The sequence below is a fragment of the Pelodiscus sinensis genome, chromosome 6, assembly GCF_052426305.1.
Source record: "Pelodiscus sinensis isolate ZL-2025 chromosome 6, ASM5242630v1, whole genome shotgun sequence".
Taxonomy (NCBI): domain Eukaryota; kingdom Metazoa; phylum Chordata; order Testudines; family Trionychidae; genus Pelodiscus; species Pelodiscus sinensis.
In genome coordinates this window covers 42,944,298-43,016,386 of record NC_143057.1, presented here as the reverse complement: position 1 = coordinate 43,016,386, position 72,089 = coordinate 42,944,298, and the positions used below count along the sequence as shown (strand labels likewise).

Genomic DNA, 72,089 nt, shown 5'->3' with positions numbered 1-72,089 from the left:
AGAGAACTGTCTGCGGCCTGTAGTACTTTGCCTTGATGAAAAGGAAAACAAATTCTGATGATGATTGCACCTGACTTGTTGAAATATTTCATCTCCTATGCTGAGCATGACAAAAGCAAGTGGTATGTTTCAAGCAGTGTTTTCTGGGGATTCTCACTCCACATAATGGCATTGTAGCTGAAGGGAAAGAATAATAGATGCATTTTTTAAAAAATTAACCAATAAATTGAATAGCAAGTGCAAAATTGCTAAAAAAAAAAAAAGATAGCTGTTATGCTGTATTCAGGTGAGATTTCGAAAGCTCCCCATTTCAAATTAGAAGCAGAGTTTTGTGAGCTGAATATGTGAAATTTTGAAGGTACAAAGAAAATGGTTAAACATTGGGGAGGTGGATCTGTCGGGAGCTGCTAGCTCCTCAAATGTAATTTGGGATTTGAAAGTCAGGCTCTGCTCAGTCCAATGAGATAAGGCCTGGCTGGGATGATTTAGTTAGGATTGGTCCTGCTTTGGGCAGGGGGCTGGACTCGATGACCTCCTGCAGTCTCTTCCAGCTCTGGGATTCTATGATCTTACCTCATCACCAGCCATAAGGACTCTGTAACTGTTTCTTCAGGAGAGTAGAAACTGTTAGAGTATGTCTACACTAGCCCCCTAGTTCGAACTAGGGAGGCTAATGTAGGCATTCGAAGTTGTAAATGAAGCTCAGGATTTAAATATCCTGGGCTTTATTTGAATCTTCCCTTCCGAGCGCCATTTTTCAATCCCCTTAGTCCAAACTAACTGCCCACGACTACACGCGGCAGTCAAACGTTAACTCAAACTAAGGCTCAAACTGTTACATGAACTAGACACAGGAAAGAGAAGAGAAAGCTGTAAAACATGATCAGAAAAGTTGGTGTGCATACTAAAGGACTTTATGATCAAACTACAGCAAGAGTTTCATATACATTCCCCTGAGGCCCAATGTCTATAATAATCCCTACAGTTTTTTACTGAGCAATAACTCATTGCTAAATTAACACTAAAACTTTGCTATAGTTCTAGAATTGGGGTATGACCCAAACATTTTCTGTACAGTCTCTTCCTCAGCACAGGCAACATAGCTGAGTCAGCTGCCCAACAGCCATTGGCTTCTTTAAGTCACGGTGTGTTCTGGGCTACTTTGGGGGTTAGGGCATGATCCCACTCCTACTGATGTCAGTGCTGAAACTCCTGTTGATACTTCCCTGAAAGAATGCATTAACCCTCCTTTCTCACATGCTCATAAGGCTACATGTGGCTATTTCCTGAATCTTTTCCCTTGCTGCTGACTCTTGGAATGTCTGTGGAATAACTGAAGATAGCTATGAATTTCTGCATCTTTATTTCTCCCCTTCATGGAGTCCCTCTCTTCTATTGCCATATGGTTAACTCTTTTTTTCCCATCTCCCGTGCTATGCAACATATAGCTTGCAGTATATATGTCAAAATCTTAAGAAGTTCCTTAGCGATGGAGTCTCTTCCTCTGCCTTAATTTAACCATTATGAAAGAGGTCCCATGTAATTTAATAAGGATCAAACCAAAACGATCCAACAGAATTTAATAGGATTCTATAGATGGTGTTATAGAAAAACAGAGTATGATATCCATTCTATTGAATGTTTAAGGCATTCTGTGTAACTTGACAGAGCATTACGGTCCCAACATAGTATTTCATAGGTCAGTTTAAAAACATTTCAGAAAGAATGGCAAACTCTATTACAAGGATTTTTCCTTAAGAAACGTCTTAATTGGTTTTTTTTTCATAGTTTAAATGAGACTATTCAACAGCTGATCTTGAGAGCTGAAATCACTAGGTTTAGCACAAAGCCAAATCTACCCCAAGCCAGCAGAAGATGCAACGAGCAGCATGATGAGCTGCCAGTAGGGTGGCAATGGAGAGGTGTAAGGAGCAGCCAGCAGAGCAGCAGCTGTGACGGGCAACAAATGGTCAGGAGAGTGGAGCCAGAGAGAGCAGGGAGCAGGTGGATGGTGAGTGATCAGCGTTACTTCCCTTCCCTTTTATTAGAGGGTTTTTTTCTACACTCAGACTCTGTGCTTGCGAGTGGGGAAGCATTGCTTCTCAGAAGCACACAAGGGTGTTATGTGAATTTCCCAGGTTACTGACGGGAGCTCGAACCAGTTCTGTGTTGGATGGATGGAGAGGAATTCCTAGATATTGAACCTGGCCCTGGCTGCTGCTGGAGCTACTCGGCAGAAGGGTTACAGTGAATTTAACCCTTTTTTTTCTGTTTGCAAATTATGTGTGAAGAGAGTTCCATTTTTACTAATTTGTTTCCTGTTTAAAATTAGTTGAATATTTTTATCCTAAATTTCAGTTTATGGATTTCTGATGATCTGTCTGATGTAAGTAATTCGGTATTTGTAATTCAGTATTCCAAGTATGTGACTGATCATCTAAACCACATAGTATTGTTTTTGTTCCTTAAACAAATAACCTAACATTTATAAAATATTTCCCTTTTCCCAAAGTGAATTTTCTTATGACATGAAACATATTTTGGTTTATGTTTGAACAAATCTTGGCAACAGGCCTCAAATTAGCCCTCCTTAAACATAATATGAATATTTTTGTGGGGAAAACTTCACTTACATGAAGCTTCATGAAAATTAAGGGAAAGGATGAGAATAGTAATAACAAAATTAATTGTTCTAGTACTTATTTTAATTTGAAAGAAAGAAAGAAAGAAAGAAAGAAAGAAAGAAAGAAAGAAAGAAAGAAAGAAAGAAAGCTAATTGTAGGTGTCTCCAACAATATTTTATAGTGTCATTATTATAATGTACAACTCAAACCCCACCCATTAAATAAAACAAGCATTGACACACACTAGCCCCTCACTACCCCAAGGAGAACAGATTCAGCTTTGCACTTTTGCAACACATCCTGACAGTCAGGGATATTTGTAACTAGAGAGGGGAAGGAAAAGGAGTGATTTCCAAATTCAAGAGGCCCTCACTTGTTAGCAACTCCCTGACTTTTATACTGTGGGAATACAGATTGAATGTCTCTGCTGACTGCAACTGCCAGCACTGTAATGGAGGTGAAAGGCAATTTCTCAGATAAGCAGAGGTTGCCAACATTTTGCAAATAATTTTTCTCGTTCGTCCAGCCCTAGTCATCCAAAAAGCCACATGGGTTGGTTGTGTGTCAACACAAAGAATGAGTAATAGGAGCCCAATGTCATGTCCTTTGAAGACAAAGGCAGATTTACCTTTACTTCAGGCCATTTTGGATCAAGCCCTTAAGGAGAATTAGAGCAATTTGTCCCAAACAACAAAATTATAAACAATCTTTTCTACCAAAAAGGTCCTAGGGGTGCAATCTCATAAATTAGATCTGCCAAATTATGCACTAACTATAACCTCCCATTTAAACCTACTTCCTATCTTGTCTTGTCACAAACCAATTCTACTAGCCAAATACACAGAGAGGCATTGGAATTACAATTCATCTGCAAGTTCCATTCTCATGCTAATAGCCTCATTCTGATGTGGGATGTTTGGGACACTATCAACCTAACATTCAATGAAGGTGCAAACAACTCTTTGTGTAGATTTCTGTGTTAGGAAGGATATCCTATCTATTGACTTTGATTCTTATCTGCTTCGTTTTAACTACCCAATCTTCAGGTGCTTACTGATTCTCAGTTCTGCCTTCCTGTTTTTCCCTTTGATATTTCCATACCCTCTGCTCCTTGTTTCCAGCCCCTCTCCTCCCCCCCCCCCCAACCTCCCCTTCTCTCCTATTTATTTTGGATCTGCACATCCTAAACTCAAAACTCCGGTCATCTGACTAAGTGGGCTGTGCCCACGAAAGCTCATGATACCATCTACATGTTTTGTTAGTCTAAAAAGTGCTACCAGACCATTTGTTGTTTTTAAGTTTATCCTGTACAGACTAACTCAGCTACCCCTGATACTTCCTATTGACAGTACTATATAATAACTATAGACCACCAATCTTGAAAAGATTCAGAGCTTGTCTGCACTTGAAACGCCATAGCCTACCTACACTGATTTGAGGGATTCTTCTGTTGACTTAGTACTGTCTACATGGGGATTTAGATCAGCTACTCCTTTCAGGAGTCTGGGTTTTTCACACCTCTGACCTCATAGTTAAACTGATCTAGTGTAGATGGGGCCTTACCCATCCCTCAACTGGGATGCTGCTGAAAATTAGGCATGTGTGTACTTCTTTACAGGATATGGGACTATATACAGACTAATCAAAGGCCATTTAAATGGTTACACGTTTACATCCTTAATTTCTGGCCAGGCCCAAAAGCAGTTGTGGTTCTTTCACAGAAATGTAGATCTTCACAAAAAATAAAACTTTTCAGTTTGTAATTCCCAAGTGACAGCCAAGCCTCTCTAGCCAAATCACCCTTGGAAACATATTTTAAACCATTTGAGCAGGGGGGAAATATTTGAATCTTTGCCTGTTTTGCTAAGACTCAGCATCAAATTACACACACAGGGCTTCTGGTTCTTTTAAAATGTTTTATGTCTATACTATTTTGAAGTACATGGAAGGCAGTATTTTCTTAAATAAAATAAAGCTTACTGGCGCCAGTATTACATCAATGACTGTAACCATTGTGTATGTTGTATTCCTCTTATGGATTTCTTAGTCTTAATGCAACTGAGTACACCAAATTAGGTGAATGAGGAGATGGGAATCCAATTGAGTTCTTTTGGAAAACAACAGCACTATTACTACTTGATTTATGATTTTCAGTTGATGTATGCCACATCCTTGATCTTATAATGGAGACTATGACTGAAAACTGGGATTGGAGCCCAGTTTTATGATAGAAAGTTTTTTCATTAGCAAATCAGAGCCAGGAACTTGCTACACTTAATGTGAATAATCATAAGTGTAATTTAAAGCTTAGAGTGAGATGTGTAGACAGAGCCAGAGCCAGAACTTTAATTGGTGTAAAATAGCATAGCTCCACCAACCCCAGTCAACTCCAATGGAATTAAACCAGTTTACATCAGTGGAGGTTCCAGCCCAAAGGTGTGTGTTTGTGAGGACCATGTATTTAGATGTCATAGCCAAGTAATATACAGTACTACATTGCAAAGGCATGTGATAAATAAATACCTATGCAATTTATCAAAAACTTATGATTGTATCGCTTGCTCATTAATCTGTCTCCTAGGATTCATTATAACATTCCAAACTCCTGAGCTACTTCATACAGCACTATTTATTTTTAAATCCACCTGCCAGGGAATATTTCTTCCTCTCCCCCTTCCCCCCAAAATGAATTTCCTGACAATTTCGACCTGCCCATAGCCCAGGACAGACAAAATTCAATCTTTCACCACTAACAATTTTTCTGGACATAAAAAAGTCATAGGGTTTAAAATCCAGGATCCAGTATACAGGTCCTGCAGCTCTTCAAAAAGGAGCATTTTCCTATTTGAAGTGGGAGATTCTTAGCAGTTTTACAATAGCATCCAGCCAGCTCTCCCTTTTAAGGTCTGAGACTTAAAGGGCCTTAAATGGGATTTTAAAACTGTGCATTCTTTTATATGGAAAGACTATTTTAAGGGTATTTTAAAGGTGTTTTACATTTATTATTTTTAATTTTCCTTCCCCTCATGGTAATCAAAGGACCTAGCTTTACTGGCCAAGGGATACAAGAAATAGTCCCTTTAAAATGTTTTTAAAAGCTCTAAAACATTCTTGAAAGGAGTTTGTATGTAATCTATAGGGAAAATACAACACACAGGTTATGCTTTGGAGTAAAAGTTTTAATGATGCTTGTTTGGAATGACCACATAAACTCACATGTGGTATAATACAGCCATCCCAAATTTATGCTGATAAAACCATTAAGCCAGACTACGATGAGTATTTCATATATAAACAAACAAAAAGGGGTGGGGGGACTATGTTAAAAGAATGTTTAAGATGCTAAGTCAAACACTCAGAAATGTCTTGGCAACTTTCATTTGGCTCCCTGGTGAGTATGCATTATGATAGTTTTTAATTACATGATCACATTATTTTTCTCCACAGGAGGAGCAACCGTAGGAAAAATTCTACTCGGCCCCTGCTTCCCTGGGCTGGAGCACATTCAATACAGAGGGTATCTTTGGAGAATTTATCTGCTAAACTCTAACAAGTCCTTACTAAAAAGATGTGAACAGAGATATTTCAAAGGCTTATAACTTGGCCACATGTGGGTACTCTTTCACATGGATCACAAAGGATACACCACTGACATCAAGGCAACATCCCCTCCCATAAATGTCAAGTGTCTGCTTCAAAAATATAGAGGTTTTAAAACTTCTCAGTGAAGTGGCAGTATAAGCAAGAGATTCTCAGGAGAGATTTAAATGCTGCCCAGCTGATTAGCAGAGGGCCCACAGCAAGATGTTTTGTTTCTACTGGTAGTGCACATTCACACATGCCTCAGCGCACATAAAAATTTATTCTGCACATACATGGAAAAAATCTGTACATGGATGGAAAAGGTCAGAGAGAACATTGACACACAATACAGAAAATTTCAGGCTGAACAGTTAAAATGTGTCTAAGTAAGAATCAACCAAAAACAGGGTCTTATAGTGGGAAGCATATGTAGAGGCACTGCTATCTGCTCTAGCCATATTAAATAATGTTCAATGTGAGATGGTCTAAAATAGAACACCAGACTCAAACTTTAGCTAAAGTGTGATCCTAATCGAGATCTTGAAGAAGTGTTTGTTATTGCAGCCTATTATTTTTATTGATTTGTAAATAAAACTGTGCTACACACTACAAAGCATACCCAAACAATCACAAAAAATCCCTGCCCTGAATATTTTATAATCCAAGTAGACATGGGAGAACACAAAAACATAGAGGATGAGTAGGAAGCAGGGAGCAAGGGGTTACAAATATAAGATCACGAATTGGAGTTTGCATGTGTCCTGGGTTTTTTATGTATTTGTTTCTTAGGTTACCGTATTTTCCGGCGTATAATGTGACTGGGCGTAGAAGACGACCCCCTAATTTTCTAGTTAAAACATAGGTTTTCGCTTATACTCGCCGTATAAGACTACCCCCCCTTAAGAGGCCAACCGGCAGCGCCCCAGCTGCTCTGCCCCAGGGTCCACAACAAAAGCCTGGTCTGCTGGGGAGGGGCGCACTAGCTGCGCCCCCCCCCAAGCAGACCAGGGACACGGGGAGCAAAGCCGCAGTGGCAGCGGGTGCCGCGCCTCTGAGGCTTTGCCAGAGCAAAGCCTCAGAGGCGCGGGACCCTGCCGCGGCTGCAGCTTTGCTCCCGGTGTCCCTGGTCTGCTGGGGACCGTCTCCAGCAGACCAGGGACACCGGGAGCAAAGCCTCTGAGGACGCCGGCAGCGGGACAGCCGCGGCGCGTCTGGGCTGTCCCGCTGCCGGCTTCCCCTGAGGCTTTGCAAAGCCGCGGAGGGGCTCCGGCAGTGGGGCAGCCCAGGCGCGCCTGGGCTGCCCCGCTGTCCGAGCCCCTCCGCGGCTTTGCTCCGCGGCTTCCTGGTCTGCAGACCAGGGAGACGCGGAGCAGCTTTTCTCGCCCCGGAGTACACGGGCGGCGGGACCGCGAGGTCCCGCAGGCCGTGTCCTCCGGGACGAGAAAAGCCCCATTCGTACCTGCAAGTCGGGGACTGCCTGTATGTTTATACCCGGCATATAAGACAACCCTCGATTTTTGGGGGATGTTTTTTAGTATAAAAAGTCGTCTTATATGCCGGAAAATATGGTACGTCTATACTGCAACATTATTTCGGGATACCAAAATAGCTATTCCGCATCTTAACAACAAGCGTATTATTTCGGACTCGCTATTCCAATGTCCCTGCAAACCTCATTCCATGAAGAGTAAAGGACATTTCAGAAAATGGGTTATTTTGAAATTTGGCGCTGTGTAGACAGTGCCAAATTACAAAATAAGCTAGTTTGAAATTAAATCGAAATAAGATATGCAATTTGCATTGCCCTAATGGAGTATCTTATTTTGAGCTATGGTACAGTGTAAACACATCCCTAGGCTACGTCTACACTGGCCCCTCTTCCGTAAGGGGCATGTAAATTTCAAGAGTCGTCGTAGGGAAATCCGCGGGGGATTTAAATATCCCCCGCGGCATTTAAATAAAAATGTCCGCCGCTTTTTTCCGGCTTTTAAAAAAGCCGGAAAAGAGCGTCTAGACTGGCCCCGATCCTCCGGAAAAAGTGCCCTTTTCCGGAGGCTCTTATTCTTACTTCAAAGTAAGAATAAGAGCCTCCGGAAAAGGGCACTTTTTCCGGAGGATCGGGGCCAGTCTAGACGCTCTTTTCCGGCTTTTTTAAAAGCCGGAAAAAAGCGGCGGACATTTTTATTTAAATGCCGCGGGGGATATTTAAATCCCCCGCGGATTTCCCTACGACGACTCTTGAAATTTACATGCCCCTTACGGAAGAGGGGCCAGTGTAGACGTAGCCCTAGTGTGTGCATGGTAGAAATAGAGGTTTTGTTTTGCTTTTTGGTAGGAAGCGAGGAGGTTATGTGAGCGGGATGTAGATGCGCAGGGAAATGGTGGGGCTTGTGGGGATGTTAAGGCAAAAAAAAAAAAAAAGGAAGCAGGGAGAGAAAACTAGAGGCAATGGGCCAATGAAGTGAGCATTGGCAAACTAGCACACTATAGCCAATACTCCACTTCTCTCTACACCTCTTTCTCTATCTCTCTATCTCTGGAAGAGAATATAACATTTTATTGCTTTCATTAATTTGTTTTCAGTCACAAATTATGCTGTGATTTTATCTGCCAAGTCTGTACAAGGAGTTGGAATGCAACAGCCAAATCATACTTGATCAGAGTAAAAGTTGGCAACACCTAAAATTCTTCAGCTAATAAGAGAACTCATTAGTTCATATTACCCCTTTTCTTGGAAAAGAGGGTTCCATGTTTCATCACCTTTTGGCTTCCTCATTGCCCTTGTGAGGGACTCCACCTTGCAGTGATCCTCTCTATTGTTGAGGAATCCTGGGAGTAGCTCCCCCTAGAGTCCAGGTAGTTCACATGTTGGCCAGAGGGAATTTTCTTCCCCCAGGGCTTAGCAGATAGCATTTGTGATGTGCCCAGAAATTAAATACTTCTCCTTTACTGATTTTTTTTTCAAACCAACTTCTTAGATGAGTGACAAAAGCACAGAAACGTATAACAGAGTGGATAAGAGCCTGACTCGATTATAAAAAAAACCTCCAAGTTGAAGAATGGCCCAGTGGCAAGGAACTCACTCATACTAGCCAACAGAGAGAAATCTCTAGTAAATGCTAAAATAAATATGTAAATGAGCTCATAACTGCTTCACTTCTCTCTCTTTCTGTCTCTCTCTCTCTCTCTCTCCTGCAACAGGACTCTCTAATGAGATGACTGAATCACCTGGCATAAATGAATGTGGTCCAGCAGACACTAGGAACTGGGATTCATAGGTTATATTGAGCATTCCTCCTATAGACTTGCTCTGTGATGTTGAGCTCTGTGGCACAGTTTAATCAACTATAGCATGGTTAGAATGATCTTTACCGCTCACAGAGATCACTAACAGAGGTCACTAATATGTGTAGAAGGATAAAAAAAAAAGATTGCCTTTTCCTCAGTCCTTCCATTGGCCATGATTAGGGCTCTACCAAATATATCACCATGAAATCTGTCTTCTGTGAAATTTGGTCTTTTGTGTACTTTTACCCCATAGATTTAATGTGGGAGACCCGAGTTTCTCAAATTGGGGGATCCTAAGCCAAAAGGGCTTTGCAGAGGTTGTCACAATTATTTTAGGCAATATTAAAGCTAATGTTTGAATTCACGTTCATGTTGCACAAGTTAAAAAGGAAGGCACTGTACATCTGGGGTCAGTCTTGGGTTCTGAGGGATTAGTACATACCATACACTGCCAACCTTTATTTCTGCGCTGCCTTCAGAGCTGGATGGCTGGAGACTAGCAGCTGCTGGCTGGGGGCACAGAAGTAAGGGTGGCAACACTATACCATGCCATACTTCTGCACTGCTACTGATGGCAGCTCTGCCTTCAGAGGTGAGCTCCCGTCCAGAAGTTGCCATTGCGCTACAGCTGCCCAGCTTTGAAGTCAGTGCGACCACCAGCAACAGTGCAAAAGTAAGGGTAGCAGTACCGCAGCCCTCCACAACAACACTGCAACCCTCCCACAATTCTTTTTTGGGTCAGGGCCTTTACAATTACAACGCTGGCTACGTCTAGACTACATTCCTCTTTCGACAGAGGAATATAAATGAAGGACTTTGAAATTGCAACTGAAGCACTGATTTACAAATTTCACACTCATTTGCATAATTGATTCCGATTGCTTTTTTGAAAAAGGATTTTTTGGAAAAAAAACCCTGTGGTCTAGATGCAGTTCTTTCGGGAAAAAAAAACCCCTTTTTCAAAAGAACCTGTAAACCTCATTTTCTCAGGCATTAGGGTTCTTTCAAAAAGGGGTTTTTTTTTTCAAAAGGACTGTGTCTAGACTGCGTTTTTTTTTTCAGAAAAATCCTTTTTCGAAAAAGCAATTGGAATCAATTATGCAAATGAAGCATGACATTTTTATATCAGCTCTTCATTTGCAATTTCAAAGTCCTTCATTTACGTTCCTCTGTCGAAAGAGGAATGTAGTCTAGACATAGCCACTGTGACCTTTTACAGGTTGGACCTTCCTCGTCCGGTATCCTTGGGACCTGACTGGTCCCAAATGAGGGAATTTGTCAGATCAGTGGATGTCCCTGCCACCAGCCTCCCAGGATACTGCTCCTCCCTCCTGCTGGCTCCACTCCAGTCCTGCTGCTACAGGGCTTGAGGCTTGGCTCTGGCTGGCTTCTAGCAGCTGGCTGGGGTTCACTGGGGAGAGAGCTCCCCAGCTTCTGTCCCGCCTTGCTGGGGCTTCTTGCTGGGGATTTGGCTCCACGGCTGCCCCACTGCTGTACCCAGTTAGGGCTTCCCATGGGTGGGGCTCCATGGGTGCCCCAATGTGCTGTGCCTAGCTGGAGTTCTCTGGGACAGCTTGCCAGTCCCGATGGTGGGGTTTTTCCCGCTGCTGGACTCCCAACCATCTTGTACTCCTGGGTGTTCATGGATGGACCATGATCCATGCTGGACCATAGATGTTGCCAGACTAGGGAGACCTGAATTTAGGAGGTTCAACCCATAGTTGTAAATATCTGAAGTTATGATTTTAAAAATCCTATGACTAAAACTGATCAAAATGGACCATGAATTTGGTAGGGCCCGAGGCCATGATTTAAAGCCACAACATGACCCAGAATTTAGAGAGGGAAACAACTTATAAAGTCATAGAGCCTATTCTTCTTGCAAAAGCAGGATTATTTCTTACGCTGTATTCTCTTGTGTTTTGTCTAGTCTAGTGTTAATAGCTGGAAGTGATGGGGCTTTCACCACTTCCCTTTCACCATCTGATATAGCCCAGACTCAGGAAACTTTCCGTTTCTTAATTTCATCCCACTTGCTCCTAATTACACCCTTGTGTACTACCCTAAATATTTATTCTCCCTTCTTAGTGTTTATTAATACTGGGACAGATTCTCAGCTGGTGTTAACCATTGAAATGAGTAGTTAGGCTGATTTATTCCAACTGAGCTTTAAATGAATGGAGCTACAATGATTTGCCCCAGCTAAGAATCTGACCTTTCCAATATTTGCAGACAATTGGTTGTCCCCTCCCCTAGTCACCACTACAGCAAGCTAAACATTCTTTAATCACTATTATACCAAGCTAAACATTCTTAACTCTTTTAGGGCTGCCCATGGTACACCAGTGGTAAACTCAGTGTCTATGAGTTTCTGACTAAGGGTATGTCTACACTACATAGTTAATTCGAACTAACAGCCGTTAGTTCGAATTAACTTTAATAGCAGCTATACATGCAAACCGCTAGTTCGAATTTAAATCGAACTAGCGGAGCGCTTAATTCAAACTAGGTAAACCTCATTCTACGAGGACTAACGCCTAGTTCGAATTAACTAGTTTGAATTAAGGGCTGTGTAGCTACTTAATTCGAACTAGTGGGAGGCTAGCCCTTCCCAGGTTGCCCTAGTGGCTACTCTGGGCCAAATCAGGGAAACTTTTCAGCCCCCCTCCCGGCCCTGGAGCCCTTAAAGGGTCTGGCTACAGTGCTCATGCCAGTTGCAAGCCTGCCAGCACCCAGGCAGCAGACCCTGCACCTGGCACGACATGAGCCAGCCACCCGCTGCCACCCAGCCCTCCGCCTCTTCCCAGGACCAGGCTGGCAGCTCCCAGGAGCCTGCCCGGGGCTGCAAGAGGCGGGTGCCCGCCTGGTCTAGTGCAGAGATCGTGGACTTCATCGAGGTTTGGGGGGAGGCCTCGAACATCCACGACCTCCGCACTAAGCACAGGAATGCGGCCGTCTAGGGCAGGATAGCTGCCAGCCTGGCCACCAGAGGCCACATGCGAACCCAGGAGCAGGTTTGCATGAAAATCAAGTTGGTCCAGTGGGACCCCCGACCCTGAGCCCTGAGCTTAGAACATAAGGACATAAGAATGGCTTTACTGGGTCAGACCAAAGGTCCATCTAGCCCAGTGGCCTGTCTGCTGACAGTGGCCAGCACCAGGTACCCCGGAAGGGATGGACTGGAGACAATGACCTAGTGATTTGTCTCGTGCCATCCATCTCCAGCCTTCCACAAACAGAGGCCAGGAACACCATTCCTACCTCCTGGCTAAAAGCACTCCATGGACCCAACCTCCATGACTTGATCTCACTTCCCTTTAAACTCTGTTATAGTTCTAGCCTTCACAGCCTCCTGTGGCAAGGAGTTCCACAGGTTGACCATGTGCTGTGTGAAGAAGAACTTTTGCTTATTAGTTTTAAACCTGCTGCCCATTCATTTCATTTGGTGTCCTCTAGTCCTTCTATTATGGGAACTAATGAAGAACTTTTCTTTATGCACCCTCTCCACACCACTCATGATTTTATAGACCTCTATGATATCCCCCCTCAGTCTCCTCTTTTCTAAGCTGTAAAGTCCCAGTCTCTTTAGCCTCTCTTCATATGGGACCTGTTCCAAACCCCTAATCATAGTAGTTACCCTTTTCTGAAGCCTTTCCAAGGCCAAAATATCTTTTTTGAGGTGAGAAGACCACATCTGTACACAGTACTGAAGATATGGCGTAACATAGTTTTATACTTCGCCACCTCCTCCTTTCCCTGGCTTCCCCCTTCCAGCTCCCTCCTTCCAGGTTTCCCCCTTCCCTCTCTCACCCTCTTTCTTCCCCTCTCCCACCTCCTTTTCCCAGTCTCCCCAGAGGTTAATCCCTCCCCCCAAGTTTTGTTAAATAAAGAGAGTTTCTATTTTTGAACACACGTGTCCTTTATTTTTTACATCAAGAAGGGGGGCTAGGGAGGGGTAAGTGGAAGGAGGTGAGGGAGGAATGGGGCGCGAGCCCCCGATGGGAAGGACTGGGGTGGTTCTGCGGGCTCCTCGGGGCGGAAGCTCTTCTGCAGGGCCTCCTGGATCCTGACAGCCCCCCGATTGACCCCCCCAGATGGCAGCCTGCAGCACGTGCAGCCGGGCTGATGGCCGAGTGCTGTGATGTGCGGAGTGTGGGCACTTAGGGCACTCCAAGCACAGCCCTGGGCTAGCCTGAGGCAGCAGCTCCACACTCTAAGTCCTAACCTGATGCCCTGCCGGCACTGGTTCCGGCGAGCCTTAACTTTGGTTCAGGGTCCACTCAATGTGGACATGCTATTTCGAATTAGCAAAACGCTAATTCGAATTAATTTTTAGGTCTAGATGCACTAATTCGAATTAGCTTAGTTCAAATTAACTAATTCGAACTAAGTTAGTTCGAATTAGTGCTGTAGTGTAGACATACCCAAACAGATTTGGGGATTCTACCTCCCAAATCCTAGTGCTTTTACAATGGACAGAAAATATAAAGAACAGAATGTCCTTTTGGAAAAGGACCAAACATTAACTGTTAAAATTCAAACACAGAAATATGAGTAAGGCAACGAAGAGAGCAGACTGTGATTTTTTTTCCATCAGAAATGAGATATGAAATCGAGTTTTGATTTTTATTAAGAGCTGTAGCTGTCTGTGCTCTGAAACACCCTGGAGGTCTAGAGATGATATCAGTATATAAATATTCAGGGCTTCCTGAATATTTTTTTCAAAACAGATTCCATCCCCTCCCCTTCAATTTCTTTGACCTTTAGAAAACAGTCATTATTTGTACCTTGATTTTTTCAAGATGTTCTCCCATACATAAAGATAGCAGTGAATGCAATTTAAAAGTCAGCTCATGAAATGCAGTATAATCATCAGAAGATAGCATTGCTTTAGGCATGATTTTATTAAGTGAACAGCCATTGAAAGTATTTTACCTTGGAGCATATTATATCCTATTCAAAAGAGCTGACTTCCTTCAATACTGCAGCCAAAGTATTTTACAAGCAATATGCTATTTGAATTATCCATGGGCATATGTATAGATACAGTGTGCAGCTGTATCTGAGATGACTCTTCTTCAGAGCTTCTATAAAATACTATAGAAAGGACTGATATATCCAAAGATCTTTTTTTTCTCCCTTGAAAGGAGTAATGCTTTCATGATTTCTCATAGAACAGCTGCAAAAATACCCTCAATCTGACATCTGGAATTCTTGAAAGTGACTTGTGGATTTGTGGCTAATGAAACATTGCAAAATAACACTCACCATGTTGTAAAAAAATACCCCTACTGGTTTATAAGCCTCTTGCAGGAGAAAAATGAAAGGTGCCCTGAGCATGTTATTCTGTTATAATTATAAAAAGCATAAAATGCAAGAAAAACAGTGTGAATGCCTGAATGTTCTATAATAGAACCTGATGTGGATACATGTCTTTGTGGATTAAAGACTGTGCCATATTAAAAAGCATAATAAGATGATTGGAGACTCTCAGTGAAAATCAGTGGAATTATGCTGGATTTGCATCAGAGTAAGATCAACATCTGGACCCAAATATTTTCACTAATTCTATGTCCTCCAAGACAAGAATTTGTTTTTAAGATCTGACTAGAATAGGATGGGTATAGCAACCCATTACTAGTCAGGGCCAGTGGTAAATGACTATGCCTGAGGGCAAAGAGAAAGAACTGTTCCTTCCAAGGTCTCCTCAGCTCATTAGTGATAACTCACATGTATTATGCACTCATATATTCTTTTCAGATATTTCATTTTTTTATCATTATAAAACAGGGCACAGCATAATGCAGTACATGATTCCATTTCCTATATTATAATGATCTTGCACATTAAAATGTTTTCTATACAACAAGGCTATGTCTACACTGGCCCCTTTTCCGGAAGGGGCATGTAAATTTCACCAGTCGTCGTAGGGAAATCCGCGGGGGATTTAAATATCCCCCGCGGCATTTAAATAAAAATGTCCGCCGCTTTTTTCCGGCTTTTAAAAAAGCCGGAAAAGAGCGTCTACACTGGCCCCGATCCTCCGGAAAAAGTGCCCTTTTCCGGAGGGTCTTATTCCTACTTTGAAAAGGGCACTTTTTCCGGAGGATCGGGGCCAGTGTAGACGCTCTTTTCCGGCTTTTTTAAAAGCCGGAAAAAAGCGGCGGACATTTTTATTTAAATGCCGCGAGGGATATTTAAATCCCCCGCGGATTTCCCTACGACGACTGGTGAAATTTACATGCCCCTTCCGGAAAAGGGGCCAGTGTAGACGAGCCCCAAGGGTGTAGGCATGAGTAGGCTTGGGAGATTCGGGGTCCACCCCTTAGCATCCAGGACCACCTACTCTCAGCCCTGCCTGTGTTACCACCGAAGCATAGGGACTTACTCCTCTCCACCCAGTGCTCCAGCTGGACCCAAAAAGCAGAATCAGGGGCTTGCAAGCTTCCATACCCTGACCCTAATGTGCAGCTGGGAACACCAGACAGGCGGAGCAAGACAAGCTCTGGTGCTTCAACCCCACTCTTTTGCTAGGAGCACTAGGCAGGCAGAGCAGGGCAAGCCCTGAGCACCTGGCAGGGGTGGGGGGAAAGGAAGAGTAACAAAGTGGCTGTGGGGTGCATATTTTTATGGGGGCTCCCAATCTTAAAGGGTCCCTGGACAGAGTATCTAACCCTTTCCCTCTTCCACGGCTATCTGGGTGGGGGAGAGGTGGTCCCATCACTCCTTCCTCCCCTCCTCAAGTCATTGCCATTGGACTCATAGAAGCATCTACCCTGTATCCTTAGCTCGAAATAAGCGATACAATTTGAGCTATGCAAATTGCGTAGCTTATTTCAAGTTAATTCTGAAACAGAGCGCTATTCTGAAACGTCCCATACTTCCTGCGGAATGAGGTTTACAGGGACATCAGAATAGCCAGTATCTAAAAATAACTCAGCAGTGTAAACATAGGCATAGGGTACATCTACACAGCAGTGTTATTTCAGAATAACTGTCGTTATTCCAAAATAACATACTCCGTGTCTACACTACAAGCAGTTATTCTAACATACTGTCAAAATAATGTAGAGCTGGAGGACTTCTTACACTGACTCCTGTAACCCTCATTTTACAAGGAGTAAGGGAAGTCAGAGGAAGAGTGCTTTTTCTCAGACTTCCTGCTATGTAGACAGTGCCAAAAGCTGAGTTTAGCTATTTCAACGTAAGCTATGCAATTGATGTAACTCAAGTTGCGTAGCTTATTTTGGCTTTAGCTGTGATGTGTAGACATGCCCATTGTGATCATAAATACCTATGGGCTTCAGAAGGAGCCATTTGTGCTCTTCTTAAGCCTACTTAGATGTGTAGCAAGTAAAAATTTGCCTGAATATACGAATATTTTAGAGACTATTTTGAAGAAATTCAAATGCATGCTCTCGTCCTCACAGATATGATGTGAATTGGAGCACTAGTTGGACAATGTTGGATACAAAAATCATGATGAATGTATGAAAACAATTTTCAGCGTATAATAAAAATATTAGAAGAAAATTATATTGATATCTACAAGAAACATCTTGCTAACTTATATCCATATTCAAAACATTCAAAAAACAAAAGGGTTAAATTACTTTTAAACAAGGAGTGAGACAAGAGGATGCTCCTCCGAGCATCCTCAACATTCTTCCTCCATCTGTTTTGCTTTCCCAGCTTCCTCATAGCTTCTTTTACCAGACCAGTATCTTCCCACCTGTTCCCTACATCTTTGTTTCTCAGCTTGTAAATCACGACCCACAACTGGGTCATCAGAAAGTGTCAAAGAGTCACAAAGCTAGCTGGTCTCACCTCACCTCTCTGGCCATTTCATTTTTTTAGTGAAGATCAGCCTCCCATCTATCATGATGACATGGAGCTAGTCAGCACAAATTTGAGTGGTACGGCAGCCCCTGATTGAAATGCTATTAAAAAAATGGCCCAGGTAAACCCCACCCCCACAACTAGCATTCATATTCTCAGCAATGTCCTAAAACTGGGTACAATTTGATCCAAAGGGAGAGTTTTCAATCTCTGTGCACCCATTATTTACATACTGCCAGCATTGCATTCTGCCTACTTTTGAGCCTCCTTCAACAATATGGGTTCAATAGCCCCACTCAGATACTAATATTATTAGGTTCACATTCCACTTAGGAAGTAGTAGAGCTGCCGGAACTAATCATAGCAATCTTTTTATTTGACAATTTAGCTCCATTTTCTGTTCACAAATTATTCACAAACAGACCTAGATTTTGACACATTTGTTTATTATTCAATGAATGGTTTATGAGAATGAATTCCAGTCTGTGCAAGGTTCACAACTCTTTTGCCATGATTTCAACTTCAAACGTTTGCTATTTGTAATTAGCTATTCACACCAAAATTGTTCACACAGGGTTGTTTCTGCTCCCCGTTTAGATGACTCCAAATTTGCAAAGAGCTTTCAGAATGGCTGCCTGAACAGCCCTGGTACAAACACTAAGGCAAACATACTAGCATAGGGATCTGCAATATTCACTGAACATTCTTGAAAATCAAATAAAAGGGGTCACTAGAGAATCAAAGCTAATTTATGATTTATGGCAGTAAATACTGCATAAAAAGTATTTCTCAAGTTTTGGAAGGACTATGAGAGATAGAGAGAGCTCAAGAAGGTGGAAGAGAGCAAAACATGGTGCAAAGTAGAATAGAGAGTAAACAGAATCATAAAGAGACTGGGATAAAGAGAGCAGAGAATAAATATTAATGAAAATTATTATAGCTTGAGTATATATACACACACTATTTTCAGAGCACTCATTTGTACTAGTTTAACTTTTTGAACCTCTGTCTTTTTATATTGGGAAATAGTGGGCTATCTGTAGGGAAAAGAAAAAGTTATCAAAAAGAACTAATTTGCAACCCCCAAAAGAAGCAGCTTGAGAATGCTGCAAAATCTCACATTCCATAAATTTTTCCTCTCCATATGAGCACGGCTTACAGTAGACCTTTGCTGGAATAAGCAAAGCATACTTGAGTCTCCTTGGATGTGTTACCACTAGGGAGTTGCCTACCTTTTCCAGCTAAATCAGGAATTCTTATGCAAAATCCAAATCACAGGGACATCATATAACTCTGAGAAATTTTATTTTATCATAGAACCGGAAGGAACCTCAAGAGGTCATTAAGTCCAGGCCCCTGAACTCATGGCAGGACCAAGCACCATCTAGACCATCCCTGACAGGTATTTGTCTCACCTGCTCTTAAAAATCTCCAGCCTTCCTAGGCAATTTATTAATATTAAGCTCTGCTGCATTTCTTGTCTATGTTGTGTCTCGTAGAGAAATGGCTAAGAGACGTGTCTTAGACTGAACACCAGTATGCAGTACATGATGATAGCCTCACAAAAAAAGCATAAAGAGCTGCATACATAGGTCTAAGAATAAGGGTTGAACATTGATCATATTTGCCAGAACAGTGACTAAGGAAATCCTGCCCAGTCAGATCTGCACAGACAAAACTATTAAGATGGAGTCATATTGTAGTATTGGGGTACTGGAAGCAACACTCTAAAAGAGACATGATTTTGCTGCTTCAGTGTGGAAGGCAGCACTACTTGGACCCAGCTAGTCCATCAGATGTGCACAAACAACCCTCATTGGCTTCAAAGGGAGTTGCACTCACACAACTGAAGGGACTATCAGAGCACTAATTGAAATAGATCTGAACCCTAATCTAGAGAACAACCTATATTTTCCATATTGTTGTGGAGAAGGTCCTCTTCAGATTGTGAGGGAATTGAAGTAGAACTAGGGTGCCCCAAGTAGACTGGTCTCTCCAGCCACCACAACAGCCCTACCTCCTAGGGCACCATGGCCTAATGGCTGAAGCCAATGGAAATACCCTCTGAAGCAGTTTCACAGTTCCAGGTTGCATCCCGGGGATCCTGTCACAATCTGCTTGGTCTTGAACAATGTCATATGATCTAACACTGGAGGACTAAACAAGGGGCAGTAAAACTAATAAAGTACAGGTTGAACCTATATGATCTGGAACTCTCTGGTCTGGCAACATCTGTAGTCTGGTAGGACTTGGTGGCCAGAACTGGCCAGGGAACTGGGAGCCTGATCAAGCCTGGGACCGGCTGAGGCATCTGGGGGTGGGGGGGTGGGGGTGAAGCCTGGGATTGGCCATGGAGTCTGAGGACAGTGGAGTCTGGAGCAGGCTGCATAGCCGGAGGGAGGCAGTGCCTAGGGCTGGCAGCAGAGCCCAGAGACAACCCTGGGTCAGCTGAGCCTGGCAGCCCTGAGCTAGCCATGGAGTCACATCCTGCAGCTGGCTACAGAGCCCAGCAGTGGCCTTGGGGGCAGTGGAGCTTGGTGGCAGCAGCCCTGGGGACAGAGGGCTAAGTGGCCAGTGGCCAACAACAGGGACAGGGGGAGGGGACGGGGCAGGAGGGGAGGACCTGGATGGGTCTGTGGAGTCTGCCAACAGAGGGGCCATAACTGACCTCCCCTGATGCAGCAAAGTCCCTCTTTCAGTTTCCCGAGGGTGCTAGAACAGGGAGGCCCAACCTGTATATAGAATTACAGAGGATATGTGTGTGTGTAGTAAACTACTATAGACATTGGGGTTGCACAGGAATTATTTAAGGTGAAACAATAAAATACAACTGGGGATAATGAGACAAAATTAAAATAGGTAAAATTTGTGCTACCAGGAATGTCTAAACAGTGAGATCTACTCGTTATGCATTATTTGAAAACCAATTTGAATTAAACGTGTACAACTTTTGTGTGTTTACTGTTATGCGATGAAGCAAAGATGCCAAGCTCAATAGATTTTGGATATGCTTTCATTACAGCTATCTTAAGATACTATTCTAAAAATTGATTTTCAGGGAAGAGGGCAACAGAAGACCACTTTAGTTAAGAAACCCTACTCAGGACATAGATGAGGCCATAAATGTATTGAAGCAGTTACTGTGGTTGCCTTAGTGTTGGCTGAAGCCAGACAAATGAAACTGCTACTTTTATTTTTGTCCTGGAGACAGTGGTTCTACAGAAGGGAATTCTTTGCTTTAACTACAAAGATACTTGCATCCCAGGACTCATCAAGTTGAGACACTCAAGACTTTCTTGTTTCTTCCAACTTCTATTGCACAGGCTCTAATAGCAATTTTAAGGGAGTTTTCTCCTGTACATTTTTTGAAAATCTGCAAATCAGAACAGCCAAAAAAACAGCCAACTGTTTTTTATGTGCATATATTTTGACATATCCAACAAATAACTTCCCTTCACCCTGTGATGTTTGAAATTGTTTTTACACATAGACTATGTGTGTGGCTTAAATTAATCTTTGTAGTATATAGTTTTGTAAAATCTTTTATCTAAGTGACTTAACAGGTGACTAGAAAGGTATTTCTTTAATATTTATTTTCACCATTGTCACAACCAAAAAAGGGGCTTTAATTCCTATTCTTGTTTTAACAGCATGTGTGGTCTAGTGTATAGTTTAGATTAGAAGAGAGTTCAATAAAGCAGAGGTCCAAGTAGCATTGTGTAATATTTCTATGTTTACTGTAGCGGATGTATTGGGTAAATACCCTCAAAAATACTTACCATTTCATAAATAAATAACCATTTCCAATTTTATGAGGATGCCAATAAATTTCTAAGTAAATATTGTAAATTAAGAGGGGAAATCTAAAAGAGAGCCTTAGAATGAAACAGCTTTTAAGTCTATGTACACAGTCAAACCTTATAGCACTGCATTCTCAGGAATCTCATCCTTAAAATGTTTGGCAATGGAAAGCTCAGTAATAATCACTTCATCCCTACACCTCGTCCCCTCCACACAGCACCACTTCCCAATCTCCTGATTCTTTCTGTTTCCTCTCTAGATAAGCTCTGCTCACTTCTCCTCTTGTTGACCACCCCAAGACTTCAAGCAGCAGAATGCAATCACCTCCTAGTGTAGGGGTGGAGAACCTTCTTTGAATTGTGAGGGGGCAGGGGTGCCAGCACAAGCTCCACAATGGTGGGGGCAGGGAGCCCTGAGCCTCGGGGGCTGGATCCAGGCAAGCCAGGGGAAGCATGTGGTCCCTGGGTCCTAGGTTCCCCTCTCCCCCCATGGCTGATTCACTACTTTCCCCTGTCTTTTCATTGTGCTAGCCCATCTTTTACTTCCCCCACTGCTGAATGGTTCTCTCTCAGCCCTTTGAGATGCTGATGCAATTGACCTCACTCTTGATTCCCAGGGGAATTGAGGTGCATTGGGAATGCCATTTGGAGGATGTGGGAAGGGAACTTTCTGTGACATGGAAAAGGCACAATAAAGTCAAAACTCCAAACCCTTAAACTTTTTAGAAACACACAGTTCCCAGAAATCAACCAGTTTCCAAAGGGTTAACACATTCCATTGTGTATGTTTGTTATTCACTATACACCCCTGAGCTGTGCCTTAGTATACCAGTTTGAAGTATATTGGATGACAAGTGTATATACTGGAACACTATTTAGCTTAGAAATTGTTCATCAGTTTTAAAAACTGAAGGATTCACTCATAGGAAAAAAAACATTATATAAAGATTTGTATGTAACATATTTTAACTTTCTTTAAAAAGCCTTACAAAAATGTCATAAATATGGACTAATCAGTGCAACCGCCCCCCCAACATGTTCACTCTTTGTCATGACAACAGTGATGAATAAAAAAGAATGGTTCCAACTGTGACATGATGTCCCCATATTTTTATGGAAATATTCTTGTATGTGAAGTTAGAAATATTAAGTGAAAACCTGTTTTATTAATCTGAGTCTTCTAGGCTATGTCTATACTGCACTCTTCTTCTGCAAAAGCTTATGCAAATGAAGCGCGGAGTAGAATATTAATGAGGAGAGAAGCTGTTAGACCAAGTCCAGAGAAAAAGATCAGCTCTGACTTGAATCTGTCTGTTTTCACTTGCAATCAATTAAATTCTTAATAAGAACACTTGTTTATTACGAAACCCAGTGTAAATAATTATTAAGCTGTGCATCTCTCTCTTTCATTAAGAGATCAAACTTACAACCTTTCTCTGAGTAAAACTTTTATGCAAAGTAAATTGGATCTATTTGAGGGTTTTGATCCAATTTAGGGCATGCTCCTGGGTGCTGAGTCATCCCAGAGCTGAATTGGTTTAGAGTCTGTGTTGCTCTGCCAGAGATGTGTTATCCTAACTCTGTGCCTTTGCTAGCAGGACAAGGATGGTGGGGTACCCCAGAGGGCAGGTGCGTAGGCTCAGTGATATGATCAGCACACCAGTTGACAGCTCCAAGGGAACCTCTGTGATCCAACCTGTCACACCAATTCCTCAACTACCAATGAGGAGTTCACAAAACAGCTCAGGAGGAAAAGTTACCTTATGCTGGCATAAGCCAGAGATCACCGTGTACCAGACAGTACCTCAGCATAACTCAGAGCAGCTTTACCTTGTTTCCCCTAGAAACAGCTGCCTGCTGAGGAAACCTGGTAGTGCTGCTGAGAAGTACCAATGACAGGAGCCTCCCAAAAACCTAATCTTTTTGCAAGGATAAGGTTAAAACTGTGAAGCAAGTGTAACGGAAACAGTGATGTCTGGCTGAATCTGCAGATCCTAAAACAATAGCTCTAAGAGGCCTGAGGTGGGGCATTAATTCACAAATATGATGGTTTAGAAAGCTGCATTTTTAACCTTTTCACTACTGATTGAAAGGACGAAGAGATCGGATTGTAGTATGAGCACTTTCTACTGAGGGTAACGGATCATTTTGTTGCCGGGAACAGGTGGTGCTTGAGAGAATGTCAACTTCTTCTTCTATCCCTCAATCTAACCTGGGAAGCCAACAAACCAAAGGAGGGAAGCAGAGTTTGCACAGGTATCTGAGGCTCACTGAAGAGAAGCAAAACCCAGACGCCTAGCGGAACACCTGAGCCACACTAAGGAAGAGAAGACTTGGGAATCTGATCCACAGAGGCTTGAGGTCTATCAGGGGCAAACTTGGCAACAAAATTTCATTGAGCTAAAGCTATGGAGCTACGTAGTAGCCATGCTGTATCTGAATCCTTCTCAGATTCTCCATGCCTCACTGAGGGACATCCAACTCCAATGAGACCAGCTGAGTATGATTGCTATATTTATGATCATTGGTACAAACTACTGTGAGTGGTGGTATCTGATTTAGGCATCTCAGGGGGTGGTCCTCAGTCTCTGGCTGGAGCAATGAAAATACCACTATTTCACACACACACACACACACACCCATTCAATCCTTGCCATCACAGAACCAACATCCAGCAAGAGCTTTTTCATTGGGTATAGAGGAAGATGGAATTCACTGCCACCAAATGTTTCATCTGCACCTTTCAGTGCAGGATGGAGAGACAGTTAAGCACTGGAACAAGTTACCTACGGTGGTTGTGGAATCCCTGTCACCTGAGGTTTTTATAAAGAAGTTAGACAAACACATCAGGGATGATGATCTAAGTATACTTATTCCTCTCTCAGTGCCAGAGCTGGAGGGAGGAAGAAACAGACTACATCTCTGTTTCTCAATCTTTTTTGTTACAAAGAACCAAGTTGCTGCCTTTCTAAACAATACCAGGAAGCTCTTAGGGACCAGAATCAATTAATGGACCAGTCATTGAGAAACATTGGACAAGATGACTTCTTGAGATCATCTCCAGCTGTATATGTCTGTGATTCTATGATTCTGCAGACAAATACAGATTTCATTAATATTGTTGGGCTCCAGAACAGCAAACCTAGTGAGCTAATTTATTCACAGCGTTCATCCCACCTATTTTACAACGGCAGTTTTAAATCTTCTAAAATGCAGAAAAGGCAATATAATCCATCAATATAATCCAGATTTTCCCAGATTACTTGAGAGGCATTAATCACATTTACACGTGTTTTTAATTACATGTGAATGTGAACTGATGAATCGTAATGTTGTCTCTGTGTGTGTGTGATATTTGTATGTATTATCTGAATACACCTAAAGTTTAAAATAGCTGTTTGAGAGAAAGAGACCATCATATTTATAGTAGCCCAGTGTCTGTGAGTCTGTAACTCTGACGTACACAGCCACGCCCCCTGGCCGTGTAGGTCAGCGCCCCACCCCACCTCCCCTCCCTCCGTGGCGGCTCGGCCGAGCGCTGTGCTGCTCAGCTGGGCTGCTCAGCTGGTGCTGCGCCGCTCAGCTGAGCCCTGGTGGGAGGGGAAGAGGGGCAGGATGCTGACGTACACAGCCAGGGGGCGGGGCCATGTACATCACCGCCCCCCTTTCCCTCTCCCGCCATGGAGCTGAGTGCTGCGCCCCTCAACCGGGCCGCCTTGGGAGAAGGGAAGGGGGGGCGGTGACATAGACAGCCCCGCCCCCTGGCCGTGTATGTCACCGCCCCGCCTCCCCCCTCGCGGTAACCTGGCTGAGCAGGCAGCACTCAGCCGAGCTCCACAGTGGGAGGGGAAGGGGAAGGGAGGCGGGGAGAGACGGAGGGGAGAATAGGCAGGAGGAGGAGGAGCAGAGAAAGGGAGAGTGAGAGGCAGGAGGCAGAGAAGAGGGAGAGAGAGGCAGGAGGCGGAGGAGAGCTGAGAGAGAAGGGGGGAGGCAGTAGGAGAGAGAGAGAGAGAGAGAGAGAGAGAGAGAGAGAGAGAGAGAGAGAGAGGGAGCGAGAGAGAGACTGGAGGCTCAGGAGAAAAGACCAAGGTGGAGGAAAGACCTGAAAATCCCATTTTATGATGGGCTAATTGACTAGTTGCGTAAGAATGAGAAAAGAGTTGGAAAAGAGAACCACCAGAAAAGATAGTAAAAGACAGCAAGATGAAAGAAAATAAAAACGTTCCCATGCATGTTTATTGTTAGCACATATTGTGATACACTGGCCTTTCTGACAGCCAAGATGATTCTGCAGTGATGTCTACATAGAAAACTGGTCTAAAGAACTACATAACTTGCTGGTCTAGGCAAGGGCAATCCACAGAAAACATAGCAGACTTTAGAAATTTGAAAAGCATTTAGCTTTATGTTTTCAATTGATATAGCTAGCAAAGGTAATTAAAAATCCATACAGGTATTTTGAAAATGACGATGCTGTACTAGAGTTGCATTGTTTACTTCTTGAGCTATTTGATTTCAGAAACCTAACACTGGACGTGATAAAACAAGTTCAGCTGTCAGAAAACTTGAACTCATAACAGGGTCTCCAAAGAATGATCTTCCTAGACCTTGTATCACATGAGCAAGATTTCCTTCCTCCACGGGAAACAATGTACTCCCATTCCTGACCACAATGGCAGCTGTTATACTTGTGGAGAGGTTATAATTGGGAACAGAATTTGGCCCTAAAAAAGAAACAGTCTGCTTCTCAATCATTTGTATCCCCTTGTTCTTGTTAATTTCTTACTAAAACTGAGGGCATAAAAACTGTACAAATTCTACTCTGTGTGCACAGATATCAGTGCACCAACTTACCTATTCTGCATGCACAAGTACTATTTTTGCATGTGTAAATGGACATGCCCACATGTTTTGCCGATCTATTTTCGTATGCTATTACTGTATGATAATAAAATTATTAGAAGTCCACATTTACTGTGTAATTATTATTGTGGGACCTGCATTCCTAGGTCAGTTAGTTCCTTTTACAAATCCCATCCTCTATTAACAACCTCATTCTTCATCCCCTGCAACGACATTTTACCCAACACCTAAAATGAAAATGAGTGCCAATACCATGGAGTCCAGCCAATCCTCTGCTCCTAATCTAGATTCAGGATGAATCAGAATGATCTGCTCCCAATCAAGAGAGAGTCTGGGGACTGAGGTGGAAGCTCATCTATTCCCTTTACTGATAGAGCCTAGAGATAGTTTCTTTCATTCTTTGCAAGACACATTTATTCAGCATTTAAATGCCTCTGTGATCTGCTTCCTAGTCAGAGTGAACTACAGTTGCAGCGAATGAGTTTTGCAGATCAAAACATGGTTTGGGAGGAGGATACAATTCAGCCCCCAAATCAAGGGCAGGAGGTAGGCAGATCAACAGTAACATCTATTATTTCAGTCTCTGTACTAGACTTTGGTCATCTGAATTCCTTAAGTGAAAGTTTGCAAATCTCTGTAACTGGATTAACCGGACCCTCTTTCAGGCTTGTCTATACTTACAGTGAGGCAGCTGTGCTGCTGTAGCAGTCAGTGATGATGTAACTTACACTGACTGAAAAGCTTCTCTCTCTAGTGTGGGGGCTCCCAGGACAAATGTTTTGGTCGCCTCAGAGTGCAGTCACCAACATTTTTCCAGAGGTGAAAGTAACCCTGATGGGAAGGGGAATAGCAAGCAGCTTCCCCATATGAATCTTGAGGAGATAGGGGCTTCAGCCACCCCCTCACCACCCCTAAATGGGTCAGTGGGGGACTTGGGGCCGGCTCGTAGGGTTGCCAGATGGTTTCAACAAAAATACCGGACACACTTGACATTACATCACAATCTACATTACATCTTATTTAGAAAATACCGGACATTTATATTTTCTCAATTTGTTTTCTGAACAGAAAGCTCAAATACTGGACTGTCTGGTTCAAAACTGGACACCTGGCAACCCTAGGGCGGGGGCAGTCCCAGGCCAGTGGGGAAGCCAGTAGGAAAGCCAACAGATTCCTTTAACCTGACAACCTGCTGCTTAGTGTGACAGCCTGTGGGAAGCCCACCTGGGAGGCCACTGAGCCTCCTCCTGCAGCTGAACACCCCCGCTGGCTGGCTTCTTCTTGCCAGAGAGTGCACTTGGGCACACCAGCTTACTTTCACTTCTGCATTTTTCCTTAAAATAATTATTTAGCTTTAGGAAAAACAAATAAGATTACCGGGGGGGGGGGGGGGGGGGGGGCGGGGGGGGAGGGGACTGGCAACAGAGGTTGGGACCCAGCAACCCAATCTGCACCTCTCTGCTGCCATCCCCCACTCAGGTCACTAGGCTTCACCTCTGTAGTGGAAAGTGGAACAACTCAGACCTGAGGGAGCAGAACAGACTGGGCTGGGACCAGGTCACTCTGCTTCCTGCCACTGTGGTGAGTGTGGGGGAAGAAGGGGAAAGGAAGCCCTACACTAGGCCCCCTGGCAATCCCCCAGGTCACATCACTTGGGGAAGGGGGTTTGGGGGGTGGAAATGGTCAGAGCAGAGCAGGAAGAGGTGGGGTGCAGATGGAGCAGGGGTACAACTTAGGGGAAGGGATGGAGTGGGGGTGTGGTAGATCAGGGGTGGGTCAGAGTGGGAGCAGGGGGACAAAGGGTGGTCGTCCGGGGCTCTGCCTCCCATTAGGGATGGCCTTGCATGCAGGTATCATTTTTCACAGCAGACTCACTTAACCCTGCAAGCTTGGGGACATAAGCCTTGGATGGAGCGGAAGAGGGTCAAATAGAGCAGAGGGGGCCAGAAGCAATAGGGGATGGTGGGTGAGGAATTAGGGAGGCAGCAGGGGCTGGAGCCCAAAGCCCAACAGCCAAAGCTGTGGCCTGCTGCCACACAGCAGAGACCAACCTGCCATCCCAAGGCTAAAGGCCAAAGCCTGAGCCCCACCACTCCTGGGAAGGTGAGGATCTTACTGACTCTCTTGTCCACCCACATGTTTCCCCAAGTGTCTCCAGAGAGGGGCAGGAGCCAACTCCTGCTGGCAGCCACAGCAGTCAACACCAAGTCAGGGCATTGAGGTGCGAAAGGGAGACAGAAGGATTGCTATCCTGTGCCCACTGCCCTCACTATTCACAGCCAAGGAGTCTGTGGCTTCAAAAAAAGCCCCTGTGGCTACATTTGAGAAACACCCTTAGTCTACTATACATACTCCATCTCCCTGGATATGTCTACACTACAAAGATAATTCGAACTAACGGACGTTAGTTCGAATTAACTTTCATAGGCGCTCCACTAGCGCTCCACTAGTTACGAGGATTAAGTCTAGTTCGAACTAGCTAGTTCGAATTAAGGGGTGTGTAGCCCCTTAATTCAAACTAGTGGGAGGCTAGCCCTCCCCAGGTTTCCCTGGTGGCCACTCTGGCCAACACCAGGGAAACTCGTCTGCCCCCCTCCCGGCCCCAGACCTCTTAAAGGGGCACGGGCCGACTACGGTGCCCGTGCCAGGTGCAAGCCTGCCAGCACCCAGTCAGCAGACCCTGCACCTGGCATGGATCGAGCCACCCACCCGATGCCCCCAGCCCTCCCCCTCTTCCCGGGACCAGGCTGGTGGCTCCCAGAAGCTTGCCCAGGACCGCAAGAGGCGGGCACCCACCTGGGCTAGTGCAGACATCGTGGACCTCGTCCACGATCTCTGCACTAGGCACAGGAAAGTGGCTGGCTAGGGCAGGAGAGCTGCCAGCCTGGCCACCCAGGAGCAGGTGTGCAAGAGAATCAAGGGGGTCCAGTGAGACCCCCGACCCTGAGCTTACAATGGCCGTCGTGGGTCAGACCAAAGGTCATCTAGCCCAGTAGCCTGTCTGCCGACAGTGGCCAACCCTAGGGACCCTGGAGGGGATGGACCGAAGAGAGTGACCAAGCCATTTGTCTCGTGCCATCCCTCTCCAGCCTTCCACAAACCTTGGCCAGGGACACCACTCCGACCCCCTGGCTAATAGCACTCCATGGACCCAAGCTCCATGACTTGATCTCACGTCCCTTTAAACTCTGTTCTAGTTCTAGCCTTCACAGCCTCCTACAGCAAGGAGTTCCACAAGTTGACTCTTTGCTTTGTGAAGAACAACTTTCTGTTACTAGTTTGAAGCCTGCTACCCATTCCTTTCCTTTGGTGTCCTCTAATCCTTCTTTATGGGAACTAATGAAGAACTTTTCTGTATACACCCTCTCCACCCAACTCCTGCTTTTAGAGACCTCTATCCTGTCCCCCCTCTGTCTCCTCTTTTCTAAGCTGAAAAGTCCCAGTCTCTTTAGCCTCTCTTCATATGGGACCTGTTTCCAACCCCTGATCATTTTAGTTGCCCTCCCCTCTCCCAGCCTCACTCTTCCCCTCTCCCACCTCCTTTTCCCAGTCTCCCCCAGTTTTGTTCAATAAAGACAGATTCCATTTTGGAAGATACGTTATCTTTATTTTGTATATCAGGAAGGGGGTCTAGGGAAGGGTAAGTGGAAGGAGGTGAGGGAGGAATGGGGTACGAGCCCCCGATGAGGAGGACTGGGCTGGCTCTGTGGGCTTCTGGGTGTGGAAGCTCTCTGCAGCCCCCCAATTACCCCCTCTCCCCAGATGGCAGCCTGCGGCAAGTGCAGCCGGGCTGATGGCCGAGTGGTTTGATGTGCCCAGTGTGGGCACTCAGGGCACTCCAAGCCAGGACTGCTTTGCAAGCGGGGCACCCCTGAGAACTGTCTGTCCGGGGTGGGGGTTGGGACCCTTTAAGCACAGCCCTCGGCTAGCCTGAGACAGCATCTCCACGCTCTAAGTCTTCCTCTGATGCCCTGTCGGCACTGCTTCCGGCCATCCTTAAGCCTGGTTCAGGGTCCACTTAATGTGGACATGCTAGTTCGAATTAGCAAAACGCTAATTCGAACTAGTTTTTTAGTCTGGATCCGTTAGTTCGAATTAGCTTAGTTCGAATTAACTAATTCGAACTAAGTTAGTTCGAATTAACATTGTAGTGTAGACATACCCCCTGAGAGGTGGTAGGTCAGGGCTATTCAACACGCGACCCGTGGCCCATTTGTTTGTAGCCTGCAGAGCAGTTTAGGTTTATGCGAGGCTCAACACGTGTCCCGCGGGTGGGATCCTTTGAACATGGCCTCTATTGGGAACATGCTCCACTGCAGCCTGGCGTCTCTCAGGCAGAGTGAGCACTGAAAGACACAAGCAGATGGGTTGGCTGGAACAGACGGGTACAGGGTGTTGGGATTTCTAGCCCCAAGAGAGAAGATGCCGGGAGCACCAGGGCATTGTGGGAAGAGCTGGCTGTTTAGCCTTGTGGGCAGAGCCTGAGAGGTGCTGATTAGTTCACACTGGCTACGTTTGGGTCCAGCGCCGCGGCTAGGCAGCCCTTTCTCTATCCTGCACAGAGCGACGGACTCCCTTGTGGAGACATCAGCCCTGCTGGGAATCCAAGACGGGGCTCTCAGGCATCTGTCCTTTTTTGCCTCTCATGTTCAGCCTTGCTCATCCAGTTCCCTGCCTGGATGGAGCACTTGGCTTGGAAACCTTTTCTGAGTAAAATCACTCCAAGAAACGCACAACTTGAAGCTTCAAGCTAAACACCCAAAACACTGGTATACAATTTTCTTTTTAATAAGAAGCATTAAAAATGGCAACAAGGAAGAGATGCTTGTTGGATGAACACAGGGTTTTCAACCCTGTTTGGGAGATGGAATTCACTTTTGCAGAGATAAATGGAAAACCAAAGTGTTTTCTTTATTTAAAGATTATCACTGCATTAAAGAAAACAAATCTGCAATGGCACCATGAATCTTGAAGCTATTTGCATATATATTTGCATGTATATGCAATCACACTTAAGTTGTGGCCCTTGGCATGTGCTGAGAGTGTCATTGTGGCTCCCGAGGTTTCCAAAGTGCCCTCTGGTAGGTGGTAGCTACAATGATGGGACAAATCCTCCCATTGACATAGCATTGGTTGGTGGGTATAACCATGTAGCTCTTGGAGGTGGAAAATCCATAACCCCTAGAGAGGCAGTTATATCAACCTAAGGCTGTAGTGTACACCGGGAGGTTAGATCATGGGTGAGAGCCAGGAACTCTCATGCCCTGTAATTGTGAAGAAATCTCTGGCTCGGGAGCTCAATTTGTGATCTGCCCCATTCACCTTTATGTAGGAATATCTCTATGTTTGTGGTATAATTGGTCTTCCAGAGGCCTTCTATCAGTAACTGAAGTTCAATAGTAAGCAGACTAGTAAAAAAATGCATAGACTAGATCTACCCAATGTGTGGTATGTTCACTATAGCAGAGGAGCAAACACTAGCGGGAATTTATAACAACAAACACTACACCATTAAAGGGAAATGTAAAACAAATATATAGAACCACGATTACATTTGATACCTAAATTAGATTGGCAGCAAATGTTTAGCTTTATTTTCTCCTTGCTTTAGAAAGCAAGCAAGCGTGAGTTCTGCTTGCACAGCAGCAGTAGAACAAACACTGGAGAAACACAAACCAAGCGTAAAACGGATCACAATGGAGCAAATGTTGATGAAGGTTTTGCAACACAATCCATCATATTGATTTCTAACTGTAGAGAACTTCTTTTACACCTTGAAAACAATTTTAGAAAGATAGCAAACTGCATAGGATAGAAACCCAAGCTCCCGTTGGATCTGGAAAGTAGATTTAGTCCTAATTTTTGTGACAGATGGAGTTGATAGTCTCAGGATGAAAAAAGCGCCAGTTTTTGACAGGCAGCAGACACTGATGCCTCTTGTGGTCAAAGCCCATGTTGCTCTGGAATTAAGGTAGCACCAAAATTAAAAGAAACGCCTACAAATGAGCTATCTCCAGCTCTCGAATATACTCCATATGCTGTACTCTGAAAATTTTATGTTACAGTTGTTATTTTAATCTTATATTTACTTTAAGCAAAGGAAGAAGAATTAAGAATGCAATTTTGTGGATTATAATGCACCCAAGACCAGTTCTTTTTCTTTAAACCAAAACGGAGCTTTTAGCCAACTTTTATAGCTGGCAGTGGCAGATCCCAATAAAGGGTTTAAATAACCATTTCAGACGTATTGGAAATCATATTTCAGGGTTCTATGTGCAAAGTCTATTATGTGTATGCAAAAGGATTGGGTTTCCCCCTAAATCCTAGTAGTCCCATGAATTGACTCCCTACTGAAAAATCTGCTAATGTATCATTTGAATTTGTTTAAAGGCAGGAGTGCAAAACAGTGAAATGACAAGAGGACAGGCTTAAGTATTGCAGTCATGATGTTCAGAGAAGCAACCTTGATGGACCAAATGTTGTTCTCAGTATATTGATGTCCTCCCATTGAAGTCAGTAGCATTCCACAGATCTAAGTTTGGGTCATGAGGGAGCCTATATTCCTTGCAAGAAAACTTCTTATTCTCATTGTGAATGGCAGAACGGGATCAAGAAATGACGCAAGAGCCCTTTCTGTTGGATATTGGTATGTTTAATTTAAATCTAGACTTGGCTGGACTTCTGTCAGTGACATTTATAATGAAATAGATTTTACAGTTTCTTTTCATAATTTGTGCCATGATGCTACGAGGCAACTTCCATAAACCAAAGGTTGCTTTTGTGGCCGCTGGTAAACCGAAATGCGAGCAAAGCTCTGCCTGCTGAGAACAGCTGCACCCTTTCGCTTGGCAAAGCTGTGTTGTTGTGTAGTAGTAACGGTGTGGTGGTGGAGCCTCCTTAACAGTAGGAGGGGCTCCTTGGGGGTTGCTGTCAATCTCTTTAAGCCTTTCCTTTCAAGCTTTGAATGTGAGCTACCCACCAGGCCCCCCTCCCTCCCCTTTCTCCCGTAGCTCGTAAAGAAAAAAAAAGTTTCAACAACAGGCTGGACCAATAGTGAGTCGAAGAGCAGGGAAAAGGGGCCGAGCAAAGGGAGAAAAGTGGAGAAAAGGAGAAAGAGAGCGACTAGCAAGAGCGAGAGAGAGACGAGCGCAGGCTGGGGGCATGTGTAAAAGGAGAAGAAGCGTTGCTAATTGTTTTGTTTGTTTGCTTTTCCATGCATGCATAATGAGGCTTGATCAGAGCACGTTGCTGCTGCTCGGAGGCCACTTTTGTATTTAAAGCCTCGCAAAGAAAAAACGCTCCTCACACCGCAGAGCGGAGCAGCTCGCCGGGCGTGTTGACAACAGAAGCAGCAAGCACCACAGCCACAGACCGAGAAGGGAGACCCCGAGCCTGCTGTTTTCCCCCCTTGCTCGCCAAAAGGGAGGGAGTCCTGATCCTCCCCCCGCCTTCCCGTGTGAGCGGGCGCGCGGAGCCGGGACTGTGCCAGGGATCGGAGCGGCTCGCGCGGCGGGCATGTGCGGAGATGCTGCGAGCGGAGAGTTGAACGCTCCCGAGGAAGCAGCAGCGGCAGCTGGGCATTTGCGCTGTGCCAAAAGAGACACGAAAGGGATCTGCATGAGAAGCAGGGCAGCACCATGAGCTCCCCCGGCGCAGGCTGCAAGCCTCCGAGTGCCCTCCGGAGCCGCTCTCCTCCCAGCCCCCAGTTGCACTGATTAACTCCGGGAAGTCTTGCGGCAAGAGCAGCCCGGGCCTGGGGGGTGGGGGTTGTACTGCAGCCCGCTGGTTCCAGCCTCGGAGGGGCCGCGTGGATGGATTGATGTGGGGAAGCCTCATGCACACAGCTGGCCGGAGTTTTGCAAACTTTTCCACGGGCAGCAGCTCCTCCTCCGCCCCTCGACCCTCCTGCAGCCGCCGCCCGCGATGGTGGTAGGTTCGCCCGCGCTGCGTGGAGGAGGGGGCCGGCGGCTGGCGGGCGCCTGCCTGTGGCTGGCGGTGGTGCTGGGCGCAGGGTGGCCCCCGCGGGGCTCGCTGGTGCAGGGCCGGAGGCTGATCTGCTGGCAGGCGGTGCTGCAGTGTCAGGGGGAGCCCGAGTGCAGCTACGCCTACAGCCAGTACGCCGAGGCGTGCGCCCCGGTGCTGCTGCCGCCGCAGCACCCGGCCGGCGGCGCGGGGGATGGGGCCGCCTCCTCCTCCCGCCGGCGGTGCCCGAGCCACTGCATCGCGGCCCTGATCCAGCTCAACCACACCCGGCGGGGCCCGGCGCTGGAGGACTGCGACTGCGCGCAGGATGAGACCTGCTGGGCCACCAAGCGCGCCATCGAGCCCTGCCTGCCCCGCACCAGCGGCGGCGCGGCGGGCGGCGGCGGCGGGGGCGGCGGGGTGATGGGCTGCACCGAGGCCCGGCGGCGCTGCGACTGGGACAGCCGCTGCAGCGCGGCGCTGGGCCGCTACATGGCCTACTGCGGCAAGCTCTTCAACGGGCTGCGCTGCACCGAGGAGTGCCGGGCCGTGATCGAGGACATGCTGGCCGTGCCCAAGGCCCTGCCGCTCAACCACTGCGTCTGCGACGGGCTGGAGCGGCCCATCTGCGAGTCCATGAAGGAGAACATGGCCCGCCTCTGCTTCGGCGCCGAGGCGGGGGGCAACGGGGCCGGCAGCAGCGGCGGCTCGGACGGCGGGCTGGAGGATTACTACGAGGACGAGTACGAGGACGAGCCCAGCCTGCGGGGGCGGGACGAGCCGGACGAGCCCGGCCCCGGCCAGCTGCCCGCCTTCCCAGCGCCCAGCGACCGCGCCGCCGCCGCCGGCCCTGCGCCCGCCCCGCCAGCCTGCATCTGGCTGGTCTCCATTTTGCTGCTGCTGCTGCTGTAGCCACCGAGTCCCCATTGGCTGCCGGGCCCGCCCGCCGCGCTTGGGACACGCGGGGGAGCCCCCCCTTGCATCATTCCTGGGGACCCCCCCCCCGATCTCCGCGCGGGACACGGTCCCCCCCCTCCCCCATTTGTCTCTGCACGGCCTCTCGCCACCACCTGCCTGGACTCTTCGCTTGGGCACTGGCCTCCTCATCTCCCCCTGCCCCTGTTAAACTCGCTTTGATGGGGACGATACCGGTTTATGGGCCTTGTAAAGCGGCCGCTGTGTAAATCTGTACGGGACTGATAAGGTGCTGGGGAAGGCGGGTGCGGTTTGGCTGGGTTTTAGCGTGCACTATGCAATGTGCCCCCCCCCCCTTCCCCCGGAGTGTAGAAGATGAACTCTTAGCAAAGCTACTGTAGGTTCGTTACCACCCCCCCGAAAACAAAACACCCAATACTAAGGGGCTAATGGTCGCTTTTTACCGTTTGACATGAAGGTGAGAAAGAGGTGGGAAACCCGAACTTGCTGCCAAAACTACTGCCTTACTGGTTAGAAGTAGCCAACAACTTGAAATCAAGTCCCAGTCTCCCTATCACTGTTCACAATATTCACCCTGATGCCTGAAAGAGGATTCAATTTCCATTGCCTTTAGTTATCGGGGGTGGGGGGGAGAGAACAAATTGATGGGATCTTAGCATCCTCTCACACACACATTTGCCCCCCCCCCCCCCCGTAACAAAAGCTTGCCAGCAAACATCTCTTTTTCTTCGCCTGAACGAGAAAAAATGCAGATTTTTCAGAGTTGTTGGCTACACTGAACAATGCAACTTTTGTCTTAAAAGAGCTCTGCACTGCCATCTTCGAAAGACACTTTTTAAACTCAAGAACTTGTATATACACATATCCTAAAAAGTTATATTGTCTCTAGTCATATCAGGGTGCTGACCTCTGGTAAATCTTATATAAAATGTATTTAAAACTGGGATTTATTACCAGTCACTCTACTTTGTATATAGAATTTTATAAATTGTATGCTTGAGGAATAATTTATTTTTTAAAAAATTAAAGTTTTAAGTCTACATTCTATTTGCCAGATAATTGCATTTGCCGTTCTTTTCTGGAAAGGTACAAATATCGTTGTATGTGTAATGGGAACTCAGCAACAAGAACTCAGTGAACTATTCTGTAGAACATCAAATGTACAGTGTATTTTGAAGTTAACTTTCTTATTTTGAGAGACTTTATGAACATTGTAGAATTGTATAAATGCATTTCCACGCTGCCTTAAGGTATTTTTATAGAAGGCATAAAAGGTCCTATGTTTTAAATATCTACGACTTTGTGTATTTCTTAAAATGTAAATGAGTAAATAAAGAGTTTTAAATACGGATGCCTGATGATGATGTTCAGAGAGATTGCTATTGAGTGAACTATCAGTCCTGTTTGGAGGAACTGGAGAGGAGGGAGAGGAAGGATAAATAAATAAGAAATAAATAAAAACTCAGTATCTGTGGTACTTTAAATAGATGCTAATTACTGTTGCCCTTACTTTAATGAAGAAGCGAACATAAGTAGTAAACAGGACTTTGAAAATACTACCTTCAAAGGAAGTGGTTGATTTTTCTATGTGTTGGCATGGTAACGTATCAGTGCCAGAGCTGTGTAAAACAATTCCCAGTTTGTCTTCCAAGGACACTGCTACTATATGTGTGTAGAATTATCAAACCAGAAGGTCCTTCACTATGGAATGGAGGAATGGTATTTGAACTGCTGCTGTTAGGAATTCATATATACATGCAAATATTTTGCCAGACATACAGTGTCTCAAGGAACTTTCAGAAATATTTAAGTTGTATACAGTAGATGATTGGCATTTGCAACAAAATTCATGACAGTTTGTAAGGCAACTCTCCTTCCTCTGCAGTGAAGAGTGCAAAAGTAAACAAACTGGGATGATCAACAATTACCAGAACTTGTAATACTGTTTTTGGAGTTGTTTTGCACTGGGCTGAAGCCTGGTTTTCTGCCAGAGCTACTGATCTACACTCAAACGCCCTTAGATAAATAATTACGCTCTTAAGCTGTGTCGAGTGCTGATACACTTGACCTTGTAAATAGAAATGTTTGCAGTAGGAATAAACTCCGGCATTGGAAAATCTTTTAAACATTAACACAAAAGAGGGAGCTCAGTCCTCTGGGGATTTGAGTTTGAACTGCGCCAAGCTAGGCACTTGCAAAAAAAAAAAAAGTTTGTTTATCTTCTATTCATGCTGTTTATTTAAAGCTTTTAGTTTTAATCGTGGTGATTGGAAGGCAAGACAGAAGTTTTAACGCCACCACAAATAAACTTTAACTGAAGGGGCGACAGATTAGCAAAACAGTATCTTTTTTTCATTTTAAGAGATCTTGAGAGAAGATTAACCTACATCTATCTGTGGAGTCAATTAACACAATTACACATCCCCTTTTCTACTATCAGTTATTTTGGATACTTTTTTCTCCTTTAATTTCTTTGGTTCAGGTGGTTTTGCATGATTTCATTAAGCATTGAACTGATGTATACCACACAAGCATTTACAAAAAAAACCCTTCAAAATAGATGTGAGGTCGAGGAAGCCTGTGAGTATGGTGTGTGGCTATGAGCTAAATTCGGTTTTTTTAAAGTCACCTGAACGGTTGAGTAAACTTATTGTTAAAACAAAGCTGAAAACGTTGTTTCTTTAGGAAGAGAACAAAGAGCAGTTGGGAGAAACTTGTAAAGGGAATCAGCTTTCTTTGCAAAATGCTGAGTTTGCAATACTGTAGGGATGAAAATATTCTCTCCAATCCTTTAAGGAATATTTTCAAATATATTTTCAGTTTTTCAACTTTCCTTGTCTATGCAGAACATTTTGACTCGTTTTAACTGAAAAAAAAAATCCCAGTAAAGGTCCCTGTTTTTCCTCAGCAAGGAGTAAAGGCATTAGCACTAGAAAAGGACTGATAATTAACTGCTACAATAAACCCAAGACTTGATTTTACAGGCCCCTGTCAAAAGCATCTGCCTGGAATAAATCAACACTGAGCACCACTGGGGAGGGAGGACACGAGTCTTTATGCTTCCTTCCCTGTAGAAAGTGTATATTGATAGGTGGCTCGTTTTAATTTAAATAGTACACGAAGCAGAGTCATAGGCGCTGTATCCTGTGAACTTCACCTTATGAAAAGTAATAAAAATAAAGTAGGTTTTCAGAGCAAATGCTCTGTCCAAAGTGGCTCAGATACACCGAGTATTGGCCTGTATCCTCATGCTATGTGATTATACAGGAATGGACATCTGTCATATTTGAAATTCAAACACAGTGAAGGTAGGAAGTTTTCAGATTTCCCAGGGGAATGCTGTAGGCATCTCTAGAACAAGAAAGCACTTCAGGTTCTCTGACTGAGGGAATTTTCCATACGAAAGGAGGTCCTGGTCTTCTAGATTTTTGAAAATGAGCCTTGCATTGATCCATTCCTAGCAATCTTTTCCAGGGAGAGAAGGAACTCTTTCCCACCTCATGTGAAATAATCCTAAGGCTTCGGACCCCTTTTTATTCCCAGTTACCAGGTTCAAATTCTGGGTGACAGTTTATTTGTCTTTGGAGGCACTCCAGTGACAAATGTTTAAGGGAGTGTAGGACAATAGTAGAGAACAAGAAGGCAGTTCATTGAACTGACAGTGACCATACAGTAAATAGAGGCAGATTCAAGCTTCACTGGTCACCCAGGCTCACAGCACAGCTTTTGTACACAATCACAATAGCCATAACATAAGGTCTCTTGTTTATTTTAAACAATATATACCAGTGTATGCAGGCAGGCATAGGTACCTTGGCAAATAATTATGATGAAAATAAGCTTTATAATAACAACTTGAAATCACTGGTTTGGGATAGAGGAGTTTTTTTTACACTCACATTAAAAAGCATGCAAAGTTATAGTTATAATATACCCTACCTTATAGGTAGCATCTGATCATTGCCTACACCTATGTATAACAAATGTGTACTACATGGGTGGTAAGAGTATGCAAAAACTAAATACACATAGAATAAGAAATGACCTATGTCTATGCAATGCATGGTTGTTGGGTATGAAAACAATATTCGTCTCATTGTTTTTTGAGTTGGGTGGGGGAGAGGAAATTGTAAAGAAGCCAAGATTTACAAGAAGAAACTTGGAACATATAACCATAGTGTCAGCGTGAATCATGGAGAACATGCTTAGCTGACTTGTAGGACCTGCCTCTTCAGTGCTGCTAAAAGAGATTCAGATTTATATCATTTTGGCCCAGCACACCATACTAATATCACAGGATGCCCTGCTGCGGGGTATAGAGTACACACGCAAATACAAGTAGGTAGACTCACCATACAAAACATTTCCAAATGGGAAGATCAGGACACCTGTGCAAGATTTCAAGTCTGTTTAAAGGAATAAACAGCTAGAAATCTAAATGATCTGTAAGCGGCAAAGTCGAAAGTTACTGTATTTGACTTGAGGCATTGGCTGTAGTAGACAATTGAAAAGACTCACATTGACTGTCTGAATGACATAAGTAATGCGCTATTAGCATAAATACTTTCTAAGGCATCCATTTAATCAATTTCTTAAATAACAGAATGATCTACTACAAAATAGTGGACTGTATACACTATATTTTGGCACAAAGATGGTCATTCTCCCTGTAGTAACCAGGGGCCCTAAATAAATGATTTCAACAATGTTTTATTAAAGGAGGACAAGAGCCCTCGAGCTGCATTAATCGGAGAGAAGTCGAGTGGCACTTTTGTTATGGAAATGTTAAGCACATAATAGTTCAGGCAAACAATGTGGAGCCACTTCATTCTTTCAGCCATGCTGACACCTCTTAAAGAGGAACTGCAGGGAAGGATGTGGGAAAGATTTGCTTTCTGAGGAAGCTTTCAGCTAATATTTTGGAGAGTTACCTCCAAACCCCTTTTAGACTGAATGGAACTGAAGGGTATAAACAGCCAGTAAGGAGAAATGATTTAGATACTTAAGGCAAGTGACACCTCGTGCCTAAAAAAAGTTGAGATATTTTTGACAAAACATTAAAGTTCTTTCTGTGACTTTCTAATGAGTCCAGTGAATGTTATTCTACATAGCTGGTAGAGTTCTTCGTTATATATATTATATCAAATACATTGTATGAACACTTATCATGGTATAATGCTAAATATCATTAATACACTACATAGAGAGAGAAAGACATAAGGACAAACAAGAATAGAGATGTTCCGGGGGCAGGATTAACTAAGACTTGATAGAAGGTGCGGAAAGGGTGATTAAATGTGATCTGGTAAGGGACAGGAAACCAAATAATGTGCTGGTGAAGGGGATGGTGCTGGAATGTTAGCAAAGAAAGACAGTTGTGGTAGTGATACTATGGATAGGCTAAAGGAAGAGAAAGTGAGTTTGGGAGCCCATATTTGAGGAAGTGAGATGGCCAATGAATGGCTAAGGGTTGGAGAGAGAGGTGAGGCAGATTTTGTTGACAAGGAGAAAGAAGCAAAACATTTTACCCCTGGACTGGATGGGAGAGAAGTGGGGGCAAAGAGATAGTAAGAATTGAATAGTTTTACAGGCTTGGAAACAGAAAGGATAGAAAGGTTGTCAAATAGAGACAGAAAAGGAGAGGGATCAAAAAGAAAGGTGAGAGGTTCTGTTCTGGAGAGAATAATTTTGAAATGGCATCTAGAAATCCAAGATGTGCCATAGAGAGGCAGATGGAATTGTGAAACTGGCCAAAGGGGGGAAGGAATAATGAGTTAGATTGAAGCAGAGATGGCATAGTTGATGACAATGGGAAGAGGTAAATGCAAAGGCGTACTGAGATGAATAGGGGATTAATAACAGAACTTTGAGGGACACTACCAGATAGGAGAAGAGGTTGACTATTAAAGGAGATTTTGAATTTTGAAAGAATGGTCAAAAAAGTAGAAGATAAAATAAAACAACGCTGTAGAAACCAAGGGAGAGGTAGGAAGAGAGAGTGATCAACAATATTAGGAGCTGTAGACCAGTTAAGAATGATGAGACTAGGGAAGCACTCCTTACATTTAGCTTGAAAGAGGTCATTAGTGTCTAGGATGGAGGGGAAAGGGCAGAAACCAGATTGGAGAGTATCAGCAAGAGATTAGGAGGAGAGGAAATGAAGGCAGTGAGAGTTAACCCTTCACTCCAGGATTTTGGAGACAAAAGGGAGAAAGGATACAGAGTGGTAGTTAAAGAGGGAAATTTCTTCAAGATGAGGAGAATGTCTGTTTTGACGCAGAGGAAAATAAACCAGCATTGAGAGCAGTTAAAATACAGAAGGAGTGAGGAATTAGACAGGCAGGGTGATAGAAAGTAAGAAGGAGGGGGCTCCAGGGTACAGGCTGAAGTGTTAGAAGCAGAAAATAGAAAATAGAGCCAAAAATGAAGAGAGGCAAAAATTAAGTGTGGAGCAGGGAAGAGTGAGAATTCTTGTCAGATTATGTCAATTTTGAATTGAAGAAATCAGCTATACCCTGGACACAGAAGGGAAGGGCCAGTTGGGGAATGGAATTGAAATCATAACTGAAAGTATAGAAGAGATCTTTCTTCTCCTTTCTTGTGGGAAATATTTGTTTCTGAGCATTACTTAGTCATGCACCAATACAATATCTGAGTATCTTAGAGCATGCAAGTATACAAGAGACTTTGCACTTCCCCATACAGCTTGACACCTTAATGACTGCATCTTGCAACAGCTGGTTCTGGAACTCACAAGAAGAGAGCAATTCTTGATTTACTCCTAAGTGGAGTGCAGGGTCTGGTCTAAGAGGTAAATATAAACTTGACCGCTTGGAAATAGTGACCATAATGTAATAAAATTTAATATCCTTGTGGTGGGAAAAACACCTCAGCAGCCCAACACTGTGGCATTTAATTTCAGAAAGGGACTGCAAAAAAATGAGGAGGTTAGTTAAACAGAAATTAAAAGGTACAGTGCCAAAAGTAAAATCCCTGCAAGCTGCATGGAAACTTTTCAAAGACACCATAATAAAGGCTCAACTTAAATGTATACCCCAAATTAAACTCACAGTAAGAGCACCAAGAAAGTGCAACTGTGGTTTAACAACCAAGTAAAAGAAGCAGTGAGAGATAAAAAGGCATTGTTTAAAAATGAAAGTTAAATCCTACTGAGGAAAATAGAAAGGAACAATCTCTGTAAAATTAAGTGTAAAAATACAATAAGGAAAGCCAAAAAGGAGTTTGAAGAACAGCTAGCCAAAAAATAATAGCAAAGTGTTTTTTAAGTATATCAGAAGCAGGAAGCCGGCTAAACAACCGGTGGGGCCATTGTTTGATTGAGATGCTAAAGGAGCACTCAAAGACGATAAGGTCACTGCAAAGAAACTAAATAAATTCTTTGCTTTGGCCTTCATGGCTCAGAATGTTAGGGAGATTCCCAAACCTGAGCCATTCTTTTTAGGTGACAAATCTGAGGAATTGTCCCAGATGGAGGTGTCATTAGAAGAGGTTTTGGAACAACTTGATAAATTTAACAATAACAAGTCACCGGGACCAGATGGTATTCACCCAAGAGTTCTAAAAGAACTCAAATGTGAAATTGCAGAACCATTAACTATGGTTTGTAACCTATCCTTTAAATCAGCTTCTGTGCCTAATGTCTGGAAGATAGCTAATGTGATGCTAATATTTAAAAAGATCTCTAGAGGTGATCCTACAACTACAGACCGGTAAGTCTAACGTCAGTACCAGGTAAATTAGTTGAACCTATAGTAAAGAATAGAATTGTCAGACACATAGATTAACATAATTTGTTGGGGGAACATCAACATTTATTCTGGAAATTGCGTTTTACTAATCTGCTAGAGATCTCTGAGAGGATCAACAAACATGTGGACAAGGGGGATCCAGTGGATATACCGTACTTTGATTTCCAGAAAACCTTTCCCTCACCAAAGGCTCTTATATAAAATAAGTTGTCATGGGATAAGAGGGAAGGTCCTCTCATGGACTGATAACTGGTTAAAAGACAGGAAATAAAGAGCAGGAATAAATGGTACATTTTCAGAATGAAGAGAAGTAACTAGTTGTGTCCCCTTAGGGTCCATACTGGGACTAATCCTATTCTGCATATTTATAAATGATCTGGAGAAAGGAGTAAACAGTGAGGTTGCAAAATTTGCAGATGATACTAAACTGCTCAAGATAATTAAGACCAAAGCAGACTGTGAAGAGCTTCATACGGATCTCACAATACGAGGTGATTGAGCAACAAAATGGCAAATGAATATTAATGTTGATAAATGCAAAGTAATGCACACTGGAAAAAATAATCCCAACTATACATACAAATTGCCAGGGATTAATTTAGCTATAACCACTCGAGAGAGATCTTGGAGTCACTGTGGATAGTTCTCAGGAAACACCCACTCAGTCTGCAGCAGCAGTCAAAAAAGCAAACAGAATGTTAGGAATCATTAGAAAAGGTATAGAAAAATAAGACAGAGAATATCTTATTACCTTTATATAAATCCAAGGTACGAACACATCTTAAATACTGAATATAGATGTGGTCGCCTCATCTCAAAAAAGTATATTAGCATTGGAAAAAGTTCAGAAAAGGGGAACAAAAATTATTAGGGGATTGGAATGGGTGCCAAATGAAGAGAGATTTAAAAGATTGGGACTTTTCATCTTAGAAAAGATGAGACTAAGAGTGGATATGAGAGAGGTCTATACAATCAAGACAGGTATGGAGAAAGTGAATAAAGAAAAGTTATTTACTTATTCCTATAACATAACTGGGCAGGCTGGGCTCGTTAGCCTTGGTTGGCAGCCAGCTTAAGAGAAGGAAAACTTTGATTTCAAACCCGGGCAGATGGAGCTCGTTAGCCCTGTCAGGCCACTCATCTAGGAGAAGGACACTCTGATATAACACCTATGACCCGGGGACCTCACTGTCATTGTCCCTGCTTGCTAGGCCATGGCAGATGAACCCCAGGTGTAAAGGGTGGGACCAGTATTGCGCACACTGCACTCCACCTAAAAACTCCATTGCGCAGGTTCGAAGGGCACGCCCATGTCTACAAGTGACAACAACACCATCATCAAGCCCTGCAGCGATGGGAAAGGGGCGAAACGGCAGGTGGAAGATGACACTGGAAGCCGCAGTTCCGATCTTGCCTGCAGGCGGTTCAGATGTAAGGGTCGTCTGATATTGACCCCGGAAACGACGACATCATTCGGCAGTATCCTGAACGATCAAGCAGCCTTCTCTAGGGGTAGCACTGCTTGCTCCAGATCGAGAGGGGCCTAGAAAAGGTGGCCCAACCAAAGCTCGTTTCCATTTCTCCCAGTTGGCTAGCCACGGTCGATGGGCATCTTCAAAAGTGGTTGAACTACAAAGAGAAAGATAAGGTACACACCTGCCTCACAAGGTGTGACAGGACTAAAGCTTGCTTGCTGGAACATTAGAACCATGATTGATACAGCAGATAGTGATCGCTCAGAACGGCGGTCCGCTCTAGTTGCCCACGAACTTTCAAGACTGAATGTCGACATCGCTGCTCTTAGTGAAGTCCGCCTCTCCAAGGAAGGCAGCCTTCAAGAACATGGTGCAGGTTACATCCTCTACTGGTCAGGCAAGCCAGAGTCTGATAAATGCCTTTCTGGCATTGGCTTTATGGTCAGAAACTCCATTGCATCCAAACTTGCCAACAGGCCACTCAAATCGCATTATCTCCATGTGCCTCCCGTTTAGAAACAAGCAGCATGCCACACTGTTCAGCATGTATGCCCCAACTCTTCAAACGGATCCAGCAGAAAAGGACAAGTTCTATAGTGATCTGCGCAACCTCATCCAGAACGCTTCCGTAGATGACAAGGTCATCATCCTTGGTGACTTCAGTGCCCAAGTAGGTAAAGATTCAAAAGCCTGGAAAGGAGTGCTTGGCAAGAACGGTGACAGAAACTGTAATGACAATGGGCACCTCCTGTTAGAATTCTGTGTGGAGCAGCAACTTGCTATCACCCACACCATGTTCCAACAGAAAGACAGCCTGAAGACAACCTGGATGCACCCTCGGTCTAAGTGTTGGCATCTCATAGACTATATCTTGGTGCTCCAGAGAGATCTTTGAGATGTTTTACTCACCCGAGTAATGCCCAGCGCGGAGTGTCATACGGACCATTGCCTTGTGCACTGTAAACTCCATCTCCATTTCAAAGCCAAACCAAAGAGGGGAAGCGCCCCAAGGAAGAAGTTCCATGTTGGTAAACTCCAATCAATTGAGGATCCCAGCTGTCCCACAAACCCCTCTTCAGAAGCTCTTTGGAAACACCGCAAAACCACCATCTTGCAGACCTCTGAAGATGTCCTAGGGTTTTCCTCTAAGATGAACAAAGACTGGTTTGATGAAAACAATCAGGAAATTCAAGAATTGCTGACGAAGAAGAGATCCGCCCATCAAGTGCATCTTGCTCAGCCGTCCTGTCCTGATAAGAAGGCAGCCTTCCACCTTGTATGTAGCAATCTCCAGTGCAAGCTTCGGGAGATTCAAAATGAATGGTGGACCAAACTTGCAGAGAAAACTCAGCTTTGCGCAGATACCGGTGATTACAGAGGGTTTTATGAAGCCCTGAAGGCGGTGTAAGGCCCTTTGCATTACATCAAGAGTTTCTTGCGCTCTGCAGATGGCCAAGTGCTCCTCACAGACAAGATGTCTGTCCTGAACCAGTGGTAGGAACATTTCCAGACTCTCTTTAGCGCCAATCACATGGTCCAACACTCAGCAATCCATCGTATTCCACAACTGCCAGAGAAAATAGACCTGGATGAGATTCCTACTCTAGAGGAGACTGTCAAGGCCATTAAACAGCTGAAAAGTGGCAAGGCAGCAGGAGTCGATGGAATTCCACCAGAGGTTTGGAAGCATGGGGGCCCAGCGCTGCACGCCAAACTCCACGAGCTCTTTGTCTGTTGCTGGGAACAAGGCAAACTACCACAGGACCTCCGTGACTCAGTCATCGTCACTCTGTACAAAAACAAGGGGGATAAGTCAGACTGTTCCAACTACCAGGGGATAACTCTGCTCTCTGTCGGGGGAAAATTCTTGTAAGAGTACTTCTCAGCAAATTGGTGCCCACCATTGTAGAAGAACTCCTTCCAGAGAGCCAGTGTGGCTTCAGAGCTAATAAGAGCACCATCGATATGGTATTTGTTCTTAGACAGCTACAAGAGAAATATAGGGAACAGAACAAGGGATTGTACATGACTTTTGTCGACCTTACCAAAGCGTTCGACACTGTGAGCAGAAAAAGTTTGTGGCTAATCATGGAGCGACTAGGGTGTCCCCCAAAATTCCTCAGCATGATCATCCAGCTACATGAAGACCAGCGTGGCCAAGTCAGACATGGCACTGACCTCTCACAACCCTTCTCAATACGCAACGGTGTAAAACAAGGCTGCGTCCTCGCGCCGACTCTCTTCACGATCTTCTTCAGTATGATGCTCCAAAGAGCCGCAGTAGAACTTGATGATGAAGACAGTGTCTATATCCGATACCGTACTGATGGCAGTCTGTTCAACCTGAGGCGACTAAAGGCCCATACTAAGACAGTGCGGCAACTCATCTGAGAATTACTCTTCGCTGACGATGCTGCCCTTGCTTCTCACACGGTGACAGCACTGCAGCGCATAACATCCTGCTTTGCAGAGGCTGCTGAACTCTTCGGACTAAAAGTCAGCTTGAAGAAAACGGAAGTTCTCTATCAGCCTGCACCTCGGGAAGATTACTGCTGTCCCTGCATCACCATTGGTGAGTCAGAGCTGAAGACAGTTCATCAGTTCAGCTACTTGGGGTGTATCATCTCCTTGGACGCCGTGGTTGATAAAGAGATTGATAACAGACTGGCAAAGGCAAACTGTGCATTCGGTAGGCTGTATAAAAGAGTCTGGAACAACAAGCATTTGAAGAAAGGCACGGAGATTGGTGTGTACAGAGCCGTTGTACTGAGTACCCTCTTGTATGGTTCCGAGTCGTGGGTCACCTACCGGCATCATCTGCGTCTCCTTGAGCGCTTCCATCAACGCTGCCTCCGCCCATCCTTAACATTCACTGGAATGACTTCATCACCAACATTGAAGTCCTCGAACAGGCGGAGGTTACCAGCATCGAGGCCATCCTATTGGAGACACAGCTGCGCTGGGCAGGGCACATCTCCAGGATGGAGGATCATCGCCTGCCCAAGATTGTGCTGTATGGTGATCTCACCACTGGCCACCGCTACAGAGGAGCACCGAAGAAGAGGTACAAGGACTCTCTGAAAAAATCCCTTGGCATCTGTCATATTGACCACCGCCATTGGTCTGCTTTAGCCTCGGAACGAGAGGCCTGGAGACGCACCATTCACCAGGCTGTCTCCTCCTTCAAGAATACATGGAGGGCTGGTCTTGAGGACAAAAGGACATGGAGGAAGAATCATGACACCGCAGCACTAAACTCAGAACAGAATTTCCCTTGCTGCCACTGTGGCCGAATCTGCCTGTCCCACATTGGACTTGTCAGTCACCAGCGAGCTTGCATCAGACATGGACAAACCCCTTCCTAAATCTTCGTTCACGAAGTCAAGCCATGATAACATAAGAACTAGGGGTCACCAAATGAAATTAATAGGTAGCAGGTTTAAAACAAGCAAAAGGAAGTTTTTCTTCACCAGTGCACAGTCAGCCTATGGAACTCCTTGCCAGAGGATGTTGTGAAGATCAGGACTTTACCAGGGTTCAAAAAAGAACTAGATAAATTTATAGAGGATAGGTCCATCAATACTTATTAGCTGGGATGGGTAAGAATGGTGTTCCTAGCCTCTGTTTCTCAGGGGCTGGAAATGGATGGCAGGAGAGGAATCACTCTGGGGCATCTGGCATTGGCCACTGTCAGAATACAGAATACTGGGATAGGTGGACCTTTGGTCTGACCCAGTATAGCCATTCTTATGTTCTTATGTTTTCGGCTTGTATTTTTTTCACAATGTACATCCTGAGAAAAGATGGGACTTAATGTCATCTCAAATCATACATCTCCATATTGCACTAGGTATGATAAAAACTACAAAAATCAAGCCACAGCTGTTTACAATGAATTGCATTAAAACCTTTCAGAAATTTTTTTAATCATTGAAATGTAGAGTTAGAAAGGACCTCCTGAGGGCATCTAGTCAAGTGTGTCTCAGACATTTTGATACCAGGGTCTGGTTTGCTGCTTTCCTACACTATGTCAGGGGGATCTCAGAGACTGGCACTGGTCCTCAGACTGGTCATTGAGAAACACTGATCTCATGCATTCCACCATACTAAGGTAAGATTAAGTAGATCTAAAGTTTAAACCAGCTAAACCACCTAAACAGGTGTTTGTCTAAACACTTCTTTAAACCTTCAGCAAAGGGGATTCTACAGGATTTCTTTACATAACCTCTTCCAGTGCTTAACTATAACTGACTATAGTTAATTATAGTTAGAAAGTTTATCCTAATATCCAGTCTCCTTTGCTGCAAACTAAGATTACTTTTTGTAATATCCTTAGTAAATGTGGAGAAAAACTGATCATTATTCTCATTGTACCAACCTTTTACATAAGTGAAGACTGCTACAACCCTCTTTAGACTTCTCTTCTGTAGGCTAATTATACCTAATCTCTTCAATGTTTCCTCACAGGTTACGTTTTCCATGCCTCATCATTTTTGTTGCTCTTCTATGGACTTTGTACACTTTGTTCACATTTTTTGTAATGTGTAATGCCCCAAACTAGACAGAGTACTCCATCTAAGGCCTCACCAAATTCCAACTACAGATGCACAATTAACTTCTGTGGCTTAAATTATTAGGAATATGGTATGTATGTCAGAATGACATTGCATTTTTTGCCACAATATTGCATTCTGGCCTTATAGTCAATATATGATCTACTATAAATTCCAAATCCATTTCTGCAGCATTGCTGACTACCCAGTCATTCCCATTTTTTATTTGTGCATTTGATTTTCCTTCCTGTCAGTAGAATTTTTCATTGTGTGTATTGAATTTCATTTTACTGATTTCAGATCAATTTTCCAATCAAAATCATTCTGGATTCCATTCCTTGGAAATGTATGCAAACATTCCCAGCATCATGTTATCATGACATTTTCTAAGAATACTCTCCATTCTATCATCCAAGTTGATGATGAAAATATTGATTAGTACCAAATTCAAATTCAAGACAGACCCCTGCAGGACTCTGCTTGATCTGTCCTTCCAGTTTGACAATAGACCATTGATAACTAATCTTTGAGGGTGGACTTTCAACCAGCTATGCACCCACCTTATAGTAATTTCATCAATACCATATTTCCTTAGTTTGCTTATGAGAACATCACGTGAGACAATGTCAAAGCATTACTAAAATCAAGAAACATTATATCAAAGAAGGAAATTAGATTGGTTTGGCATGATTTTTTCTTGAAAGATACGTTTTGGCTATTACTTTGCTATCCTATTATCCATGTTTGAACAAACTGATTATGTAATAATTTATTCCATTATCTTTCCAGGTATCAAAATTAGGCTGACTGGTCTAAAATTCTCCAAGTCCTCTTTCTTCCCGCTCTTTTAAAAGACAGATACTATATTTGTCCGTCTTTGGTCCTCTGGGATTTCACATATTCTCGAAGATAATTGCTAATGGTTCAGAGACTGCTTTGGCTGGTTCTTTAAGTACTCTAGGGTGAATTTCATCAGATCCTGCTGATTTAAAGACATTCAACTTATCTTAATTTTCTCTAATTTGTTCTTTCCCTATTCCGGCCTGAGAGCCTTTCCCCTTGTTATTAATATTAATTATGTTAAGCATCTGGTCACAATTAATCTTTTAAACGAAGACTGAAGTTTAAAAGGCACAAAATGCTTCAGCCTATACATTTCCTTATCATGCGATTACTTCTAATGTATTTATAAAACTTCTTATTTCCTTTTATGTCTCTTGCTGGAAGACATTTTGTGCCTTAGCCTTTCTGGTTTTGTCCCTACATGCTTATGCTATTCTTAGCATTTTTTCCTTGTTTTTTTGTGAGTTTTAGATCCTTAAATAGTTCCTGGTGTAGCCACATAGGTCACTTTCAACTCTTCGTATCTTTTCTCTGAATTGGAATAGTTTACTATATTGTGACTTTAGTACTCTCTCTTTTAGACATTTCCAGCTATCCTGAATTCCCATTTTCCTAAGATTTCCTTCTCATGGGACCACACTTACTGGTTCTCTGAATTTGTTGAAGTTCATCGTCTATTCTGCTGCTTCTATCCCTAGATTCATGGTCTCTGGCAGTTCGTGGTCATTTTCATCTGAGGTGTTTTCCAACTTCAGATTATCAACTAGTTTCTCCCTCTCTGTTCCTGAAAATGGTCAGAATATAGCTACCCTCTTGTTACTTCCTCAACATTCTGAAACAAAAAGTTGTTCTCCAGCACATTCCCAGTGCTTGGTGGACAGTCTGTGTCCTGCCATGTTGTTTTTCCAACAGATATCTGAGTAAAGTCCCTTTATTACTTAATGGCTACTATTCAGATTTTATACATAATTTAATGTTCATTCTCCTGGAATTTCATCTGTGTACTTATATTCTAAGGCTAACACACATTCTGCTTGTATTGTTTAAAAATGGCAACTGAAACACAAATTATTTGTAGCACAGAAGTCAACATTAAGTAGTTTACTAGCATAATCAATTGGCAGTCAGAGAGTTTAAGGTCAGATGGGACCACCATATCATTTTGTCTCATCTGTTCTGTAGCACAGGCAACCAGCACTATCCAACATTCGGGCACTATAGCTAACAACTAAAATTAAACCAAATGATTACAGCCCACAGGGGACTAGATTGTTACATACCACCAGCGGAGAAGAAGAGAGACTGAGTTGTTCTGAAGAAGGAGAGGCATCTTTCCTTATCCCTTCAATACCCTGGATTTATGAGGTCATTCTAAACTTTTAAAAATGTTTTTGGTATCACATTTTAGTGACTTTCAATGGGACCTATGACCTTAATTCACTTAGGCACTTCTGAAAAATCTCACCATGAATTCTTACGCATCTAAATGTGTTGGCATGCAAGTTGTGGGTATATATCAGTAAACAGGTACCTGATACAAGAAGGAAAAAAATAATTTGATCCATTTCTGTGTGTCCTGGTCTTGCCTTCTAGAGGCTGAAGGCTTTGCAAGAGTATACACATGAGTGGAGGTGAACAAATAGCCACAACAAATAACTTGCTCAACAAATGTAGCCTTTATTTATGGTATACAATTCCATTTTCAGTTACTCAGGTCTCGATTTCTATAGAATTACTCTGGATGTACAACTTAGGGTAAACAGTGATAGAATTTGGTCCACACCATTATTTTTTATCTGAAAGACTGAAACTGCTGTATTAAGAAAACTTTGAAGAAGCCACAGGAGCTTTGAACTAATGAATTTAACCCCAGGGAGAGACCTATGGTATCTAGCATGATTCGTATTCTCACCAAGGCATTTTGTGTTGAGATATTGGACATGTTAGAGTCCAATTAGAGAATGCATATGTTATTTCTCTTCCGAAGACAAAGATTACAGAACAGGGAGTAGAGAAGAACAATTAGTGAATTTTAGAAATCTTTTATCTGTTGGGCCATACAGACTTGGCTTCACTCCTGGACAACTTAGGCTAACCTATAAGAGTTATTAACTGGATGTGAAGTCTAAAAATTATCATCACAGTCACAAATATCTGCAAAGGTGCTTAGGCTTAAGTAGGGAAGTTGTGGGCTGAATTTATTCTGGTTTGTCTAAAACTTTGTGTGCTAAGGCAAGGAGTTTTAGGAACCAAGCTCTTCTTCCTGCCTCAAGCAGCATGTCAGCCTGTATGAAATATACCTGCAAATACACAGCCAGGCCAGCTTGAAATTCACTTTCCACAAGCATCCATGGGGGTACAGCTCATTTTCTTGAATGCTTTCAGAAAGTGGACACAAAACGGACAGATGGAAAATTATTTGTCAGTTTGAGTAAATACTTGCAGAACTATTTTTGCGGGTTTCACTTAGGCCTATGTACTAGCCAAGTGTGAGCCCACTGCAGCCCAAAAAGCCAAACGAGGCCCACTGCTGTTAAATGGACAATTAATATGGGGGTTGTAGATTTGCCCTTTAAGATCTGAAGACAGCTGAAAGGGGAGCAGCAAAGGAGCAGTATGCAGGCCCCTGATCTGGACTTAGTTTTACATCACCTCTAACCCCAGAGTCACTACACTGGTTTTTCATTGTCCTTTGAGTCTGTGACATCAACTGGAGATTGCTGGATCAACATGTGCTCCAGCCATACCATTTTACTACCCTTGGAACTGCTTCTGTGGTAGCGGATTAAGAGGTGTGGCATAGAATGGGCTAACCCAGATTCACCGCATTTGAAGATTTTTCTACAATCAGCTTTAAGTCTCTTTTTGTTGCCCAAAAGAGCTTAGATCTGGCCCATAATCTGTTTTTGTCAGAACTTACATTAAAAATAAGGATGGTTGTAGTAAATCAGTTATGGCCTTTGGACTCCTGAAATGTTTCTAATATGACCTGATCAAAGCACACTGAAGTTAACAGGAGTCCTTGCATTGATTTCAGTTGTCTTTGGATTGAGCTCTTGGTCCTTAATTAGGCAAAATTTACGGCACAAACATTTTGCAATGAACTGAGGTAGGTTTTTATTTTGTTTTTGTCTTTAGTTCAATTGTCACATCTATGAGCATTCATTTATAAATGGGGCAAAATATGGATTCCCTAAAATTGGGAAATAACTAATGTACAAATATTTTATTGTCTTTTTTGATTCTATATGATTATAATAACATAAGTATGCATGCCATTATTTCTGAAATGTTAACATAATACTCATGGTAGATTTTAATTTTAACATTTGATTTAATGAAAATAAATAAATTACTACAAAAACATGAGTGAAAGTGCCAAGGCTCAAGGCCAAAATAAAAAGCAATGAAACCAAAAATGCTGTTTGCTGGGAAATTGCTCACCTTGGGAGATAATAAGTAGCTAGCACTTAGCCAACAAGCCAATGTAATTTATGAAGAAGAAATCTATAATTTCTTATTTGAAGTTTCAAAATGCTAAAACCATAAATCCTTAGAAGGGGCCATAATTTCAAAGCTCATTTAACCTTTTTATGCTAGTAGCTCTATTCTGTTATATATTATGTCATTCTGAAATTCCTTGTATAATGCAAAGGATATATACTCACAACACACACACACACACACACACACACACACACACACACACTTGCAAAGAAAATCATTAATGCCATACTCCACTTGGGACTTTATAATACAAAAGACAAAACCCCTAAACCTACCAAAATCTACCCAAACAAAACAACAACAAACGAATAAACTGAGGAAATCTGTGACTAATAGGTTGACTTTTAAAAAATAACTACTTAGTTATAAATAACTGTTGCTGAATATTTAGTGTGAAAGAAAGTAATACACTGTATAACATATTAGCTAGGCTTGCTTTTTTCTTAAGCTTTCTATTCTCCCATTGGCATCAGATTTGTTTGAGAAGAAGAAGAAGAATGTGAAAGACACGGTTTCAGAAACACACTGCCACTTTAAGAGGATACAACATGCCTATTAATAATTGTATTACTCCTCTATTATTGTTAAGAATAATGAAGGAATGGGAGCATTGGCCCCGAGCTGAATTTATCCTGAAATGTTTTCAATTAACTCTTGGCACTGGCAGGAAAGCTTCAAACCTTTCCCATGCTGAAATATGGAAAATCTGCAGGGAACATCTCAGCAGGAGTGGAATTTCATTAAAACAAGCACATCATAATTCAACGACTTCTGCACCCTCTTTAAGCCTTTCTATTGATAAGGAATCTGAGGCAATTTTTATGGATTTGCAAAGAGAAATGATTTCATAAGATCTTTTTAGAGAGTTTGTTTTGGCCCAGGCCTTTGAGTTATTATCTGTTCTCTGATGAAAAAACGGTAAGACATTTGGCATAACTGTGACTACTAGATAAGAGGCAGAACTGACGAGACTTTAGGAGAGACTTTATCCTTCAGACAACTCCTTTCTGTAGTCTCTGTAGGAACTGTCTCCTCAACTATTTCTTCCAGATCTTTTTAAAACTGAAATGCATAGTAACTTGCACTCCTGAATGGCTTATCTGTAGAGCAAAAATATACATTTAAATAGCCTTTTAAATGTATATTTAACTCTATCTCAATGTTGTAGTCATTTTATCCTTGTGTCCTCAACAGACAAACACAATTATCACCTATGTGGGATTTATGAAGGAAATCTTTTAAAGGAAGGGGAGTGGGCAACATTTATTCAATGCAAAGTACCTGCTTTGTGGTTTTTTACTGCCCTCAGTGTTCTCGCCCTTCACCCCTGGAGGGTGGTCAGTGGTCCCTTCATAATGCTTCCAAAGAATCAGGAAAAAGAGGGGCAATTGTACATTTAAAAAGCTACTGGTATATTGTGACAAAACAAGGACACAAGTGCTCTTGTGGGTAAAATACAGAGCTGGGGGTAAGGAGATCTGGGATTTGTATTTGGTTCTTTCACTGTGAGACCTTTGACAAGACATTCAACTGTCTCCTCAGCTTCCCTGTCTTTAAATGGTAATAAATAGTAACAATAATACTTACCTACAGTAATAAAATGCAGGACAATGTAGCACTTTAAAGACTAACAAGATGGTTTATTAGATGATGAGCTTTCGTGGGCCAGACCCACTTCCTCAGATCAAATAGTGGAAGAAAATAGTCACAACCATATATACCAAAGGATACAATTAAAAAAATGAACACATGAAAAGTACAAATCACATTTCAGAACAGGAGAGGGATGCGGGGGGGGGGGGGGGGGAAGGAAGGAAGGAAGGTAAGTGTCTGTGAATTGATGATATTAGAGGTGGGGAGAGTGGGATGTCTGTGAGTTAATGGTATTAGAGGTGATAATTGGGGAAGCTATCTTGGTAATGGGTAAGATAGTTTGAGCATTTGTTCATTCCTTCCCGGTGTGTTGAATTTTAACATGAATGACAGTTCCAGAACAGCTTCCAGCTCCCATCCAGAACACACCACACGATCCATCGTCTATAGCCAAGCCCTTCGATACAACCGCATCTGCTCTAATCCCACTGACAGAGACCAGACGCTTCAGGATCTCTACCAAGCATTTATAAACCTCAACTACCCACTCGGAGAAATAAAAAAGCAAATTGAAAGAGCCAGACGAATACCTAGAAACCATCTACCAACCGAACGGGAGCAGCATAGTATTTCCGCAAAAAGCACTGATTTCTTACAATAGGAAGCCAGTGCTTTTGTGGAAATTCAAGCGGCCAGTGTAGACAGCTGGCAAGTTTTTCCGGAAAAGTGGCTGATTTTCTGGAAAAACTGGGCAGTCTAGACACAGCCCTCATGTTTTATCCTTTTTAACATAGTATTAGTGCACTTCAGTTCTTGAAATTTTTGAGGGCATCTTTTATAAAATTGAAATTACTTACACATTCATTCTATAAAAAAAGTCTCCCTAACGCTGTTTTGCTCTGTTATTTAAATCATGTAAAATGAATAGCACTGACTCGTGTCAAGATGTCCACCCTATTAATCAAATCTACAAATTCTCCTGAATTCTCTTTACCTTTGTTTGTTTCACCTGAGAATGGAAACAGGTATCTAATACAGACTAGGCCTTCCACTGGAACAGTAATCTTTTCATGGACCAGCAACAGAATATGATATGGGACAGGAGAGAACCGAACATTCAGCATTCTAAATTATTAAAGGCAAATTCCACTTCAGTCTCTCACTCCTACAAAGCTTTGTGATGCTCCATAACTAAGGTTCCCACCATTCATGCGCCATCACTCCTGCCATAGGTTCCTCTCCCTATTAGGCTCTTGTTATGATCTTCCTATTTAAAAAACAAAACTTGTATTTTATCTTCTCTGATCTTGGCCCCTGTAGCATTTTGGCATCCCATCTGGTGTTCTTTTTCCTCTCCTTGTGCTTTCCCACTATCTGGAGAGGGTAAAGTAGTACTGTTTAAGGCAGCATTCCCAGAACTCACTCACTCATCATTTCAGTATCATAATAATAATTACTGTAAAACATGAGGATACCAATGAATGATCTGAATTCCGTTGTGAGAGGCACTCTGAAGAATGCAGTAAAAAATCAGTCTCTGCCAAGCCACAACCCACTTTTGGGCCAAAACCCACAAATTAAGGACCACTGATCTATCCCATTCCCTGGATTATGGCTTTAATTTCAGATTTTATAGGCGTCTAAGATTAATAGAGCTTGCATAATACCTTCCATACTTAAAGTATGTCACAGAGCTTTGCAAAGAGTGATTTAGATACTGGGAGTACAGTGTCATTGTAAGACCAGAAGAAAACAGTCTAGTAACATTAATTATGAGATCAGCAAAAAGGGGCTACATTTTCAGAGGAGTTGTGTATCATAGCATCAACTGCCATCAATGGAAACTACAGTTATTCAGCATTTTTTGTACTTTTATTTATAGCTGAAAAATCAGCTTTTTTTGTATGCTCATTTATAGCTCATACACAGCCAGGGATGTTCTAATTCTTTTTTTTAGGGGAGAGAAAATAGGTGTCTTAGATATGAGGGTTAGAATCTACTCCTTCAAAAAGTCCATGGGATCTTTTACTTTCTTCTCAATAGCCATCAGAAGCAGAAAGAAAAATCCTCTATTTAATATCTTATCCAGACCCTGGCACCGGTAACTGTACGATGACACCATAGCAATATAATGGAGTGTTCATTTTAGGTATGTTTAACTACAATTGTGAAAAATTAAATAACTAATGATGGGCAGGACTGAAGGATCTATCTGATCAGCTGATGTTGATTAAACTCAAATGAGGACAGTTTTCCTAGTGAAGGGAAACCCTTATATGAAATTACGAGACCTGAACATGAAGGGATAACTAAAAGACAGAAGTGCAAAACTCCCACCAAGTGGTACTAGGTAGTAACAAAAAGAGATGCATCAGATTAAACAGATGATGGTGGTACAAGTGAATACTAACTCCTCATTTTAACTCTTAAATACCTTCTAGAGGACAAAGCTACAGTAGTTTAACTTAATGTGTTTCATGTTCTCAAATAAAGTTTTAATGGTGTGGCATGTTTCCCCTTCTCATTAGATGTTCTTGTGTAGTTTCAATAATGCTGAACTTTTCTTATGAATGCATACAATCTGCTACTACTTTACACGACATTTTAGACACACACTCCATTTTCGCTCTAAAATGAAATATATGTATTAGTGTATTTCAAGTACCAGTTTGGATCACAGCCAGCCAAAGTAGGCTTTTTTTTTTATTTAAAAATGAAATGACTGAGATGGGGCATTTTTTTTAATCTACAGTGATCAGATTCTTATATGGCCTTCATCACAATAGTAGCTGAGATCCTTCCAAAAAGGTATTGAATGATGTAAGTAGAATCTGCCATATCTATTTCTTTATCTCTTCTTTTTCACAAGATTCTTTTTGAGGTGGTTATTTCCATTTTTAGAAAATAATGTAACATACATGCACTGCAGTATGGCTACATCTAAATTATGATCCTCTTGCGGAAGAGGAAATGCAAATAGAGTGCTCATTTGCATACGCTGCACTCTCATTTGCTTTCCGCTTCCTTTCCCTTTTGCACAAGAGGTTTTGCGCAAAAAAGTGCTGTGTAGATGGAGCCTTTTTGCACAAAAGCCCCCTTTTGTGCAAGAGCTGCTCTTCCTCAAGAACGGTTCTTGTGCAAAAGGGTTTTTTGTGAAAAAAGGCACCTTCTACACAGCACTTTTTTGTGCAAAAGGGAAAGGAAGAGGAAATGCAAATGAGAGCGCGGCATATGCGAATGAGTGCTCCATTTGCATTTCCTCTTCCTCAAGAGGATCGCAGTTTAGACTTAGCCTATGTGTTTATATCAGCAAAAACAAGATCAAAGAAACACATCTTGCCTTGGAGTGGAAGGTGCTGATGCTTGCAATGGTCTTTAGATCCTTTAGTTATTTGTTCTGTTCTATAGTCTCTCACTAACCCCTGAGGGTATGTCTACACTACCACCCTAGTTCGAACTAGGGTGGTTAATATAGTCATACGAACTTGCAAATGAAGCCCGGGATTTGAATTTCCCGGGTTTCATTTGCATCTCGCCGGGCGCCTCCATTTTTAAATGTCCGCTAGTGCGGACTCCGGGCCCGCGGCTACACGCGGCACGAACTAGATTGTACACCTAGTCAAAACTATCTAGTTCGTGCCGCGTGTAGCTGCGGGCATGGAGTCCACACTAGCGGCATTTAAAAATGGCGGCGCCCGGCAACATGCATATGAAGCCCGGGAAATTCAAATCCCGGGCTTCATTTGCAAGTTCGTATGACTACATTAACCACCCTAGTTCGAACTGGGGAGGTAGTGTAGACATACCCTGAGAAAGTCCTGTGTCTTGCGGAGAGGAGCTTAATACCATGCAATAGATCACTGCCAGGACAGATAGGAAGCCTGCCTTAGCACCCACACTGATCACCCTGCAGCAACGAGACCCAGTGTCTGACATTCCACAACCCAGTACTGGGTCGTGACCCGTAGTTTTAAAACCATTGCAATAGATAGATAGCGCTATAATGTCTGAGGAGTAGAGCTCCTAATTAACAGACACTTTCTCGTGCGCGAGGCAAATTTCTGTGAATCCTGGACCCATTTTGCACTTCATGAATTTTATTGGCATGTCATTATTGACGAAAGGATTGGAATTCATTTCTTTCATACCTTTCAGATGATCCACAGAGGGAGCTGCTAAATTCATTCCATTATACTACTAGTTGTGTTGTGCAAAAATGATATAGAAAAAAGGCTACGGGGTAGGAGCCGTGCAGCTTTTTCATCTTCCTCTGGACCATCTTCCCCTGGACTACCATGGAATAGGTATCTATCATCCTTAGCATCAAGGGTCTGATCTTTCACCATTTAAGTCAATAGTAGTTTTGTCATTGACGCCAGGGAGTGAAGAACTGTGTCCAGGGATTTGAGCATATCATGCACAGTAATTTTCTTGCAGTTTTACCCAAGCAAACTTTGAATGGTCTTTTCTGTGTTAAATAAGTTAGCATGCAAAAGTACTGTATCCCTTGATACAAAAGTACTTGATGCATGTATAGTATATGGATGTTGTGCATTCGGCCTACAAGTAGTTATACGTATATTCTTTTTAAGTGCATAGTTATTGTTTAATGAACCCAGCCTTAACTTGTATTTCTTAACGTGAGTTTTCATGTTAAACTATATCTTTTTATTTGATTTTTGTGAAGTGCTTAACACAAGTTTGGCCACTCCATGTATCTGACGAAGTTGTTTTTACCTATGAAAACTTATGCCTAAATTAATCTATTAGTTTTTAAGGTTCCACAGGACTAGCAATATTTTATATACTTACTCATATATAGCCTCCATTATCATAGTATCTGAGCACATGACAATCTTTAATGTATTTAACCTCACAATTCCCCTGATTGGTAGAGCAGTATTATCCCCATTATACATATGGGGAACTGAGGCAAGAAGAGACTAGGGTGACTAAATCACACAGAAAGTCTGGGGTAGGGCAACAATTGAACTCACGTTTCCTAAGTCCTAGATTCATGCCCAAATCCCTGGATGAAAACAACTATTGTTGATTATTATTACTTTTAACAAAGTGCTATCAATTTTAAAATGGAACTTCCTTTTGATGCTTTTGGGGAGTTCTGCTAAAAACCCTACTGATAATACAATAAGGCCCAATCATTGTTAAATAAAAGTTCTTTTAATTTTAACAGTTTTATTGTTATAATCAGTATAATTTTAGCCATATAGTATCTTTGATGTGTCTAAATCATAACCCATACTTTATAAGTGCATTGGTGCTTCCCAAACATTTATATCCATCCCAATCATTCGTTTAGAACAAAACATAAGGAAGTTCAAATCCAAATAGTTTTTAAATCCAAGCTGCCACTTTGATTTCATCACATCAAACCCTTGTGGAGATCAAGCCTTTGAAATGAGAAAAGATTTTTAATCCAGTTATACCAGATGGGGTCCAACTCTCCAGGTCCTGAGATCTATGAGATTAGAATTTCTCAAACCTCCCCCCTACACACATGCACGCACACATAGTCACAAACATACACCCAAATGTACTGTCCAACTTCCTTTAATTTTTTTTAAAAGATGTATTCTAAATCACCCACGGTACAAAAAATGGGCAGCTTTTCTTTCTTCTTCTGATCTATGAACATTCATACCTATCATATGGTTATTTTGATATAATTTTGCATGCTTTATTTTTATTATTCAATCAATGATGTCAAGCAGTATGATGAAATTCAAGTATGACTTTATAGAAACTATAATATAGAAAAAAAATCTCCATTTAACAATGATATTATTTTCGATACAATTGAGCAAATTTTATTTCAAAATATTTTCATTTCTTTTACCCATAAGTAAAAATGTGATATCTGATTCAGTCTGTAAATAAACGGGATTTTTTTTACACATAATGTTGCATGGAAGTAAAAACTAGCTAATTCCTTTATGCTATTTACAGACAAAAGAGGATAGTTGATGTTCTCAGATACATATTACAATTTTGGGGACAAATATTACAGTATAAAGCTGGAAAATCTACTCATATGATTATAAGAACCTACATACATTATCCATGTTTAGCAATTCTTGGATTTGGGTAAATTTGATTACATCATATTCAAACTATATCCACAATGTATGTATATATGTATAGCTTCTAAATGGTTGGTATGTTGCTCTGTGACCCATGAAATGGGATCAAGAAATTAGTCATGAGCAGAAAGACAGAATATGAGATGGGTAAAAGCACCAGTGAGAAAACATAAAGCCATGTTTAGTTTGTGGCAATTGCAGTTGGCATTCCTCCAAGGTATGTGTGTGTTGGGAGGAAGGGTTGCATGTCTGTGTTTTTTTTGTTTTTGTTTGTTTAACTATTTGTGCTTTTTTTTTATCGTCTAAATTATCCAGAACTGAATAGGCAAGAATTGCAGCTGTTTTCCAGCACAACTATATTTTGTATAATATCTTTCATTCAAAGTGTAACCCAAAATACTTATATAATGTAATTCAACTATAAACAATTGAGAAGGCAGAGACAAATTAAGAGAACTAGGTGAAGGAGAAAGTGGAAACTTTGTGTCATTTTTTTCGCTTTTCCAAGGAACGAAAAGACTGGCAATAAGTACCTTAAAAAGCAATATCTCTAACCCGATGTTTACAAGTCATCTTCTCCCCCCACCCTCCCGGTTGTGAATGAAAGTAAAGCAGTTAAACTTTCATCACAATGAGCAACAGCCCAGATTTATAGGGACCCCTCCTGGACCCTTTGCAAGTCCAATTCATGGGCTCCCCAGACCAAGCTAAGAGCTGTCACTCCAAAGAGGGAAGCGGGGGAAGTTTGTTTTTTTTTTTAAATCACCATTTACTATTTAGAACACAGCCTACACAGGCTTCCAAATGACTAAGGAGAGGAGGGGTTGGAATGGGGGAATTGATATTTTTCCCTTCTCCCTTGTGTGGTCCAGTGTATTTAAAGTGGAGGCCTGTCTAGATTTACTAAGAAGGAGAAATGAGCTGATTTAACATGGATTGCAGCACAACTGAGAGAGAAAGAGAGAGAGTTGTGTGTGTGTGTGACAGAGAGACAGAGTGTGTGTGTGTATGAGTGAAGTGGCCATTCTCTGAGCACCTCCTTGCTGAGTACTCGAGGCCAGATAATTAATCTGATACACAATTCCCCTTAACCCCATGCTCCTCTCACACATCAAGAGCCTGAATCTGGGTCAAGAAGTAAGAAGGGTTCCCTTGTTGTGAACAACAACAACAAAACAAAACAGCAACCCAACCCCTCCCACACACCAAGAAGTACTAATCAATGAGGAATCCAAGAATATATAAACATGTTCTCTTTAAAAGTATGGGGGAAAAAACTAGCCAGAGTTTAAGCATCTTCATAACTGCATCTAGAGTAGAGAGTTGTAGCACTTTAACTATACAAGTATAATTATGATACATTGAAAAAATGTACTGTTTAATCAGGGTTGCCAGTTTGGCTGGACTTGTTCCTGGAGATTCATCACGTGACATAATGTTTAATTAAAATTAATTGCTAATTCCTGGAGACTCGAGGACTATCCTGAAGGATTGGTAACCCTAACAGCTTTAACTATCCTGGTATAGTTGAAACACTACATATTTTTTATGCTGACCAGGCCATATGAGGGTGAGCTCAAACACCAGGCAGTATTTGGCTCATGGCATGCTGGACTGATATCTATGTGGTCCTATGTACTATCAGAATTATCTACATATCCACCTATCCATGGCAAAAACCACATGTTAAAATATTTGTATTAATAACTTAAACAGGTGGCATGACTCACTTAAAAAGTCATACTATCCCCTACCTAACATTTAAAGACATGGAAAAGTTTTGCTCTGGAAGAAAATAATCTGTCAACAAAGTGACACATATAAGGATACTTTATTAGCCAGCAATCTTTTATAAACTATAGTAAGCTAATTGTGTAAGAGCCAACACCTAATGCTCTAATCAATTAACCTCAAATGGATAGAAATAAAGATACAAAGAATCCACTTGTGGTACCCTTGCATTGGTGAGTCCTGATACAAACAGTCATTAGTTAATGACTCGTGAGGAAATGAGCACCAAGATGAGTTAGGGCTATAAAGCTAGGTACAAAAGATTTCCCAATAGAAACTGTTAACATACAACTGATTGTACACTGCAAGTGTTTTATAGTGGCAATATTTTTCTGTTTTATGAAAGGTAGGTCCAGCTACAAGATCTGATTCCTCACGCCCTCAAATTTAAGGGAGTTTAGATTTGAGTCCATTTCTGCTTCTTACCTGTGATCAAAATGATCACACTGGTATGATATTAACAATGAGTATATACTGTTTATGCCATTAGAGAATGTGTGCTTTTAACTTCACTTTTATTACTTTTCTTAATTAACTTACAAAGTTTCAACAACGAAGACATGTCAAGTAGCTTTGACTGGTCTGGAGAGGGATAAAGAGGCCTATTTCCTGAGATAAATGGGTCGGGGAGAAAGTATCATCTAAAGTAGCAAATATCTGCAATTTAATTGTATATGTTATCCTTCCCCCCACTCACTCTAACACACAATGAGACTCCTGTTAGACAGTGTTAAAAGGCTAGAGGATGTATCAATTGCACTGTAATGATTTCTTTACTGTGTGTATGGGGAGGGGGGGAAGTGTAGTAGGGAGATGGAAGGATACATACAGGGAGAATCTATTATGGCCAAAAGGGGTTTTTAAAATGCAAAAGACTCAATAAAGCAAAGGGATTTCTCCCTTCTGAGGCCCTGTCCTGGAAGAAACAGGCATCTTTGGCAATGAGAGATCATAAAACCTCGTTTAACAGTTTATCTATATAACTGAGCTGGGCTGGTGTCCTGAGCCAAAAAGCAGGGCTGAAGTAGTAGTGGTCAGTAGTAAACTCATGAAGCTCAAAGAGAGAGGGGCGGCAGCAGGGTGAGGGGAGTGGAGGCTGGGCAAGTTTGTTGTACAGATTGGGAAGGTAAAGGGAAAGCAGAATGGAGGGAGTAGGTGTATATGTGTACAGAGAGCCGGCTTCTATGGCTTGGCCCGGCTTAGAAGAGAAGGAACAAAAGCCTCCATTTTGATGGCTCTTCTTCACTAAAGCCCCATCAGCTCCATTTACTAACACTCAATAGCTGAGGCTCAACAGCATCAGTAGTAGCAGCTCCCGCCGAGCTCCCAGCTCCTCCTCAGATGTGCACTTCCCAGCAGAAAGGAGAATGAAGAAGGAGACAGAGAAAGAGAAAGAAAGAAGGCGAGGGAAGGGGGGGAGGGAAGGGAAAGAAAAGGGAAAAAAAAACCTTGCTGACACGGGGCATAACTTAATTTTCACGGTGCCGGGACAGCTGTATCGTGTAATCTGCCATGGCATGCCATTAAAACTTCAATGCCTTTACTGACCCAGAAGGGAAACTCAGACCGTGGAGAGTCTTTTGAAAAGAAGTGGTGATCTTTCACGATTTATGAGCTTGTCTTAAAGAAACAGACTCCACTCACTTTAAATTAATCACCCTTTTCAGGGTATATTGAAATCTGGGGGTCTCAGCTGAAGAGTGTGGAGACCTGGTACCTTGTGAATGCCTGCCCTGTCTTTATTATTATTTTTATTATTATTTTTTTGTCCACTAAAAAGATTGGAGTGGCAAGGAACTGTATATCTTGCAAATTGAGGTGCAAAATCCAATTACACTGACTCAGTGAAAGTTTGAATGGGGTGGCGGTGGAGCTTACACATTCTTGTCCTTCTATTCATTGTGCAAAAAGGAAAAGAACCTGAGAAATATGAGGTGTTAAGGTCTTGAACACTAATGAAATGTGAGACATCATCTATGATTCAGCAGCTAAAAACAAAATTGCAGCTATTTCCCCCGTGTCCATTCTTTGCACAGGCCAGAGAACAAAGCAATCTAAACCCACACTAATAAAATGTAAACAATTTGGAAATCATAAAAAAGGTCTGTTGTAAGAAGTGTAGATAAAGCACTTCCCGTCAGTCATCTTAGATAAATAGGCAGGATTTACAGGAAGAATTCCCCAACTAGATACTCAGCTAATGTAAAAGGGCCTGTCTCCATTGTCTTCCATGATGCTATGTTGATTTACCCCAGAGGAGTTCCCAGTTCCCTCCCTTTAGCACTTGCCACCGAAGATTTTGAGGTTCACTTAGTTAGGAGCACTTATTTGTGTGTGTACACACATATTTTAAAATACAATGATAATAAACAGCAATTTAATAAGAAGATGCAAAGCAAGATACCAGTAATTTACATGTCCTTACAACTCTCAGTGTCTCTAAACATCAACACTAATTTTCTCTCTGCAATGAAAGCATTAAGGGGATCTTCTCTCTTGCAACTTAAGCCAAGATAGGCTTATTGCTGGAAATGAAATAATATGTGGAAATAAGAGATGAGATCAGAATTAAATTTATTTGTGGAACCTACATTCTGAATTAAGCAACCACCTACCTTAAAAGACTGTTCCAATTATTTTCAGAATGTACTGAGTATGATTGTACCCTGCCTCTGTTAGAAGTCCCTCTCTGAGCACCCAATTTTTGCCAGCTCTTCCAAAAGTTAATTATGACAAGTGTCACTAGAGAACATTCAAGAGACTGGCAAAAATTGCCTGCTCAGCAAAGGTGAATGTCTAACACAGGCAGAGCAGAATGGTATGAAGTACACATGGGGATTCCATTGAATAATGGAGAGGTACTATAAACAAGTTTAACTCTGACCTCATATCCATGCTAATGTTCCACCTACAACCAGAAACTCCCATATCCCCTCCATTTATATTTCCCCACTCACCACCCCCATGCACTCCATATTGACATGTGAACCACAATCTAGATGCCACATTCAGTCCACAGATATGCCTGCCCTCTATGCTCTCAGTTCCACAGATCTGGCTTTTTCCTTTAAAAGAGAATCAGGAAGCACCTATTCATATCACTCATTCCACTATGAGCTCGGGTACCAAATCTTCACTATTCATACTATATACACAGATCAAAAATTTCACTGGGTTTATCTGATTTCCTCTGGTGATTTCTTCCTAGCTAAGCGATCGTGTGCCCTTTCAATCAGGAGTTCTCAAACTGTGGGTTGGGACCCCAAAGTGGGTCATGACCCCATTTTAATAGAGTTGCCAAGGCTGGTGTTGGTCTTGGGCCTCAGCAAGTCTCAAGCCCAAGCCCCAATGCCCACGGCGAAGGTTACATGCCCCCCCCACAAGGCAGAAGCTATTGGGTTCCTCCCCCCACCGGTGTGGAGGGGCTCAGATAGGCTCAGTCTTTGGTTTCCCCTATTGGTGTCGTGTAGTAATCTTTGGTGTCAGAAGGGGGTCATAGTGCAATGAAATTTGAGAACTGCTGCTTTAGATACAAACCAGATATACATCTTTACTCTGTACTCTCTAAGCAGGGGAAGAGTTGGCCCCTTAGATGCTGGTGCTAATCCATTACATTCCTTGAAACAGGCTGAGGCCTTATTTTAACCCTACAGGAAAGTTGGGAACAAGCATGCGTGCAGAATGTACACGTCTCTTTCACTTATAATCAAGGGTGTGCAGAGATGACTCATATCTGCTGATGGGGGGAGAGGTGGAGAGTACAGAGTGAAGGTGGTAGTGTCAGCAGATGTTAATGAGCATGCTCTAAACAATTCACATGGCAATTTTTTTTTTTTTTTTGCGAGGAAGGGCACATGACTCTGTCCCACTATCACTTCTTATAGTATGAAAAGTTTCCATAATTGCAATACTTCTGAGATTTCCAACTTCATTATGTGATGAGTGGGTAAATATATAGGGTTAGAGTCACAGGTGTGTATTTGGAATGTAGGGCCAGATTCTGGGTTGCAACTCCTGAGCTTCCCCTCTTTTTACCCAGCCCTGTGTGAGTATCCTTGAAATCTGTGGAGTTAACAATGCAGGGGGATGGAACACAAGGCATTCTCTAGTGCCTCAAAAAACAACATTAGCAAGTTCCATTTGGAGACACAGAAGATGAATACACAGGTGCACAAGGACACTAAGTTCATTTTATTACCTTATGGCTGGATGATTGCAGGTATATAGAGTCATGGGGTATGTCTACACTGCCACCCTAGTTTGAACTAGGGTGGCTAATATAGGCATTCGAAGTTGCAAATGAAGCCTGGGATTTAAATATCCCCGGCTTCATTTGCATCTTGCCGGGTGTCGCCATTTCTAAATCCCCCTTAGTGCGGACTCCGTGCCCGCGGCTACACGCGGCACAGAGTAGGTAGTTCGAATTAGGCTCTCTAAGGTGCCGGTAGTGTACCGGTAGATGCCAAGGTGTACCGGTAGTTCGAATTAGAGAGCCTAATTCGAACTACCTACTCTGTGCCGCGTGTAGCCGCGGGCACGGAGTCCGCACTAAGGGGGATTTAAAAATGGCGGCACCCGGCAAGATGCAAATGAAGCCGGGGATATTTAAATCCCAGGCTTCATTTGCAACTTCAAATGCCTATATTAGCCACCCTAGTTCGAACTAGGGTGGCAGTATAGACATACCCATGGTGATTTAGAGCAAGATTCCCCAATAGCACAAATCCATCGGACAGTACCTCCACTACTGTGTGAAAACAGAAATAAGGAAGTAGAGGGAGTTTTTTGCATTGTGAAAGAAAAACTGTGTTCAGGAAAGCAAAGGAATGAAATAAGAAGCAAATCCTGTTTGTGCCTAATACATTGAGAAAACTGGCATTTGTATGTAAATATTGCCCCAGTGGGTTTCCATAGTTAGTGAGGCTTTGAGTTGTTTCCTGCACAGAGAATGTGCAGAGTTGTGCAGGTAACAGTGGCATAGGTAGGGGTGAGAGAGCAGCTTTAGCTTGTTCAAGAGAGATTTTGAAAACTGTGCTGTATGTATTTGGGAATTCATTTAACTTGCCTGTTTGAGTGAGTCATGCCTCCTTTTCTCTTTTCTGCGGTCCTCTTTTTGGGTTTCTATCTAATCCCAAAAGCATGAAGTTGAGAGAAAGATGGAGAATCCCAATATATACTCTAATTCGAAATGAAAAACCCAAATGAGAGAACAGCAGTTCATGCAATGCACATAGGAGAGCTATAGGTAGCTATTTTTCAATTTAAATGTTATACAATCAAATTTACACAAGATATGAATCCAGCCAAAATTAAGGTCTAACGTACAAATGAATTCTTCGCCAGTAGAATTACTGTGAAAGAAGGGTTTTTTCCCCCAGAATGAAGGAAAGAAAAAATTATTTCATTAAGAATATCTGTTTTGTTCGATCTTTTAAGGGAACCACACTACAGTATAAAACAGTGGCCCCCAAACTTTTGAGGGTTGTGCACCACTCTTTGCCCCAGCTGTGCCTTCTCCAATGCCTCTGGAGCTGGGGCCAGGAGCAGGGCTGTGCCTCAGTGGATGGGGTGATGCAAATGGGGTAAGTAAAGGGGCCACAGCTGAGGCCGCAGCTAGGGTGCAGGTCTGAGGCTGGAAGGAGGGTGGGAACAGGGATGGAGCTGCAGTCAGGATCTGAGGCTGTGGGTAGAGAGGAGCCAAGAGTGGAGCTGCACCAAGGCTGAGTGTAGGGTCAAGTGCAGAGCCAGGGATATAGGTGCAGGTGAGACGAGAGCAGAGTTAGGGATGGGAGGGGCTGAGTGGTACATCCTCAGGCCTCTGTATCTCCAAAAGGTTCCTCCATGCCCCCTTCATGGGATATGCCCTGAAGTTCGGGACTTTTGGTATAAGTCATGATCTTACAAGATATATACCCAGAATGCTTGACAGACGGGTACAAAAATCTAGTCTGATATTTTATGTCATCATCATAGGCATATTCTACTGATAATGTCAAATCAGATGACAAATCTATGAAAGCAGAAGATGTAATCCTTGTTATTTCTATGCAGGCAAAAACTCAAATAATCACTGTTTTAAAATTTTGGTTTAAGAATTGCAGTTCTTGCAAGCTACTAAACCAGCTGACTTAATAAAGCTGGTAAGTACAAAGCTCAGGTTTAAAGAACTTGTAGGCTGTAGAGACTCACATGGTAGAGCATGTAGATTCAATGAACCAAAAAGTTCAGGTACAAGAAATCCACCAACATGGTTCCCATAGCAAATTCCACAAGATACATAGCTTCTGTTCAACACACAATCTCTGCTGCAGGAACAGGTGGGTTTAGTCAATAAAACAAACTCTGGTTCCTTGAAGATTCAAACTACACTAGAGAAATATTTTGGTAGTGGAATAACCATTTATTTTGTCATAATCTGCACATCACTTTTTATCCTGTAAAGAGCTGCTTATATTTAAATGAGTCTAAGAAGAAATAGGTGCTAGATGCCTGTCTAAGAAAGTCTGAACTTTCAATTCAGGAAGAATCATAGAATACTAGGGCTGGAAGAGACCTCAAGAGGTCATCAAGTCCAACCTCCTTCCTGAAGCAGGACCAACCCTAACTAATCATCCCAGCCAGAGCTTTGTCAAGCCGAGAATTAAAAACCTCTAGGAATGGAGATTCCACCACCTCCCTAGGTAACCCATTCCAGTGCTTCACCACCCTCCTAGTGAAATACTTTTTCCTAATATCCAACCTAGACCTCCCCCACTGCCTCTTGAGATCATTGTTCCTGCCATCCATCACTACTGAGAACAGCCTCTCTCCATCCTCTTGGGAATTTCCCTTCAGGAAGTTGAAAGCTGCTATCAAATGCCCCCTCATTCTTCTCTTCTGCAAGACTAAACAAGCCTAAATCCCTCAACCTCATCTTGTAGGTTATGTGCTCCGGCCCCCTAATCATTTTGGTTGCCCTTCGCTGGACCCTCTCCAATGCATCCACATCCTTTCTATAGTGGAGGGCCCAAAACTGGACACAATACTACAGATGTGGCCTCACCAGTGCCAAATAAAGGGGAATAATCACTTCTCTAGATCTGCTGGCACCCTAATGCACCTCAGTATGCCATTAACCTTCCTGGCTACAAGGGCACACTATTGACTCATATCCAGCTTCTCATCCACTGTAATCCCCAGGTCTTTTTCTGCTGAACTGCTGCTTAGCCACTGTGTCCCCAGCCTATAAAGGTGCTTTGGATTTGTCCATCCCAAGTGTAGGATGCTGCACTTGTCCTTGTTGAACCTTTTCAGATTTCTTTTGGCCCAATCCTTCAATAGGTCTAGGTCACTCTGGACCCTATCCCTGACCTCTAACATATCTACTTCTCCCCCTAGCTTAGTGTCCTTCACAAACTTGCTGAGGATTCAATCCATCCCCTCATTCAGGTCATTAATAAAGATGTTGAACAAAACTGGCCCTAGAGCTGATCCTTGGGGCACTCCACTTGAAACCGACCACCAACCAGACAGTGAGCCATTGATCATTACCTATTGGGCCCAACAATCTAGCCAGTTTTCTATCCACCTTATAGTCCATTTATCCAATCCACACTTCCTTAACTTGCTGGCAAGAATATTGTGGGACCTCGTATCAAGAGCTTTGCTAAAGTCAAGATATATCACATCCTCTGACTTCCCCATGTCCACAGAGCCAGTTATCTCATCATAGAAGCTAATCAGGTTAGTTAGGCATAACTTGCACTTGGTGAATCCATGTTGACTATTCCTGATCACTTTCCCCTCTTCCAAGTGCTTCAAAATGGATTCCTTGAGGATCCCTTCAGCGATTTTTCTGGGGATTGAGGTGAGGCTGACTGGTCTTTAGTTCCCTGGTTTGTCCTCTGTGACGGGGCAGCCCTGCCCTGCACTCCAGCCCCAGGAAATGACCTGGTTCGGGGGCAGGGAGGGCCACGCCCATGCAGCCTTACTGGGCATGCTCCCAGGAGGACCCAGGTATAAAGGTCTGCAGCCCTATTCAGTTGGGGCGGACAGCTGACGTGGCAGGAGCTAGGGCCCAACCTCCAGAGCTGCTGACCCATCAGCCAGAGAGGGAGTCGCCAGGCCTGCCACCGCAGGGCCCAAGCAGAGCTCGGCCCCAACGTCGGAGCCGCCAGCCAGCCACATGGGACCCAGGCGTTGGACCTGCCACGGCGACCCCAGACGCCGAGTCAGAAGGTGCTGCCACAGACACCTGGCTAACGCCAACAGGTGGGACTGTGGCCGACCAGGGGAAGGGGGTAGGAAGTGACCCAGGGCAGGGAGCCGGAAAGGCCCCGGAGGGCTTGGCGCGTTGCGGGGAGGAACCCCAGCCAAGCCAGTGGTGGGAGCTGCGCACCACTGATAGGGCCCTGGGTCAGGGCCCGGTGGAGAGGGAGGGCTTGGGCCCCCGTACCCCTCCTCTCCGGACTAGAACTCAGGGCCTGCATACTGTCAGATTAGGCCAGTGGTCCGTAGTTCCCCTAATACAGGGGCAGCGTACTTTGAAACGAGACTGGAGGAGTCCGAACTATGCCCCGGAGGTGGGCAGCCCACCCCGAGGGAGGGGCAGCCCCCCGACATCCTCCTTCCCTTTTTTTAAAAAGGGCACTACATTTTTCTCTTTCCTACCATCTTTCCCAATCTCCACAAATTTTCCAAGATAATGGCCAAAGGGACATTTGCCAAGTCCCTCAGTACCCTCGGATGCATTAAATCTGGATCTGTGTATGTCTAGCTTTTCTAAATAATTCTTAACCTGTTCTTTCTCCACCGAGGGCTGCCCACCTCCTTCCCATATTGTGTTGCCTAGTGCAGTAGTCTGGGAGTTGACCTTGACTGTGAAGACAGAGGCAAAAAAGCATTGAGTACTTCACCTTTTCCCACATCATCAGTCACTGGGTCACCTCTTTCATCCAGTAAGGGCCCCACACACTCTCTGATCACCCTCTCATTGCTAACATTCCTGTAGAAACCTTTCTTGTTACCCTTTACATCCCTTGCTAACTGCAATTCCAGTTGCACTTTCGCCTTCCTGATTGCTCCCCTGCATTCTCGAGCAATATATTTATACTCCTCCCTAGTCATTTGTCCAAGTTCCCACTTCTTGTAAGCTTCCTTTTTGTGGTAAAGCTCACCAAGGATTTCCCTGCTAAGCCAAGCTGGTCGCCTACCATATTTGCTTTTCTTACTGTGCATCGGGATGGTTTGTTCCTGTGCCTTCAATAAGGCTTTAAAATATTGCCAGCTCTCCTGGACTCCTTTCCCCTTCATGTTAGCATATCAGGGGATCCTTCCCATCAGTTCTCTGAGGGAGTCAAAGTCTGCTTTTCTGAAGCCCAGGGTGTGTATTTTTCTGCTCTCCTTTCTTCCTTTTGTCATGATCCTAAAATCTACCATCTCATGATCACTGCTTTCCAGATTGCCACCCACATCTACTTCCCCTACTAGCTCTTCCCTGTTTGTGAGCAGCAGGTCAAACTGCTCATGGCCCTTTGTTGGTTTCTTCAGCACGTGTACCAGGAAGTTATCCCCAACTTTCTCCA

The 72,089-nt window shown here is 43.1% G+C and overlaps 1 protein-coding gene across 1 annotated transcript; it reads left to right on the top strand.

Moving 5' to 3' along the window:
• Nucleotides 1-32,742: 32,742 nt before the first annotated feature.
• Nucleotides 32,743-36,245, top strand: GAS1 (growth arrest specific 1). The gene has a single exon (XM_075931796.2). The coding sequence runs from the start codon at nucleotides 33,920-33,922 to the stop codon at nucleotides 34,868-34,870; it is 951 nt and encodes a 316-aa protein (XP_075787911.2). The 5' UTR covers nucleotides 32,743-33,919; the 3' UTR covers nucleotides 34,871-36,245.
• Nucleotides 36,246-72,089: the final 35,844 nt, after the last annotated feature.

Bases quoted from the DNA above. Each gene is read 5' to 3' on its own strand.
- GAS1 (XM_075931796.2), top strand. From the start codon at position 33,920: ATGGTGGTAGGTTCGCCCGCGCTGCGTGGAGGAGGGGGCCGGCGGCTG.